Raw genomic sequence first — 72,089 nt, 5'->3', positions numbered from 1 at the left:
AGAATTCGTTGGATTCTGTTGTTCACATACACATAAAAGCGTTTTGTTCGATTATGAATATATCCAAGAACAACCTTACTGTCTGTGTAGAACTGGATACTGTTGAACTGCAAGCCTATTTCTTCTACAACCATATCTGCGATCTCAACTGCTAGAACTGCTGCACAGAGTTCCAATCTCGGAACAGTCAGATCTGGCCGTGGTGCCAACTTTGTCTTACCAAACACAAAGCCAGTATCTGCTTGGTCATTTCGAGATGTGGATCGCAGATAAGCTACAGCTGCAACAGCTTTTACAGATGCATCTGCAAATATACACAATTCCCTTGACTGAACCTCAGAAGTAGGAAAAGATGAGTAAGTTCGTGGTATCTTTAGATCTTGCAAATTTTGTAAGGAGTTCCTCCATCTGATCCATTCTGGCTTTATGTCATCTGGTAATGGAGAATCCCAGTCTTCAGCCTGCATTGAGAGCTCCCGAAGCAACAGCCTACCTTTGATGGTAACAGGAGCAATAAAACCACATGGATCATATAAGCCGTTTACAGTTGACAGTACACCTCGCCGTGTGAATGGCTTATTGTCGTCAATAGCTTGGAAAGTAAATGTATCTGATGCCAAGTTCCATGACACTCCTAGGCTATGCTGGACTGGAGTATCTTCAAAGAAGAGGTCAACATCTTTGATATCCACAGCCCGATCTTCAGGATGAAATGCCTCAATCACTGCAGGTCGATTAGAGATTATTTTATGTAGTCTGAGGTTTGCTACTGCAAGCATGTCTTGAGTTTGCTTCAGAGCACTAATTGCTGTGGTTTCATTGGGGAAGGATTTCAGAGCATCATCAACTTAGAAATCATGTTCAACGAACTCTTTAACTTCACTGTCGAAGTTCTTTTCTTCCTCTTTGGCCGCTCTATGCAAACCGTATATGGCAACAGCAGGAGAGGGACAATTGCCAAACACATGTACACACATTCTGTATTCCACTATTTCTTTACCAGGGTCATTGTCTTGGTACCAGAGAAAGCGCAGAAAATCTCTGTGATCCTTTCTGACTAAAGAACAGTGGAACATATGCTGAATGTCAGCGGTAATCGCCACTGGCTCCTTACGAAATCTTAGCAACACTCCCAGGAGGGTATTGTTGAGATCTGGCCCCTTAAGTAGGATATCATTCAATGAGACTCCATTATAAGGTGCACTGGAGTCGAAGACCACACGGATCTTGTTTGGCTTCTTCGGATGTTATACACCAAACAAAGGCAGATACCAGCACTCTTGGTCTTTCCTGAGTGGGGGAGCAATTTCTGCATGTCCGTTAGAGAACATGCTGTCCATAAACTCAAGAAAATGGGCTTTCATCTGAGGACGTTTGTCCAAAGTATGACGAAGTGAGGATAGGCGGTTGTTAGCATACTTTGTTATTTGGAAGCCGCCTTCTGGGAACTTGAAATGGCAAAGGAGCCACCCAGCCATTGGATTCATCCTGATAGAACTCTTTGTCCATTAAGCGTAGAAACCTGTCATCATCCACTGACAGTGCAAGCTTGTGATCTCTGGATGTACGGACAAAGATTGATTGGCCTAGCTCCTCGCTTGCACATGTTGCTAAAGCACCTACACCTTTTGATGTAAGATGCTCTTGAAACTGAAGCTTGGTGCCATACTGCTCTTTTATGTGGAACTGACTTTCACAGGGCCAGAAGAAGCTGGGGCGGCCACTTTCAAGTATGGAGGTCTTAAAAACATCTACATGAACAGGTCGATGAGCACCTCCAAGACACACATCTCCAATAACTACCCATCCCAGATCTAACTTTTGAGCAAATGGAGCGTTGTGTGGACCATTAATCTGTTGACGGACCTTGTGGACCCTAATGAGGTCCCTACCAAGGAGGAGGAGGATGTTAGCATCTGGATCTAGGGCTGGTATTTCATCAGCAATATCCCTGAGGTGACTGAAATGACGCGCTGCATCTGGGGTAGGAATTTCAGAACGAATGTTAGGAATCTGATTGCACTCTAGCAGTGTAGGAAGATGAAGGCTTACACTCTTATCCAATGATTCCACAATGTAGCCACTAGCTCTCCTTCCTGTTGTCTCTGTTAATCCAGCACATGTCTTGAGTGAATATGGAAAAGAAGATCCTTCAATTTGAAACTCTTCAAAAAATTCTGTTCTTGCCAATGAGCGGTTGCTCTGATCATCCAGAATTGCATACATTCTTCTGGATTCTGATTTGTTACCCACAGGATAGATATTAACCAGACAAATCTTGGAACATGCTCTAGCACTCTTTCCAACTCCACACACTTCAGTACATTTTGATGTTACCTCTTGATTGGTTAATTCACTTTCCTCCCCGCCATCTTCTAAGACAGGAGAGACGGTTTTCCTCCAGGGTGCTGGACCAGGATGTAAAGCGGACACATGACGATCACGGTCACATTCAGTGCAGTGGATTTCAGCTTTGCAGTTTTTTGCCATATGCTCTATTGAAGAGCAGCACCTGAAGCATACTGAATGTTCCTTAAGAAACTGTTTACGATCTTCAAGACTTTTTGCTCTAAAGCCTCTGCAACTTTTTAATGGATGTGGCTTGTCATGGATGATACAATATCGTTGAGGATCAACAGTCCGTATCCTGTCCGTAGCATTTCTTGTTTCAGACATGTTGACTTGGGTTTTTATGAACAGCTATAGAAGCTTGCCTGAATTTATCTGATCTATCTCGATTTTTTTGTTGTGGTGCTGAAGGAAAAATGGCAAAGCTGGGATCCGTTCTTGTTTTAGCTTCTGAACGAATAAAGTCAGCAAACACAGAAAATGGTGGGAAGGCCACAAAATGTTCTCTCTTATACTTCGATCCGTATGATATCCATTTTTCTTGGATATTATAAGGGAGTTTTCCTACAATCGGGCTCACTCAATGAGCGGTGTCAAGATAAGACAACCCAGGAAGATAGCCATCCAGCTTGGCTGCCTCCAGTTCTGCAAGCCAGTCTCCAAGATCACGCAGCCTATACAGATCTTTACCAGATATCTTAGGGAAGCTTTCCAATTTAGAGAAGAGAGCTCTTTCAATTGCCTCTGACAAACCATACATTTCCTCTAGCCTCTCCCAAGCCATTTGTAGACCTTCAAAAGGGTGCCTAATATTAACTGATTTTAGTCTTCGTACCTGTTCAGATGATTCTCTACCGAGATATTTGATGAGCAGATCCATCTCTTCCTCTGGCTTAAGGTCAAGGTCTGCAATAGTACTTTTGAAAGATGATCGCCAAGCCCAATAATTTACAGGTTAATCATCAAAAGAACTCAGTCCAGAAGTTACCAACTGACTGCGTGCAATGAATTTGGCCAGGCTGTAAGTGTCTGACATGTGCTCAGGACCAGTGTTGAGTACTCGAGACTCGGACTCGGTCTTGGACTCGGTCTCGAGACCGTATTTTAATGGTCTCGGTCTTGTCATGGACTCGTGTGCATTTTGACTCGGTATTGACTCGGACTCGAACATATTAGGAATCGTACTTATGCCCGAGTCCACTCGAGTCCCAATCAAAATATTTCATGATTATTACTGTATGTTAATGTTTCTTTAAATTGATGTATGATTGATACATCCAATGACTGGTGATTTTCTTTAGACGTTAGGCCAGCGACACACTGGATGCATGGCGCAAGCGTCTCAGCTGCGAGGCGTGTCTGTTTTTAATTTGGCTCCCATGTTAACAGGTTAGAGCTTGCAGACTGCCTGCGTGAGACGCGCATCCCAGGCGCAGCTCGAGCCGCGCGGAAAATGCGTGCATGCTAGAAATAGAACCGACGCCTATTTTCACGCGAACACGCGCGTGTTGGAAGCGTTTCCAGGCATAATAAACTAGGAAAATATGTTTATATGTCACTTGTGTCATTATGTACACAAATACATATTAATTCATGACATTTTGATATTTTAAAGTCTATAGGTTGGCATAAATTCTGATATAAATGTAATTTAAATAAATAAATAAATAATTATCGATTTTCAAATATTGCACCTGTCAAACATACTCTATTTTGCAAGAGCCTGGTTTTTCGGCGGCCTCTCTCTATGTCATCTATAGCAGAAGCAGCGCGCCAGCGCCGCGTCAGACACGCTTCTGGTGTGTAAAGACACAGAAAACGCGAAGCAGCCACCACGCTTCTAGCACGCAGCAGAGACGCCACGCAGCCAGTGTGTCACCGGCCTTAAGTTGCCCTCCTTCCATCCGCCTGTAGTGATCCCGCTTTCCAGAAAGCCACATTGCTACATTATTTCTCTCAACTGTTTTATTTTTACAAAGTAGGACAAAATGGTCACAGAAAAAAAACAAATATTGTTTAATTAAATTATATAATGAATACAGACACAGACTGACTGTCTCAACACTAAACATCTCCCCCCAAAAAAATGTCTGACAGAAGGCATTGAACTTCTATGGCATTTCAACCAGCTTTCTTCCCCTGGCACATACACACTTTTGCATGAAACTTTCCTGGAAAGTCAGTCGGCTCTTGTGTGTATGCCGTCCGTAACTAAAAAAAACTTCGACTAGTGTGTATTTTACCCTGCATTAAAACCCACCATCCAGTGAAATTAGCATTAGATTATCCGTTGCTGTTACAGAAAGGGATGAAATGGTAACTTTTGTCAGTCCCCGCTTCCTCTGCACCAGTAGAGAGTGTTTTTAGTCAGGGTGGATTGATCATGAGACCACATCGTGCTTGGTTGGGTAGCAGGATGGTCTCCGCACTTATTTTTTTGAAAGGTAATTATGCCCATCTGTAATCTTCACAACATCTAAAGTGCACATAATCCAAGACATTTTCAGGATATTAGCAGTCATTAGTTAAGCTTCAGGGTTAAAAGTTATGTAAAAGCTGTTACAGTTGAACATTTACAGGTATAGTGGTACAGTAATGTTACTTGTACTAGAAGTGTTATGTAGAATTACAATATAGAGTCGTACAGTAATATTATGTGTACTAGAAAGGTTATATGGATGTGTATAGTGGTACAACGATGTTATGTGAAAATGAGCACTTAATATTGACAAGTAACAATTCATAATTCTAATAAAATTACCTTTACACCACATACTATGTGGCCCTTTTACCCTTTATTGTTTCCATCATACATTTTACATACTCTTGAAAATTTCTTTAGGTCTTGTCTCAGACCCAATCTCTCTGGTCTCGGTCTTGACTCGGACTCGTCCCTTTCTGAACTCGGTCTTGACTCGGACTCGACCCTTTCTGAACTCGGTCTTGACTCGGACTCGACCATCTCTGGACTCGGACTCGAATGAGCTGGTCTCGACTACAACACTGCTCAGGACTACACTGTAAGCTACGGCTAGAAGCTTGGTCTCTTGCATAGTCTGCAGTGCGTTGGAGGCTGATCTCTTTGGAAAACTCTGATGCTGATACATGGTCAACTTCTGTGAAGGCTGCTGCTAGAATATCTGCTTCTGCTATGGCCGCATCTCTTTTTTTCTCTTCTTGCAGTGCCTCTAGTGTTGCTTGAAGTCGGGCTTGTTCCACTTTAATCTCAATTTCTTTCTTTGCATGAGCCGCTCTTGCCTTGGCTGCCTCTGCCCTCGCACGAACTTTCGTGACCGCTAAACTGGCTGCAGAGCTTCTTGATGAGGTGGAAGCTTGAGAACTTGAGCAAGCATCATCACTTTCTTTGTGCATGCGATGGCGCAGTGATGATTTAGATTCTCTTGAAGACATGATCTTTGTGTAGACTAACACACAGAGATATTCCTTTATCTCTCTAATAGATGCAGTTGTTAGACAGGCATCCCCTCCATCTTTCCAATTTGCTGCTTATCTTTTCACTGTCACTGGCCTCACTGTTTTAATGGATCCAGTTATCCAGCCGCTAAACACTTCCACAATAAACTCCACGACGGTGCAATTTATGAAGTTTAATCATGAAAAGTGTGAAACTACAAAAAGAAAAATACACAAACATGAATTTCACAAAAATAGATCATTAAATAAATGAGCATTCACAAACACACAAGGCAAAGAACTAGGGGTGTGCCGGTTTCAGAATTGGTGATGACGGTTATGACGTGAGTCAAAAGTGACGGTTCATAACATAACCGCCGGGGGGGGGGGGCGGGGGGGTTAGTGGATCTGCCGTAGAGTCAATTGGTTGTTCTTGGAGATAGCGGGTTAACTCCGTATCAGCGCCACTCTGATCGGTAAAGGGGCAGAGATTTCAGACCTCCGTTTATTAAGGAGATCTGTCACAAAACTCATCATCCGCACCAACGTTTTTTGAGCAAATTTCAAAGCCGCACCCGCCCACCATCCACTGATTGTTTTGCGATGCAATGCTTTGCTGATGCGAGCCGCAAAAAAAGCCATTGTCTGTTCTAGAAAGGATGCAGCAAAGATATTTAATGCTAATGTATGAAGCATAGGCCTACGCTGAGTTTCATTATGATGAGATGCGCTCTAGTTCACAGTGCAGTGCAAGTGGACGCGGCGCGCTGGTGCTTCCATGTCACGGTTATCATTGTCTGCTATATTTGCTTTTTATTTATTAAAATACATGCAATTGGTTGATGAAACATTTATTAAAATTAAGATAAGATTTGTACAAAACGAAATTCGTTTTTAAGAAAGGTTTTCTACAAAGCAAAATTTTATGAAGTGGTAAATATCATGTCTGACGATTTACAAAACTTCATTAAGTGATAAAAACCATGTCTCCCAATATATTGCGCATCTTATGATCCTATCTAAAAAATTAAAATAATTTTTGATAAAAAATGTTTGTAAAAAATATTTTAATGACACGGTTTTGGCGGTTATAGAGTTCTAATGACGATGTTCAACTATGACCGCCGGTCTCACGGTTATATACTAACTGTCACACCCCTACAAAGAACCAACAACAATACAGTTGAATCAACAGGATAGATTAATACTTTGCAAGCTTGAGTAGAAAAAGATAACAAACATGCTGAATTAAATGCTACATTGCATAGCACAAGAAAAACTCAATACTCACTTAACAAAATCAAACAGTCACTTACAGATATTGCATTTCAAAAGGCTTTGATAAACGAGATGAAGATGGATGTCTGCAACCACATGGAGTACCTTGCACAACTAAACCACTGAAGGAATATGGCCTACTTCCTCTTTAAAACAGGAAACCATTGGAAAACCCCAAAATAAGTATCAAAATAAAAGTCCTTGTTGAAACCGAAGTTTAAAGTCCAGCACATATACACAGCCATTACAATGAAACAAAATATTATATAAATATATAAATATTATATAAATGTATCGTATGTTTAACCACTAAAGAGACATCAGAGGCAGCGGCACACATCAGAAGGTCTAGCCGAGGTGAGGCTGCTCTCGGCGGATACATGAGGACTGATCTCCCGCTGATCGCGTGGAGCTCACTGTCTCCGAGACAACAAAACACATTTTTAAATTGGCACTGTCTTTATAAATAAACCACAGATTTGAGTTTTAAACAACTACATCCTCGCCCGAAATACTTTTAAAATTACATTTCATGACACATTAACAGAAATATTTTGAAAATGTTGATCCAAATAAATGGTGGTTAAACTCAACCAATGCTGCGTGAACTCAACCAATCAGCATGTTTAGCAACAAAGTCCTGCCCCCGAAAGTTCAGGAACTTTGAAAAAGTACCACCTCGCCAGCAGGGACTTTCTGAGGGCCATTTTTTTACCCAGAACTTTATTTAGTTCCTGGTTCCCTGCCGTGGAAACACACAGAGTACCCATAGACAGTAAAGGAATGGACACAGCGACCCCATTGGAACTCAATTGAGACAAGTGAAGCCCATTTTTAGCGTTTTTTAGCACTTCCGTTTCTGACGCGCAGACTCAAACTAAGCTTGATGATGTCAGCAACCTGTCTGACAGATGTAAATCTTCTAGTAGCTATGCGTGCAAACTGCCATCGTTAATCTTGCAGAGACGGCGAGCTTGAGCGGGGAGTTCTTTGGCGTGCATGAGCAGGAGTAAGTATTCTGATTAATTATTTTGTATAGTATTTTAAAATGTAACGCCAGTACACCATATTAAGTTAATTGCCTGCGAGCTTCTCCTCCTGTCTGTACGGTAATGCGACAGAGAGTCGAGTGTTTATGACGCAATCGTTAGCCTATTGTTTACAAAAACTGTTTCTACGGGGCCATAATGTAACATAGAAGGTAATGGAGCCCTTTATACATTGTCGAGTATCTTTAGAAATAAATAATGGACAAACGGAGTCTTTAAACGCCTCAGATGTAAAGTTATCAAAATGAATGGGAGTCAATGGGATGCTAACGCAAGTGAAGTTCTGCTACAAGATGGCGGCACGCGGCCGACTTCAACTTCCGGTCGACTTCCTTGCCTCCTGAGAGTACCAGGCCAAAGTCCCTAGTTCCTGGGTAAAGTTCCTGTGGTGGAAACAGGGCTTTAGATCGTTACATCGGAGTTAAATTAATCATCTTCATCTTCTTAATATGGTGGTTTTCCAAACAGTTTAACAAAATTTGTCATGGTTTCCTTCAAACTGACATTAACAACTGTATTAAAACTATTTATGAATGCATTTCAGAATCAGTGCATTTCATATATACCAGTTTCAGATAAATTTCTTTTAGTTTTTTTATTTTATTCAAAATACACCATGATCTATTTTAAACTGACATAAAAACTGTTTAAACCAATGTCACTTAATGTTTCATTAATTTGAGTTCCTTTCATAATTCTCATCTTTCAATATAGCTTAATAACTTTTTTCTAATGTTTAATAAAAAAATCTGATCATAAACAGTGTTGTTTTACAAAAGTAATGCATTACAGTAACATATTACTTTTTGCTGTAACGCAGTAGTGTAAGGCATTACTAATACATTTTCAGTAATATTTTACTCGGTACATGTTCACTAATGTTTGCATTACAATGCACTTTTAGCCAAAAATTTAATTTTTTAAAAAAAAACTAAAGACCGCAAGACATTAACGAATCGAAAAATGAAGCAAATAAGTCATATTTCCTGTTCGTGGTCAGTCAATAGCTGCTTGTGGTGTTTGTTTTGCATTTAATAATTTCTGCGTTTTATTTTTTTCCTAGTAGCCTATAGTTTATAGTTTCAGTTCAAAGCGCTCGCCCCGTTAGAAGCTCTGACAGAAAGGCTGCGTGTGATGCTGACAGAGACTGAGAGACGTGTTTGAGATGTGCTGTTTTCCTTAATGCATAAATTACATTGCACAGGTATATTCGCCATCTGTAAATGTTAAAAAAACAATTGAAATATTTCCATTTTGTTTTCAGAAGTGCATGAGCTTTTGCTTCAGCGATTCTCCGCTAGAGTCAAGCGCAGCCGCGCATGCGCACCAAACAGATGAGCTCAATGAAACAGGAGCGCAATAATTCTAATGCTACATTTTACTGAAATATTTATAGTTGGACATTAAATGTGACATGTAGAATTTTAAACCTATAAGTAAGTGTATTTGTATGATAGCACTAACTGTAAAGTGTAATGGGGTAATCAAAATAGCCTTTTTTCTCAGTCTGTGCTTTTTAATAATTTTCATTTTTAACTTTAACTTCTGCTTTAAATATATATATATATATATATATATATATATATATATACATTAGATTGCAATTTTATATTACAATGTAATGAGATTTTAACCCTAATATATGCCTATATGCTTACATTCACTTAATCCAAATCCAAAATACCAAGATATAGACTACCTTATACCGCAAATCAGACAAAAAATAGAGAGATATGAATTTTTCCTCAGATCGCCCAGCCCTATACAGAAGTATGGAGTTTTATTTCAAGTATAATTTTTCCCTTTTTTGAAATAGCATATAAACAAATAAATATTTTAAAAAAATAATAATAATAATTAAATAAATAAACAGGTACGGTAAACTGCAAACCGTAAACTGTTTACTCCAAAAGATCCCCCCCCAAACCCTCCCGCCACGCTGATGGTACTCAAAAAAACTTTACAAGGTTGGTTCTGCTGAAAGTAACTCAAAAGTAATACAGGGGTAATGTAACGCATTACAATTCTGAGACAGTAATATTGTAATGTAGGGAATTACTTTTAAATGACAGTAACAAGTAATATATAATGTATTACAGTTTGGAAGTAACTTGCACAACACTGATCATAAATTAGCCTTCCCATTATGAGATGATAGTTGACTCATTAAAGTGGCTTACAAGGGAATTAAATTTTTACCTTTTGTAATGCCATTTTTTTTTTTACTTGGTTAAAATTGTCATCTTAAGTTGAATTTGAAAATATTTATTTATAAGCTTTTGGAAATGTCTAATTAAAACAAAAGAATAAGAACAAACTAAGAAGAATAAGTTATCAATCAAATATAAACAGTATCAACAAAATTAATTTGTTCAGAGGTGGAACAGAAGAACACAAAAGTGGCATGTAGGTTTATTTCCAGACATTTAATGAGCAGTTACACTTATAAATTCATGTTGAAAGAATTTTTTTGAATATACAGCGACACATGGAATACAAATTAACAAAATGGAAAATATATTGTAAATGTAATATAAATAAATATAATATGTATGTTACTTTGTAGCAGCTCCTCAGGAAAAGTGCCCGGCTTAAAGGTAACTAAAGGGAACGGCTTAAATTCAGAATTTATATATATAAATTTTTTAGGTAGATGAAACCAATCTTTTCACCCTTGAGTTTGCACCGAAGAAACAGGTGGTTCAGTCTCCATGAAAAGTAGGTATTTTTCAAGGGGTTACAGCCATTATTGTTCAGCATATATTTTTTAATCCTCTTTTGCATTGTTGTTTCTTATGTGCATGTCATGATGGATCTTAAGACTGCCAGTCAGTGGTGCATTGAGATCTCTGGGGATCTTCTTGGATGAGTTCAGCTCCCTCTAATACTGTGCATGGAAGATGAAGAAGCTGCTGAGGCCTTGGATAGGTTTTTCTGTGCAGAATTCATGAAGGACGATCTTTTAGAGCCATTGATCATTTGTTTTTACATTTATGTAGGACATGCATACATTTTTAGAGAATGTGGTGGACAACATGCATTAAAAAAATTTGTTGAACACAAAATTGAAAAACAGTGGTTTCATTATTTATTTTTTATGTAATGATTTTAGATTTGAATAGTATAGTCAGTATTTAATTTATTGTATTTATGTTTTAAAATAGTTCAACAACAGACGCACACACAATGCACATGTTTTTATGTTTTATTATTTACCAAAGTCAGCAATCACCAACTGCTGTGTGTTGAGTTATTTTATTGTGTGTCAGTTTTGGTAAAAATATAAACATTGAATGTGACTATCAGACTTTATCTTTTTAATTGATGATTTAATAATTCATTATAAAATGGTTTATACATACATTTTTCATTCTGCAAAAAAGGGATATGAACAGGTGCTTGTTAATCAGTAGTTTAATAATTGATTATACAATATACGAACACACACACACACACACTCTGAGAGGGTTGACGAAGTTCAGCAAAGGATCATCCAGAAGAGTTGATGAATTTTGAGTGAGCTCTTGGTAGGTACCAAAATACATATACTTCCCATAGTGACATCTCCTTTAGCCATCTTGGCACCATGACTGTGTTTTATGATGCACTAATGGTTCGATGGGGAATCGTTCTGAACTGTGGAGTGCGGTGTTGGGTTCTTTTAATGAAATGGACTGTTCAAGGATAATCTTACACAGAACAGCAAAAATAGACTCTGTACGTAAACGATCGCTGCACTGCTGCAGACGCACTGCTCCTAGAATGCATTGACGGACCGCAGCAGCGTGCAGTGTGAACGCTGGAATCCGTTAACATGGGTGCGTAAAAAAATACGCAATGCATATGCACTGCAGACGGAGTATGTGTGAAATGGGCATCAGTGTGCATGTCCTCAAAGCGCATACACGGGCTACAGCGCATGTGTCAAGTGCAGATGCGCGGCTGAGAGTGCATCATGTCTGCAGCCAGACTCTATTGATGGGTCCAGGCTCAACCAGATAAGGGCTGACTGTAGACCTAGGAGCAGTGACAAACTGAATGCAGCAGTGAACACTGTCACTGGTAATGATCACATACAATCAGGCCCGGCTGCAGGATGAAATGACTGAGGGGGCATGTGAAATTGTTAAGGGGGCTTAACTTTATTATACCATCAATGATTAATACACACTGAGATCTCGCTTTGCAACGACATATTTTTAAATACAGCGCTCCCTAAAACACTCCATATGCAACTGTAGGTAACCAGAGACTAGCAAATGTTAAACAGTGTAATGATGATTTTTCAAGGCGACAGTTATATTAGAACGTTCCCCCTTAATGTTTCCATGGCAACGCATCTATTTGTCACGTGAAACATTGCAGCCACAATAATAACACTGTATAACAGATGTAGGCTATCCTTCATTTCGTTTTTCCTTTTTTATTCGAAATATTTACAAACTTACTTACCATGTCATCAACTATCCTATATTCCGATTCTCAAATATGTGTAAGTGAGTGTGTTTGGTCGTTTAAAAATCTTTATAACAATAGAGTAAACTTTATAGTTAGCCTACTTCCACTGTGTTTATCTGATATGAAAAACACACGTCGGCAAATTATATATGGATAGATTGTTTTTGCTGCTTTCACACACTTCAAATGTAGGCTTTTGTTTTACCAGTGCTTATGTGTAGCCTATTTAAATGTATGAAATCTAAAATAAACATTATGAGGTTGAAAACACTGCATAGTTGTGATTATAACAGCTCGTCAGTCTCTGGTTCATCGCCAAGTCAACCAACGCGAATCTGTAAAATCGTTTGAATCTGGCAGTAATGTCACGAGTCACAACACTGAACATTCTAAATCCCATGGGGATAAGGTTATATTATTATTTAACTCAAAAGGTTGAACATTTTATTTTTCAACTCTGAATACAAAAATGAAACAGAGGGGGCACAAGTCAGATCTGAGGGGGCATTGCCCCCTTTTGCCCCCTTGTGGCGCCGGGCCTGCATACAATGAGCATAGTGAGACCAATAACAGTCACTTTGTAAAATGTGAAAAATAGTAAAAATTACCTAGTATCACTCACTGCTGTGCTGGTGTAGTTGAAGGCTGGAGAGTCCATAGAGTCGGAGAAAATGTTAAACAAATGTTACAAAGCTGTCATTAAGTTGAAGTTATCACACAGTCGCCGCTCACTTGCTCCGTTTTGTTTCATTACAGTGTGCTCCTTAGCACTGGGAGCTCCCTCTGCTGTCCATAAGGTGCCTCTGTGCACCAGCCATTTCGAACCAGTGAAAGGAGTGCTATCGGTCTGACGACGAGAAAGCAGCAGACATTGCAGCAGGTAAGATGCTAACATTAGCTACTAGTTATATAAGCTGATATTGCTAACATGCTTTAATAAGGTATTATTATATTGGGACATGCTGTTTTGTTTTTTAAACTGCGGTTAACCCCTCTGACATTAGTAGATACACTCCTTTCACATTCCCACTAGATGGTCTTGATTCTGTTTTTTTTTTTTTTTTTACTATGTAGCCTATATATATGTTATAAAGATTGTGAGAGAAAAGAAATTAGGCTTGTTCGACTTGAACCGGCGCTGCACACTGCAAGACCGATTGGTTTATGAAGTCAAAGTACTGCGAGAGCGATTCAAAAGCATAATGAGCGTCTACTCTTTTTGATGTCATATGTCGTGTGTGTGTGTACACTCAGAACGGTGCTCTCTTCCACACTCAATACCAATGGCTGAAATGCCCTTGAGCAAGGCAATTGAAAAAAAATAAAAATAAAAAATGTTTCATGGGTTCCGGTGATGTCATCACTCTGAATGGCAGCTTAAACAACAGCTCCTCAAGGAAAACCAATTAACTGCCCCCTTGAATTATCAGATATAACTTTTTTTTTAATTCTGTTTAACTCGAAAAGTGGGGTAAAAACGGGAAGAAAAGATGCAAACAAAAAATGCACTGCTGGAGAAACTATGAACGAAGAAAACGCAAGGAACAGCTCTCCTCAGCAGGTACAAGATGGCGAAGCTGTGGCGATGGCAAATTGTCACATTATGGAGAGACATTTATGAACGTGTCTTGCAAACTACCATGCTAACTACCTGCCGGGCAGCGCACTACGAGCAAAAAAAGCCTGCGAGTTAAAGGTGGGTTTGTTCAAACAGCAGTTTTTTTTTTCACGAGACCAGTGGAAAACTCCCAAAAAGCAACCAAAGCCTCATTTAGAGCTAAACATTTCTTAATTAAGAGTAATATTGTCATGTCTAGGACCTCCTTTCGGAGAACCTGCAATACACAAGATAAAATATTTAAAAAATTGCAATTATGAGCTCTTTGTTTCAGAGTACACTTCACCAGAGATGGGAAGTAGCTATAGCCTTAAATTTTGCAATTAGCTGTATAAACTGTACACAATTCCCTTTAGAGAAATATTTCACCCAAAAATGAAAATTTGATGAAATTTTGATGTGAACTATCCCTTTAAGTGTGTTTTGTAAGATGCCTGTAGGTGGCGCATTATACTACATTGATGACGCATTTACATTCTGGCCAAAGCCATTCAAAAAGTGTGAAAGTGATTGTCGGGTTTTAAAAAGATTTGTTTATTTGTGATTCATTCACTGTAATTTCTAGTTGAGTGAACAGTTTAAAATTCATGATGCTGTTAAAAATGTGAAGTGTAAGTAAAAAATTGGAAACGGTCTTACTATATTCCCTGTGTAATCTGATAGCTTTCCCAGGTCAAGCTGGACAATGTGCTATGTTGAGTTTAGTCACTCCATTCTGTTTATGTGGAAAAGTTGAAAGATACATTGGTGGTTTTCTGTATAATTTACACTTGTAAGGGTTAAATACATCATTCCAGCATCAATTAAGTCTATTGATTCTTATTGTTTATTCCATTAAATATATGGTGCTGTTGCACTGTAATGAATCTGATTAAACTCTGTATAGAACTTCACTATTTCTAAAGTAGACTAAATGAAACATTAAAGACAAATTGAAGTGTTGAGTGAACACAAGTGTTTAATTGTATTTAGATGTTTATTGTTCCTTAATGTACAAAAAAGGAGAAATGTTCAAATGTACTACTTTTGCAGACTTAATGGACATAAATGTAAATGCTGTGAATTGAATTGTCCAGAAAGCATGACCTGAAAAGGAAGAAAATAATAACCATATATGATATAACTACAAAATACAGCAACGTGGAAAGGGATGTGTATATTTGTCAGCCAAATATTTGATCAAAGCAGTCTCTTGTCTCTCAAGACCAAACTTTAAAAACTCATATCATGAGGTGTTTTTTTTCTTTCACTCCAAACAGATATGGCAACCAGGGACGTCACTAGGATTGGAAGACAGGGGGAGCTTTAAGATTTGTTTTCATTTTGAAAAACTGTCTTTTTTTTATTTGCTCCTATGTGAATTGACTTCAAGAGAGACCAAAGACATTTGGAAAAATTTTCTGGTAGCCAAACATTTTGATCAAAGCAAATCTTCAGGTGTGGAGCACTAAGCGACTTCCTTATTAATGTAAGCAAGCATGAAATACTAACTTAATCATGAAGCACTCAAGAAATATGACTAAATTTGGACATGTAGGGATTACAAGATTGTAAAGTGTCTTCAAACTTAATATAATTGTAAGTGTAATTGAAAGTAGCCTACTGTTTTTTACGACATACCCTTTTAGTTTTGTAAAAGTTGAAATGAGGTTGTTTTACACTGTACATAATATGAAATGTCATAAATGTGTTTCACTCATAGATATTATTTATGCACTATCTTTCTAAAAGGTGAGATATTCTCCTTATATTAATTATATTATTTATGCAATCTCAAGCCAGAATCTCTTCTACATTTGTTTTCTTCTTTGAACCAATTAATTCTACAATCTTTATCCAGTTTAAAACTTTTGTTTGTCTTTAAAGTCCTCAGTGATCCGGCTCCATCATATATTAAAGATCTTATCCTTCCTCACTCATCTAGCAGATCTTTAAGATCTTCTGATAAAGCACTTCTGCATATGGCTCAGGATCTTGTCTCAAATGAAAGACTGAAAGCTTTTATTGTCACTGGTCCTCCTCACCTGGAATCAGCTCTCTTCACATCTGTCTGCTACCTAAATCTAAATATCTGTTCTCTGCTGTTTTACAGTATTTCTTTGATATTGTTTTAAATTATGTATGCTTGTGATTTTCCTTGTTCAGCACTCACATTTACTTAGCTGTGTATAAATGTGCTATATAAGTACTTTACTTACTAAAATAAAATGTTTTAGCAGTAAAAATATCATTCTCACTACACAAACTGAGCCACAGTAATTTTTTAATGACATAATTACATAGAATAAGTCACAACCTACTAAACAATGACAAAAATAATCTTTATACATACCCGGATAAATGCTAACGGTCACATATTTGTATACATTTATATTTATATTTACATATGTTTACTGTTTCTTTTCCATTATTTGTCAAAATCTGTCATCTCTAATATTTAGTTAAAATTAAACTGAAACATCTGTGCAACTACAGCAGTACAATTTCCTGAGAATTAATCTTTATAAGGAACCAGATCAGTGTGTGTGTGTGTGTGTGTGTGTGTGTGTGTGTTGATGTCTGACTGTTATTCTTCTAATTCTCATGCCTCTCTCTGAAAGAAAACAGGAAGCAGGTTTCAGTAGTTCTACAGAAGTGAAAGAAATCTCAGAGCTGCTGTTCAACACACCGGTTCAGAGGAAATATAAATATTGTTTGAGGTGAGTGTTAGATCTTTCTTTAGTAATTTTCATGTATGATTGACATCTTATGGTATATCATTGGTCACTCTGAGCTTCTGAGAGTTTAATGCTGTGTTGAAGTCATTTTGATGATTTTATTTAAAGCTCTTGATGTTGTGATCAAACATGATCAAGTGTGATAAAGATCAAGTGTGTCTTTGTCAGTGAATCATGGAGAGCTGCTCATTCTGATATTGTTGAATTTCACACCGTGTGAAATCACTGTTTCTGTTTCTCTCATTTTACTGTTTGTAAGTGAGTGTGATTTCAGTATTTCTGGTAATGCAGTCTTTACTCTGAGAGTTATTTTCAGGAAATAACTACTAAGAGTATTTCCAGCTTCGTTATTTTGTAAGAACTAATTTCTCTAGTTTCCCACAACGTCCAGAAAAATCGATCTCATGTTGCTTTCATCTAGATCAGGGATTGGCAACCTTTTCGGAATGACGTGATTAAAAATAAAAAAGCCTATTTGATATTCATGAAAATAGTTTCTGAGCATTTTTTCATAAATTGTTTTTAAATGTTCAAAAGTTTTTTGAATAACAAATATAGTGTGATAAGGTCAGTGCATTAAAACTGTTCAAGTTTAATCACAGTTCTATATCGCTTTAATGTGCGCGCACACACACACACACACACACACACACCACTGGCACACAGATCTGAGATTGATTTGCAAAAAGTAACATCCAGAAGCTCATAAGCTTGTCAGCGCTGCCACGTGACATTTACTAATCGATGATGAATTGCTACATCATATTTTTCAGCAAGGAGAGGGTTAAACATTGTTTTTAATCAACTAAACTTCATTGTTTGTAAAGAGAGACACAGACACAATTTACATCTTTCTCTCTCTCACTCTCTCTCTCTCTCTCTCTCTCTCTCAAAAAGTTGATTTCACTAATTACATTCAAAAAGTGAAACTTGTATATTATTTTATATTCATTCATTACACACAGACATTTTTCAAATGTTTATTTATTTTAGTTTGGATGATTATGACTCACAACTAAGGAAAATCCCAAATGTCAGAAAATTTGAATATTACTTAAGACCAATACAAAGAAATTATTTTTAGAAATCTTAGTCAACTGAAAAGTATGAAAATGAGAAGTATGAGCATGTACAGCACTCAATACTTAGTTGGGGCTCCTTTTGCCTGAATTACTGCAGCAATGCGGCGTGGCATGGAGTCGATCAGTCTGTGGCACTGCTCAGGTGTTATGTATGGAAGCATATGGGTAGCATTATTCAATTTGGGATGTAATATGCAAAATGACAATGCAATATGTAAAATGGCAATGCATTTCTGTATTTAAATTTACATTTTCCAATACATTTGTGCAACGTTTGGTGCAAAATGAAAATGAAAATTAAATTACATAATTTTAATTTGCCATTTACTACACCAGTTTTAAAATGTAAAATGAATACTAATTTTAACGCTTTATAAGTTGCAAAATTAAAATGAAAATGTATTACAGAAATGATTAGATATGTCTAACATGTTAAAGCAAAAACTGTGGCAAAATGATCATTTAAATGCTATTTTTCTTAAATGCATTAACACTCACAGTCAAGACACTTACGATTGCATTTTCATTCGGTGTCCCGCAATGAATGTAGCAAAACTCAATGTGCACATTGAAAATGCATTCCGAGCCGATCACATCTCCGCCCCCTCCCGCCCTGTCAATCACTGCGTGAACAAGGCGGGCTTACAGAAGGTCAGAGACTCAAGTCTCAAGAAGAGGATTCAATCAAGTGAGACAACATGGACAAGACAGTTGGTCCGTGTATGTTTTGATCATTTCGGTTTATGGCTTCAATATTTCATTCGGACTTGTGGGCGGAGCTGAAACGCTGCTTTCATCTGATTGGTCGAATCGGATCGGTTTTCATCTGACAGCCTTCAGCTCGGTCTTGTCATTCTTTCAGACAGAATAAGAGTCAGTGCGAGTGAAGCACTGAAATGTCTGAAACCACCGCTCACTGTTAATTAGCATAATATTTGAATCAGATGTAGCTGGGCACATAATTCGTGCTGCTGAGACCTGCAAATTATTTCTAGGTTGTAGTATTGTATGAATATTGTCCCACTGATAAATACAGTGCAAATAGTTCTGTCCCTTTGGATAACAGTGAAGTGGAAATTAAAATCAATAATAGACTGAACAGTTCCATGTCTGTAACATTTACCACTCTCATCTTTTAAGTCATAAGGCACTAGGTATGTGTGTGTGTGTGTGTGTGTGTGAGAGACATTAATAAATAATTGTAAAAATTAATATAGTTAAATTTCTAAATAAAAATAGTAAAATTAGCTCTATGCTGCTCAGTGCTCCTGTAGCCTACCCCAGAGCGCCCTCTCGCGGCTGTAGACGGTAATGTTTTCTCTTGGTCCTGAATAAATGTGACTTATAGTCCAGTGCGACTTATATATGTTTTTTTCCTCGTCATGACGTATTTTTGGACTGATGCAACTTATACCGAAAAATACAGTTAACATTATTATTATTATTATTTATTATGAGAGTAATTGACACAGACTAGAACTTTAATGTTTCACCCAATTCAGCTCATATCTTTAGACTCGTCCGACTCGTGTTGCTTGTATAACAGGCCAGACTTACCTTCCCAAAAAATCCTATTTAATTTTATTTCATAAATTTAACTATATTTATTTCCACTTCACTGTTATCCAAGGAGACAGAACTATTTGCACTGTATTTATCAGTGGGACAATATTCATACAATACTACAACCTAGAAATAATTTGCAGGTCTCAGCAGCACGAATTATGTGCCCAGCTACATCTGATTCAAATATTATGCTAATTAACAGTGAGCGGTGGTTTCAGACATTACAGTGCTTCACTCGCACTGACTCTTATTCTGTCTGAAAGAATGACAAGACCGAGCTGAAGGCTGTCAGATGAAAACCGATCCGATTCGACCAATCAGATGAAAGCAGCGTTTCAGCTCCGCCCACAAGTCCGAATGAAATATTGAAGCCATAAACCGAAATGATCAAAACATACACGGACCAACTGTCTTGTCCATGTTGTCTCACTTGATTGAATCCTCTTCTTGAGACTTGAGTCTCTGACCTTCTGTAAGCCCGCCTTGTTCACGCAGTGATTGACAGGGCGGGAGGGGGCGGAGATGTGATCGGCTCGGAATGCATTTTCAATGTGCACATTGAGTTTTGCTACATTCATTGCGGGACACCGAATGAAAATGCAATCGTAAGTGTCTTGACTGTGAGTGTTAATGCAATTAAGAAAAATAGCATTTAAATGATTATTTTGCCACAGTTTTTGCTTTAACATGTTAGACATAACTAATCATTTCTGTAATACATTTTCATTTTAATTTTGCAACTTATAAAGCGTTAAAATTAATATTCATTTTACATTTTAAAACTGGTGTAGTAAATGGCAAATTAAAATTATGTAATTTAATTTTCATTTTCATTTTGCACCAAACGTTGCACAAATGTATTGGAAAATGTAAATTTAAATACAGAAATGCATTGCCATTTTACATATTGCATTGTCATTTTGCATATTACATCCCAAATTGAATAATGCTACCCATATGCTTCCATAGTTATGAGAGACCAGGTTGCTTTGATAGTGGCCTTCAGCTCTTCTGCATTCTTAGGTTTGACATATCGCACCTTCCTCTTCACAAAACCCCATATATACCCCAATACCACAATACCTCATAGATTTTCATAGAAATCTGCATCTCCATAAAGTTGGTCAGCAGGAGGAAGCATTAAGTGCTCTAAAACTTCCTGGTATACGGCTGTTTTGACCTTGGACCTCAGAAAACATAGTGGACCAACACCAGCAGATGACATGGCACCCCAAACCATCACTGACTGTGGAAACTTTACACTGGACCTCAAGCAACGTGGATTGTGTGGCTTCAGAAGTGGATATTCAACTGGGATTGCCTTGCTCTCAGTTGTTGAAGCCCAAAGACTGGCAAGAGCAGAATCCAAATCTTCAGTTCTTACAGTGGATAGACATTCAAAAGGACATTTTCGCAAATAGACGTCAGTTTTGCCTCCTGATGTGTTACATGTGACGGCTTCAGTTACGGAAACTTAAAGAAAAGTACTATAGTTAAATATTTATAATATTTAATATGTAATATTCATAGATGAAAGTTTGGTACTTATGAAGTTATGTACATATCTTAGAACGAATTCAAGCAGGATAAATGTCAAGCCTGTGCCTGAGTCTGTGCTTATATTTTCTAAACTACATGGTATTATTAAACCACATTTTAGATTTGACACATTTAAAAGGTGTGCAGTATCATTTATATTATATGAATTATGTGTTATATTATTCAAAAGAAATTGTGGTTTACTTTGCATCGGAGCATTAAAAGTGGTAGCCTATTTTAGGGGGGTAGGCTACATGTATTAATATGCAATGCCAATATTTTCATATATTATGCCTATATTTTAATTTATATTTTAAAATTCCTTTAATAAAAAAACATGCATTTTTCTTATTCGTTACCTGTCCTTTATTTTGACATAACTTATTGGGAAAAAGACATTTGTCTGTAAACTGATTAAGAAATTGTTGCATGTTTAAACATGAAGCGCTGTATAATTGTGTTCACATTAAGTATGCCGAATTAGCCTAAAACAAGAAACGAATAAATTAAACCTGCATGATTTAGCTAAATCTTTGAAACTCTAAAGAATGGATGGATTAATAAAACGTCCTCACAATTAAACTCAAGTTCTCTCATTATAATCAACAAAATGCACACGATGTAAAAAAGAGCTTCATTAAATGACAACATAAGTGATTTTAAAGGGAGCCTTCTTTACTTGCTTTTAGTGCTGGGCGATAGCATATGGCCTAAAAATAATATTTATGATTATGATTAAAATTGATTTTAAAATCAATATTCAAATGACAAAGACCTTTTAATATAGTTATAAATTTATAATTGAGATAAGATGATAAAAAAACTGTAATGTGTTTACCTTAATGCTGGAAATACCTTTATTTTATTATTATTATTATTTTATTTTTTTTAATACTAGCCCATCATGCATCTAACCATCCACTAGGCGTTAAGAGCTGTTGATATTACATCTGGCAGCTCCGCAGTGAGTCAGTGTCATGGACGGAGGACAGAACAAGTGGAAATATATTTTCTAGTCTATATTTCCAACTCGTTATGCCGCTGGTTTAGGATTTTTTTGTTCTTATATAACTTATTTATAAATAGAGCTGTCACTGTCTGTGTCTACACTGGACGCGAGAGTTGTTGTGCGAAAAGTGTGTCTAAACTTGATGACATAACACTATAGTGTCAAATCATCTAAACACAGTGTCAGAACATTTTGTCATAAACAGAACGAGCATCAGTTCACTGATGGGGATCGTGTCCAGTGGATCTTTTGTCGGATCTTGCCACTTGTGTCTGGTGTAGACCTGGCATGCGTTTTTAATGTTTTTATTAAATATATGTGTTGACTGCATGATCATATCATCGTATTATTTACTGCCATGCGACCTACAAAGGTAAAGTTTCGTGAATTTCATCTTGCAGATGACAAGAAAACATTTGTTTATTAATCAATTATTAAAATGTCAACATTTTCACAATTATTAGGCTACTTCTGCATGTGCTTTGTGGTAAACTTAATGCATGTGCTTGAGCGTGGAATATATTAATACTTGATTATGTAAATTTAATATAAACCTCTGATTAGTTGAATATAAGAAATGAATGGCTAGACAAAAAAACTAGAAAAATCTTACGTGGGGGCAGACCAATTTTTAGTCTATAACCAAAACAACTGTCCTATATAAACCGGTTCAGCAACTTTGAAAGCCTCATAAGACACTGTCCTTATGAAAGAGCAAGAGATTCACACCTCGACCCCCACAAGCCATACATAACTACCCCCAAAAAACCCAACCCCTCCAGCTGAACAGAATTCGGTCTGTGTTTTGGCTCTGAGGAACGGTGTGTTACTGGGCTGAAACATGCCTGCACTCAGCAGCACTACTCTTCGTATTCAATATTTTATTGCAGCCCATATTATTATCTTCACAAGACCATAATGATAATAACAAATCATCAATTAATAATTAATCATTATTTTACGAAAATCATTGTTATTTGTGATCGTGGGTGTTTGCGGAAGTCTTTCAGATGAAAGTGCTCTACCAAACTTATAATTGTAATAGTTTCCTACTTCAGTGTGTTACAAACATAATTGTGATGTCTTTAGAAAGAAGACCCTTTGGGCTTCACTTTTTATCAACCAGATTTGATAATGCTCAAAAATATTAAAAGTTATAGACACTGATCGTGCCTTGAATTTTTTTTTTACCACTCTTAAATATTTGTTTATTTGATATAAATTACATGAAATGAGTCCTGGAGCAATCTAGAAAAGTAATGTAGAGTAGCCCTCACTACTTTTCACAAATATTGGTGATGAAAACACTTAAGAAAATGATGAGAATGGAGACATTAAAGCATTTAGAAGATTTGTTTCAATTAAGATAAGATCCATTTCAGTTTGCATATAGGACAAGGAAGGGTGTTGAAGATGAAGTAATAACTCTTGTGCACTTAGTATCTCAACATTTGGAGACCCCACAACAAGGGCATGTGTGGCTTTTATTGACTTTTCATCTGCATTTAACTCAACTATGGCTTATGTGTTAGCCAAAAAGCTTGTTGATCTATTTCATTATTGAACAGGACAGTGTTTTAAGCCAATGGCTTGTTGTCTTTTATGTTATGTTCTTCTATAGCAGTGGTTGCCAACCCATCCAGCATGGTCTATTGGAAGATCTTTATCAATGTCCCAGTAGCTCCCGAATATAACAGAAAATAAGTACAAAACATTAAATTTCTTCAGTCTTTGTACTGTATTTTTTGTACATAAAGGGGGGGGGGGGTGCTCGTTTTCACTCAATATCCTGTTAATCTTGAGTACCTATAGAGTAGTAATGCATCCTTCATAACTCCAAAAAGTCTTTAGTTTTATTATATTCATAAGAGAAAGATAGTGTGTACCGATTTTTCCCGGAAAAACACGACCGGGTGGAGGCGTGAAATGTGGGCGGAGCTAAAGAATCACGAGCGCGAGTAGGCTTTTGTGTTGAGAGTGTTTGGAAGCTGTGACATTACCGTGAGGAAAAAAAAACAACCAAAACAAACCATGGCTAACAGTCAGATTCAGTGTATATTTATGATCCAGAATCAGATCCAGAGGCTGAAATTTAACAAGAGTAGCATCAGCAGCGACATCTCTATGTGGTATGTACTGAAACTGTATATATTTGCTTAGCGGTTTTGGAAAATGACTAAGTTCCACTTTATGTCGTCTTTTTTTTTTTTTAAGCTGTACATGTGGAAAGTGCAGTTTGATGACAACATCGCATGTTGTTTACTTGACGTGCTTACGCGTCGATAGCTAAGTTAACAACTCAGAGATATTTGAAGCAGTTTTACTCACCGCATGCGGTTCCAACACACGGTCGTGACCCTTTTTCATTGGGACTGCATTATCCTTAAGAAATAAACGATGTGCAAATCCAGTGTCAAACTGGGCCTTGTTTGTAAAACAAGCATCTTCGAAATGCAGGGAAACAAACAAAAACACTTGCACAACTCCGTTGATGCTCTGTAAAAATAAACTCCATCCACTGGTCCCTTAATGCTGTTTTTTTTGGGTGATCTGTGCAGGGTTGTCTTGCCCTGGCAACCAAAAACACATTTATTTTGTGACATTTCGCGACGCTCTCGCTCTGATCAGTGAATGTCTGTGCTCCCAGCGCTCTGCTATACGGGAGCGCGCTCTCTTCCGGCTGAGGTGCCCTTAGGACCCATATAAGGAAATTCTGCTCCATCTAACGTCACACAGAGCCATACTCGAAAAAAACTTTCCGAAACTTGTGACAAACCGGAAGGAGTATTTTTGGAACAGAAATACTCCTTCAAATGTACAACTTAATTTTTGAAACTTTTCCATTTTTAGCATGGGATTACAACTCTTTAACAGTGTAAAAAACTCAGTATGCATGAAATAGCATTTCACCCCCCCCCCCCCTTTAATTTTTTGTTATTTTTGGGTTCTACTGGAAAAGCACTTGCAATCATGTTAAAATCACATGTGAAATATTTGAAACACACAAAACTCAGATGGTTTTGGAACATTGTTATGGTGTACTGTAGCAGACAGAGCAACTCACTGTTCATGATGCTCAAATTATAGGAAGAAAATTTGAATGCATCACTGACAGGAAATTACTGTCTTCAGAAAAAGTTTTGATGGCAATGCCAAAACAGTGTCAGTAAAGTAGTATTTATAATCGCAGAACTGCTTTGTTCACAGTGGTAACCAAGGAAATACTATATACCTGCTGTTCCATGAGCTCCACCTACAAGTTGAGAGTGAAATAGCATCTTCATTCAGTCTGTCTGCTACTGTTGTTTTTTGCTGGAATGTTTTACATAGCATGTTTTCACAAAGCTTAAGTCAGACCATTCTGTTTTTGATTTAAATCTTTGAAATTATACTATCTGAATAAATTATGATTATTATTATTATTAAGTAAAAGGGAAAAAAACTGCCTGTACTAAATATGTGATATCTTTCGTTGGATCCTGGTTAAACTTTAAGGCTATTGAGTTGTTTTTGACTTGTAATAAACGAAATAAATAATGGTCCCATTTTTCAACATTAACTAGTAATGAATTTTGCCTCAATAAACTTAAAATTTGCTGCTTATTAATAATTAGGTAGTTGTCAAGTTTAGGTATGAGGTAGGATTTAGGGATCTAAAATATGTCATGCAGAATAAGGCAACATGCTACTAATTTACATGCTAATAAGCAACTAGTTATTAGTGATTATTGGTCCCTAAAGTGTTACATTAACAACAAATACATTTGCTTAAAGTTTATTTAAAATCATAAACCAGAATTGGAATCACTACTCTGTTTATATATGTGTTTCATTGTTGTTTGTCTTTTTTTACCTTTCATTTGTAAATTATTTTACTTTTATTGGTATTTCAAATATGTTGTGTGTGGGTCTGGTTTAACTCTCATCTTGAGTCTGAGAAACTGATTTTATTAGTTTTCTTAAATTGTTCTGGTTCTAAGAAAAAATCTTTCCCCTCCAGAGTCCTAGAAAAAATTCAGAACTGAAAAGAGTTTCAGAACACAGTTCTTTGAAGAAACAAGAAACATCTACATCATTATTTATTTCATGTTTAGTAAATAATTCTGTACTAATTTATGTGATGTTGAAATATATAGATTTAAAAATTTATTGATTCTACACTTACAGTATCAGACAGCATTGAGACATTGTGTACAGCAGTTTTTTTGTTAGTTGTTGCTAACAAAACTTAAAACAATTATTGCAGATTTGCTTAAACAACTTTCTGATGATTCATATACAAATCTACATTCACAGATTCATAATCCAAATAAGATTCGAGCACTTGGTTCCATGTCAAGAGTGAAAGTGCTTCAGTTTTTTTTTTTTTGTCCTGCAGCTGTGAGTCGGTGAAGGACAATGGCATCTGTTAAAGAGCTGCTTGTGGACTCACTGAAGGAGCTGGTAGAATTTGAACTGAAGGAGTTTCATTGGCGCTTAATGAATGCACATCATAAGTGTATATCAAAATCTGAAATGGAAAAGGTAGATATATTTGACACAGTGGAAAAGATGGTGGCATGCTTTGGACCAGAAGGAGGTGTAAAGATCATGCTGGACATCCTGAGAAAGATGCAGCATAATGATTTGGCTGATAACAGAACAGAAAATAACAGAAAATAAGTACAAAACATTAAATTTCTTCAGTCTTTGTACTGTATTTTTTGTACATAAAGGGGGGGGGGTGCTCGTTTTCACTCAATATCCTGTTAATCTTGAGTACCTATAGAGTAGTAATGCATCCTTCATAACTCCAAAAAGTCTTTAGTTTTATTATATTCATAAGAGAAAGATAGTGTGTACCGATTTTTCCCGGAAAAACACGACCGGGTGGAGGCGTGACATGTGGGCGGAGCTAAAGAATCACGAGCGCGAGTAGGCTTTTGTGTTGAGAGTGTTTGGAAGCTGTGACATTACCGTGAGGAAAAAAAAACAACCAAAACAAACCATGGCTAACAGTCAGATTCAGTGTATATTTATGATCCAGAATCAGATCCAGAGGCTGAAATTTAACAAGAGTAGCATCAGCAGCGACATCTCTATGTGGTATGTACTGAAACTGTATATATTTGCTTAGCGGTTTTGGAAAATGACTAAGTTCCACTTTATGTCGTCTTTTTTTTTTTTTAAGCTGTACATGTGGAAAGTGCAGTTTGATGACAACATCGCATGTTGTTTACTTGACGTGCTTACGCGTCGATAGCTAAGTTAACAACTCAGAGATATTTGAAGCAGTTTTACTCACCGCATGCGGTTCCAACACACGGTCGTGACCCTTTTTCATTGGGACTGCATTATCCTTAAGAAATAAACGATGTGCAAATCCAGTGTCAAACTGGGCCTTGTTTGTAAAACAAGCATCTTCGAAATGCAGGGAAACAAACAAAAACACTTGCACAACTCCGTTGATGCTCTGTAAAAATAAACTCCATCCACTGGTCCCTTAATGCTGTTTTTTTTGGGTGATCTGTGCAGGGTTGTCTTGCCCTGGCAACCAAAAACACATTTATTTTGTGACATTTCGCGACGCTCTCGCTCTGATCAGTGAATGTCTGTGCTCCCAGCGCTCTGCTATACGGGAGCGCGCTCTCTTCCGGCTGAGGTGCCCTTAGGACCCATATAAGGAAATTCTGCTCCATCTAACGTCACACAGAGCCATACTCGAAAAAAACTTTCCGAAACTTGTGACAAACCGGAAGGAGTATTTTTGGAACAGAAATACTCCTTCAAATGTACAACTTAATTTTTGAAACTTTTCCATTTTTAGCATGGGATTACAACTCTTTAACAGTGTAAAAAACTCAGTATGCATGAAATAGCATTTCACCCCCCCCCCTTTAATTTTTTGTTATTTTTGGGTTCTACTGGAAAAGCACTTGCAATCATGTTAAAATCACATGTGAAATATTTGAAACACACAAAACTCAGATGGTTTTGGAACATTGTTATGGTGTACTGTAGCAGACAGAGCAACTCACTGTTCATGATGCTCAAATTATAGGAAGAAAATTTGAATGCATCACTGACAGGAAATTACTGTCTTCAGAAAAAGTTTTGATGGCAATGCCAAAACAGTGTCAGTAAAGTAGTATTTATAATCGCAGAACTGCTTTGTTCACAGTGGTAACCAAGGAAATACTATATACCTGCTGTTCCATGAGCTCCACCTACAAGTTGAGAGTGAAATAGCATCTTCATTCAGTCTGTCTGCTACTGTTGTTTTTTGCTGGAATGTTTTACATAGCATGTTTTCACAAAGCTTAAGTCAGACCATTCTGTTTTTGATTTAAATCTTTGAAATTATACTATCTGAATAAATTATGATTATTATTATTATTAAGTAAAAGGGAAAAAAACTGCCTGTACTAAATATGTGATATCTTTCGTTGGATCCTGATTAAACTTTAAGGCTATTGAGTTGTTTTTGACTTGTAATAAACGAAATAAATAATGGTCCCATTTTTCAACATTAACTAGTAATGAATTTTGCCTCAATAAACTTAAAATTTGCTGCTTATTAATAATTAGGTAGTTGTCAAGTTTAGGTATGAGGTAGGATTTAGGGATCTAAAATATGTCATGCAGAATAAGGCAACATGCTACTAATTTACATGCTAATAAGCAACTAGTTATTAGTGATTATTGGTCCCTAAAGTGTTACATTAACAACAAATACATTTGCTTAAAGTTTATTTAAAATCATAAACCAGAATTGGAATCACTACTCTGTTTATATATGTGTTTCATTGTTGTTTGTCTTTTTTTACCTTTCATTTGTAAATTATTTTACTTTTATTGGTATTTCAAATATGTTGTGTGTGGGTCTGGTTTAACTCTCATCTTGAGTCTGAGAAACTGATTTTATTAGTTTTCTTAAATTGTTCTGGTTCTAAGAAAAAATCTTTCCCCTCCAGAGTCCTAGAAAAAATTCAGAACTGAAAAGAGTTTCAGAACACAGTTCTTTGAAGAAACAAGAAACATCTACATCATTATTTATTTCATGTTTAGTAAATAATTCTGTACTAATTTATGTGATGTTGAAATATATAGATTTAAAAATTTATTGATTCTACACTTACAGTATCAGACAGCATTGAGACATTGTGTACAGCAGTTTTTTTGTTAGTTGTTGCTAACAAAACTTAAAACAATTATTGCAGATTTGCTTAAACAACTTTCTGATGATTCATATACAAATCTACATTCACAGATTCATAATCCAAATAAGATTCGAGCACTTGGTTCCATGTCAAGAGTGAAAGTGCTTCAGTTTTTTTTTTTTTTGTCCTGCAGCTGTGAGTCGGTGAAGGACAATGGCATCTGTTAAAGAGCTGCTTGTGGACTCACTGAAGGAGCTGGTAGAATTTGAACTGAAGGAGTTTCATTGGCGCTTAATGAATGCACATCATAAGTGTATATCAAAATCTGAAATGGAAAAGGTAGATATATTTGACACAGTGGAAAAGATGGTGGCATGCTTTGGACCAGAAGGAGGTGTAAAGATCATGCTGGACATCCTGAGAAAGATGCAGCATAATGATTTGGCTGATCAGCTGGAGAATAAACACAAGCAAGGTAACATGTCATTCCCCATGATGTAATGTGAGTAAATATTTACAAGTGTGATGGTTTGACTTAAACCACTTTTCTTCTTTGATTTGCTGATGTTAATAATGTGTGATAGATGTTTCCCAGTGATGAATTCTCTCTTACAGCTCAGACTAAGGGCAATATAAATACATATTTCCCTATTGGAGGTAATTCACAACAAATCCAGAGTAAATATCAATCACTGTCTGTGAATACAAACTAGAGAAAATATAACTGAAAGCATTACAGGGCCAGTCACACCAGTGACAGATCTTATACAAATACATATTGAGCAGAATAGTGGGTCCAGTAACACTTCTGAGTAGGGAGCATATTGTCACGACTGGTGATACAAGGAGACACCGTGAGAGATCCAAATGCGAGTACGTTTTTATTAGAGGGCAATCCAAAGAGTAAACAGTCCAGGCATGGGTCAAAACCAGAATAACAATCCAACATGAAAACAAAACACGAACACAAGGCAAGGGCACGACTGAACGAAGGACATGAATTCACAAGGACTCCGTGACACATACTAAGACAGACAGGGTTAAATACACACGGAGAGACAAACGCTAATGGGAATTAGACAGAGTGTAATGATTAGTAACTAGTGACAGCTGGGTGCAAATTAAGCAGAGGACGTGAGGAATGTGATTCATAAAGTGACAGACACTGTGGGGAAGGAGGACACCTAGTGGATTCCCAGGGAAACAACCCAGACACTGTGACAATACCCCCCCCCCCCCCACGGAGCGGCTCCCAGACGTTCCACGACAAGACATAAAACAGAGACCAGGAGGGAGGTGGACAGGTGGAGGCTCAGGGGGAAGGACGGAGGGCCAGAAAAGAAACATGGGAAACAGACACCAGAAGTGTAAACACAAAACAGGGAGACCAGGAGGAAGGTGGACCAGAGGAGGGTCAGGGGGAGGGAAGGAGGGCCAGGCTAACAGAGAGGAACCGACAGGAAACGCAACAGAAAACGAAAAACACAAAACATAAGTCCATGAAGGACATCACGTGGCGCCCACAAGGGCGGAACAGAGGGCCACCACAACCCTGTGGTCAGGACAAGAGTCCCCCAGGGCGGGGCAGAAGACCACCACCACCGTGTGGTCAGGGTGGAAGCCCCTCAGGGCGGAGCAGAAGACCACCACAACCGTGTGGTCAGGGCGGAAGCCCCCCTGGGCGGAGCAGAAGACCACCACGTCCGTGCGGCCGGACCAACAGGAGGACAAGTCTGGTTGGGCAAGTCTGAAACAAAGTATCTGAACAAGTTAAGAGTAGCCTCCGTGGCCAAAACAGGATCCATCGGGTGCCCATAGAGTTCGACTGGGACCTGACGAAGCTTTGGAAACCCTATGGTGTTTAGACTGGATTCCAGAAGATAAATGCTAACTTGACTCTGCTCATGAAGATCCTTGGTGGTCAGACTCTGCTCATGAAGATCATTGGTGACTTGCATTTGTTCATGGAGATTATTGGTGACTTGCATTTGTTCATGAAGATCAATGGTGACTTGCCTTTGTTCTTGAAGATCACTGGTGACTTGACTCTGTCCTTGAAGATCACCGGTGACTTGACTCGGTCCCTGAAGATCACTGGTGACTTGACTTGTCACTGGGAGGTCAACGGTGACTAGTCCTGACTCTGGAGGGTCAACGGTGACTAGCCCTGACTCTGGAAGTTCAGCAGTGACTAGCCCTGACTCTGGAGGGACGTCGGTGACTAGCCCTGACTCTGGAGGGTTGTCGGTGACTGGCCCTGACTCTGGAGGGTCCTCGGTGACTGGCCCTGACTCTGGAGGGTCATCGATGACTAGCCCCGACTCTGGAGGGTTCACTGGAACCTGACTCGACTCTGGAGGGTCAATAGGAAACTGACTCGACTCTGGAGGGTCAACTAGAACCTGACTCGACTCCGAAGGATCAACTGGAACCTGACTCAACTCTGGAGGGTCAGCTGTGACTGTCATCCTGTGTATCGTCGCTGGGCAAGCAGCCATCTTGGGCCATGACTCTGGACAGGCGGCCATCTTGTGCTGTGGTGCTGGGCTGGTGACCATCTTGTGCTGTGGCGCTGGACCGGTGGCCAACTTGGGCATTTGCGCTGGGTTAGCGGCCATCTTGTGCTGTGGCGCTGGATTGACGGCCATCTTGAGCCATGACTCTGGACGGGCGGCCATCTTGGACCGTGGCTTTGGACCAGTGGCCATCTTGGGCATTGGCGCTGGGTTAGCGGCCATCTTGTGCTCTGGTGCTGAGCTGGCGACCACCTGGTGTTGTGGCGCTGGGCTGGCGGCCATCTTGGGCTGTGGTGCTGGACCGGCGGCCATCCTGTGCAGTGGCTCTGGGCTGGCAGACTTCTTTGGTAGTGGTGGTGGGTTGCCGGCCATCCCACCGGAAGAGACAGGAGTGGATGGGGCATCCCACGGCAGCCGATGCTGCAAGTATTACACAAATTCCCAGAACTCAAATGTGTCTAAATGCACCATTTCCTCTTGAGGAACCGGGTCATCCAGCCTGCTGTTAAAATAATCCTTAAGGGCTGCGTCATTGTATCCCATGCCCTCAGCCAGGGACCAGAACACCTGTGCCATGGCACCCACCTCATTGCCCTCTTGGCGGAGGGCGGTCAACTTCAAATATTTCGCTCTCCGCTCCGCCATCCTGGCTGGGGAACGGGAAACATGAGAAGACATACCGCTGATCTTGCAATGACGGAGTCCTTCGGGTCACGACCGGTGATACAAGGAGACACCGTGAGAGATCCAAATGCGAGTACGTTTTTATTTAAGGGCAATCCAAAGAGTAAACAGTCCAGGCATGGGTCAAAACCAGAATAACAATCCAACATGAAAACAAAACACGAACACAAGGCAAGGGCACGACTGAATGACGGACATTAATTCACAAGGACTCCGTGACACATACTAAGACAGACCGGGTTAAATACACAAGGAGAGACAAACGCTAATGGGAATTAGACAGAGTGTAATGATTAGTAACTAGTGACAGCTGGGTGCAAGCAGAGGACGTGAGGAATGTGATTCATAAAGTGACAGACACTGTGGGGAAGGAGGACACCTAGTGGATTCCCAGGGAAACAACCCAGACACTGTGACACATATTCATTATTAACTAAAAGTTTTCCCTGAAAAAACTCATAATTTGCTGCTTATTAATAGTTAGTAAGGTAGTTTCATGAGTACTAATAAACAGCCAATATGCTAATAATATGCATGCTAATAAGCAACTAGTTGCTGGTCCTTTATTTTAACTGGTCCTTAAAATAAAGTGTTACTGCATGTCCCCAATGATACCCAGTTCACAAAGGTCTAAAAATTGTTTATTAAAATAGACCAGTAGGTGGCACTGTCAACAAATTGATTAAATGTCATCAATCCATGATTACGATCACACATGGAAAGGTTCATTTTAGCAGGTCAAAACATGTTGTAAATACAGCTTCACATCCTGTTTGATGTGTGTGCTAGACAATGTGTAAATCATTTATCAGTTTATATTAACATTAGTCAGTATGCCCTAAAGATGATCTCAGTCGGTAAAAAAATAAATAAAAAAACTTTCAGAAACTCTAAAACTGAAACCAAGCTGTTAGAGATGGTCTTTGCTGTGCTGAGCAGTATGAATTTAATCGGTCTGCATCAGTTATTAATAATAATGATAACCCTTGTGTTATGTTGTGGGTCAATTTGACCCATTTAGATTTTCTAGTTGTTGGAAATAATGGTTAAACTATGTTTTTTTTCTTGATATTTAGTGACTTTTTCTAATTTATCATCATGAACATGCGTGCAAAGTTTCAACATGCTGGTGTTTTTTGACATATACAAACAAAATTACGTTTGTGATGTTCGCGGGTCAATTTAATCCGCATATTTTAACACTCTAAGGAAACTGTACTGATCCAAAATAATAACATTTCTTGGTTATATTTTGTTATTTTATTATTTTACTACTTTTGAAGCTAAAAAATTAGGATTTCCACACTTATTTCAATACAGGAAAATATTTTGTAAGCCACAGATGGTAAAAATTACCTATCATTTATTTTTTCAAGCTACCTGAAATAATATTAAACCTTTTTCTCTTTTATTGATGTTTTGTGACTTTTTTTCTCCTTTATCATCATGGATATGCATGCAAAGTTTCAACATGCTGTTTTTTTTTTTACATATACAAGCAAAATGAATATTACATTTGTGATGTTAGTGGATCAGTTTGACCCTCATAGACAGCCATTCAAAAGAAACTGTACAGACACAAAATAAAATAAAAAAACTTCATGTATGTCAGGCATCAGCTCCAGTTCTAAAGTGTAAGTGTATCTAAAAGTGCTCTAACCCTAACCAAACACACTTCAAAAAGCTAAATCATTGTGTTCAAAATTAATGGCAAATTACAAATGAGAAACCTGAGCTACCCAAAGAGATTCTGAACATGGAGGGCAGAAACGTGCATCTGGAGTCAGATCCACTGAAAATAAAGGAGTGAACACAGATGGTAGGGAAAAAAAAATGGAAGAGATGTGAGGTGTGCCCATCCAAGCACGACAGAAAAAACCAGCACCATTGTTGTGTCCTGTTAATAATGTTAGTGAACACTGAGGGCGCTAGTGAGGGGTGAAGGACTGCTGTTTGTAGATGAAAAGAAGAAGAAGAATAAAGTTGAACAATAGTGTATTACATGTCTCTCGGCTCGTGATTAAATACTTTGATAAAACACCACATCTTTGGCGACGCGAATGGCTATTAATGTGCCTTTACCTACACCGTTCATTCCCTTCCCTACATGGCTGAAAATGTTCGAGAATTACTTGTTAGTAATTGATGCTGAGGGGGAAAAATGACCAGAGGCAAGAAAGCGTGCTGTTCTTCTCCATGCACTTGGCACCGCGGGACAAAGACTATTTTACACACTACCAGATACAGGTACTACATATGCTACTGTGGTGAATGGACTTACAAATCATTTCGTCCCTAAAGTAAATGTGATTGCGGAACGTCACAAATTTCATCATAGGGCACAGCGACCAGATGAGTCAATAAATCAATATCTAGCAGCTTTGCGAGAACTGGTTGCACGGTGTGAGTTTGGCGATATGGAAGAGCAAATGCTTCGAGACCAACTGATAGAGCGTGTTGCCAATACACGCGTATGAGACAGACTTTTGTTAGAAGCGGATCTGACCCTGGCTAAAGCTACTTCGCTGGCTCTGCAGATTGAAGCGGGGTTACGGAATGCGGGCGTTCTTGATGACAATACTACTAATACCGCGACACCAACGGCGGTTACTGCCGTGTCGGTGAGGGCCATACATAAACAGCAGAGGAAGGTCCACCAAAAAGAAAAAAAGACACCTCCTTCATCGATGGCGTCCGCGCCTACCATTAGTCGCCGCTCATGCTACCGTTGCGGATCTACCAGCCACCTAGCTAATAAACCTTCATGCCCGGCTGTTAAAGTGACGTGCAATTCATGCGGAAAAGTGTGACATTTTTCCAAAATGTGTCGATCCAGACGAAAAGAGGTGCGTGAAATAGTGATAAACGAACTGACTGTGCTTTATATGACTGATACTGTGCAAGATAAAATTCTCTGTACTGTGCAAGCGAATGCAAATGGTCATTGGCATGACGTTGAGCTAATAGTAGACACAGGTTCATCAGTCTCTATTATTCCAGAGAGCATTTATCAGACCTTTTTTCCTACATGTGAACTTTCTGTGCCTACAGTGAACCTGTTTACATATTCTAGAGAGAAAATACCCGTTAAAGGGTGTATGCATGCCACAGTTAATCATGATGGACATTCTACTACAGGCTCATTCCTAGTGGTAAAGTCAGGCACTGCTCTATTAGGGCTAGATGTGGTGGTGGCATTGCACATGCGTATCGAGGGCACAAAAGTTATTACAGCTGACAGCTCGGATGGTCCTATTGCACAAAAGACACCTACAGTACCAAGCGCAACACCACAACTAGCACCTGAGATCAACGTACAGGAGATTGGCTGTGCAAAGGGATTTGTGCACAAAATCCAGCTCAAACCAGTGGCTGTGCCCGTACAACAAAAACTCAGAAGGCTTCCCTTCGCGGTGAGGCAGGCCGTGAGTGATGAGCTCAAAGATCTACATGAAAAAGGCATCATAGAACGCATTGATGCATCTCCATGGGTCTCTCCGATAGTGGTGACGCGGAAAAGATGGAGGAAAACTGCATATGTGTGTTGACCTCAGGGAACCTAACAAATCCATTGTCAGCGACTGTCACCCATTACCACACATGGATGAGTTATTTTCTGAATTGAGAGGAGCCACAGTCTTTTCTACCACTGACCTGGCCTCCGCTTACCACCAAATGTTACTGCATCCAGACAGCCGTGATATTACTGCTTTTATCATGCATGATGGTCTTTTCCGTTTCTGTCGGGTCACCTTTGGCCATGCTTCAGCTCCATCAGCTTTTCAGAAGATGATGACAACCATACTAGCAGGAATACCAGTAGTACAGGCATACCTGGATGATGTGATTTGCTACGGAACCACTCAAAAGCAGCACGATGCGAACCTACAGAGGGTTCTGCATGCCTTGAACGAAGCAGGACTTAAGCTAAACATGCAGAAGTGCAAACTCAACCAGACTACTTTGCGCTTCCTAGGCCACACCATATCTAAAGATGGGCTTCAACCAGATCAAGATCAGATCGAAGCTGTGGCCAATGCACCTGCTCCACATGATACATCCTCCCTGCGATCCTTCTTGGGTCTGGCCTCATGGTACAGCAAATTTATTCCAGATTTTTCAACTGTTGTCGAACCGCTACGTCAAACACTCAGGGAGTCTACAGAACGACAGTTTAACTGGACTGCTGAGGCTGAGCATAGTTTTATGGACATTAAGAGACTGATAGTAGCCCGGCCCTAGCACTATACGATTCTGCACTACCTACATATGTAACTACAGATGCTTCTGATTATGGGCTAGGGGGTGTACTTAGCCAATTTCAGTCAGATAACACAGAGAGGGTTGTAGCGTTTGCATCCAGAACACTTTCGCTGGCTGAAAGAAAATATTCCACTGTTGAACGTGAAGCATTGGCATGCATTTGGCCAGTAGAAAGGTGGAGGACATACCTTTGGGGACATCACTTTGTGTTACGCACAGATAATCAAGCACTTACCACCCTGCTCACATTCAAGGGTACCGGTCGTGCTAGATTGCGAATTGCGAGGTGGTCTGCAAGATTACTTTGCTTTACATATGATGTTGCCTACCGCTCTGGAAAACTGAATGTGACTGCCGACTGCCTGTCCAGGCTTCCACTAGCTACCACAGGGGAAGATAAAATTGAACCAAACATAGTAGCAACCGTTTTCCTGGAATCTTTGCATGCCATATCTTTGTCAGAATTCACCACAGCATGTGACACTTGTCCTGAATTGATTCAATTGCGACAGCAAATACAAAATGGCTGGCCAAAATGAAAAAAGAATGTAACAAACGAGATGGGTTCATACTTCAATGTACGCGATGAACTGGCTGTAGATAAAGCATTCGTCATGAGAGGTACTGACCGTTTGATCGTGCCTTTATCACTGAGATCCAAAGTGGTAGACTTGGCACATGAGGGGCATCAGGGAGTGGTGCGCACTAAACAGAGACTGCGAGAACCGTATTGGTGGCCACAAATGGACAAATATGTACAGAATAAGATAGCTTCATGTGTGTCATGCCAATACAATGACAAAACAGTGAAAATTGCACCTGCACCACTTACACCCATCGATTTGCCAGATGGACCATGGGAAAAGGTGGCCATTGACATAACCGGTCCTTTTGAACGTGCTACATGGGACTGTCGTTATGCCATCACACTAACAGACTACTACAGCAAATGGCCAGAAGTGTCATTCGCCTTTACAGTAACAACAGAGGTGATTACCCGTTTTTTAGCTACAGTGTTCAGTCGGGAAGGAAACCCGACCCACTTAGTTTCTGACAATGGATGTCAATTTACCTACCATGCATTTGCAAACTTTCTGAGAGAGAGAGAGATTAAACATCTGCGCTCCAGCGTCTACTACCGAAGAGCTAATAGAGCGATTGAGAGATTCAATAGGGTATTGAAAGAGTGTATCCAGACGGCAGAAAGAGCACACAAGTCATGGAAACAAGCAGTGACACAATTTTCTTACAGATTTACAGAGCTACACCGCATGCTACTACAGGTGCTACTCCATTTGAGTTGATGAGAAATAGGAAGATGCGCACTAAATTGAACATCTTGCCTGTTGCACACAAAATTACATCACATACGCAAATCAAAGAAACTGTGAAACAAAAACAACAAAACAGTAAGGAGTATACAGACAGAAAGCGAGGAGAAAAAGTACCCAACTTTCGAGTGAATGATGCTGTACGAGTCAGGAGACCGGAACACGTTTACAAGGGGTCATCCAAATACACAGAGCCGCTGACAGTCGTAAAGAAGGTCGGACCAAGTACTTATCTTCTTAGCGATGGTCGAAAATGGAATGCTTCAAAAATGGCGCGTTTCTCAAAGGAAGCTCTAGTTTGCAACAGTGAGAACAATGAGAATATACTGGATGGTCTCACTGTGACTGAGAATGTGAATGTTGGGCAAGAACCAGGCCCTAGACGCACTCCCAGAATCCGAAACCCACCTCGGTGGTTAACAGACTTTGAGAGATAATACTGATGTGTGAATGGTGCAAATTGAAAAACAAATATATTTCATACTGTTCGGTTACGTGAAAAAAAATGCTATTCCTACTGCTCTGTGGTCAGTTATGATAGCTAAGAGAAGAATAGTCTAAATTCCTGTTGAAATTTAAGTTTAGGATTTCGGGTATGATCCTTAAAGTAAGGGTTATTTTACAGCGGTTGCAGGAACCAGTTTAAGTGACTAATTAAAAAAAGGGAAAATGTTGTGTCCTGTTAATAATGTTAGTAAACACTGAGGGCGCTAGTGAGGGGTGAAGGACTGCTGTTTGTAGAAGAGAAGAAGAAGAAGAAGAAAGTTGAACAATACTGTATTACATGTCTCTCGGCTCGTGATTAAATACTTTGATAAAACACCACAACCATATGTGTGAAGTGCAAGAAATTCAAATGCCAAAAGCACACACTTGCTGTGTGCTCATCATGTCAAAAGTAACTTCTTGACTTTATGAAATGAGTTTACAAAACAGCCAACTTAAGAAAAACTAATATTTTCATTATATAGCTACATTTAATTGTTCAGTTATGATGTTCTAAGAAAAAAAAAGAAAAAAATGTATATGCAAAACAAGTCAGCATACTGTCTATTTTCAAATTTTCTCAAAACAAAATATCTTTAAAAATGGTTAAAAATCATTTTCATTAAATCATACCTTCAGATATATTTTTGGGGGAATATTTGAAAAATGTTGATAATAAAAGTTTACGGACCCACTTTATATTAAGTGGCCTTAACTACCATGTACTTACATTTTAATTAATACTTTAGTACAATGTACTTATTGTGTACATACATGTTTTTACATTGTACTTATAGTATAAAAAACAACATGTAATTACATCTGTATTTAATTTCTGTAATTACATTTATAATTACACTGTTGACCCATACTTTACACCTTAACCCACCCTTAAACTTACCCATACCTGCAACCCTCTCCCTAACTTTACCCCTATCCCACCTCAATAGCAGCAAAAGTGTTTTACTTATTTTTTATGTAAGTACATAATAGTTAAGGCCACTCAATAAGTTTACAGTTTGTACCTGAATCTTTGTTGTTTTTCATAGTGTGATTTTTGAGGAATTGTATTGAATCCAATTAGGGTCAATTTGACCCGCTCCATAAAGGGTGTACACAGAAATCGAACAGTGCACAAGGGATAATGCTGATATGAAAAATATTTCTCTAATTTGTATCAATCTGACAATCTGAAGATTTTTTTTTCATTATAGAACTGCAAAACTTCTTGAAAACTCACAAAAACAATATGATGAAGATAGCAAAATATATTTTTGAGGGCAACAAAGAAAACGACACAGATCTCAAGAGTGTTTACACAGAGCTGTTTATCACTGAGGGAGATATGGAAGGTGTCAATACTGAACATGAGATTCTGAAGATTAATGCTTTCAGGAACAAAAAAACACAGGACAAACCAATAAAATGCAATGATATATTTACTGAACTGAGGAAAAACAATGAGGAGAAGATTGTGTTGACCAAGGGAGTTGCTGGCATCGGAAAAACTGTCTCTGTGCACAAATTCATCCTGGACTGGGCAGAAGGAAACACCAATCAGGATATAGAGTGTGTGTTCCTGCTTCCATTCAGAGAGATCAATGTGATTAAAGACAGAGAGGTCAGTCTCCATGAGTTTCTGCTGAAATTTTATCCTGAACTTAAGGACCTAGAGAAATCAAATTTATATAATGAATGTAAGCTAGCATTTATATTTGATGGACTTGATGAGAGTCGCCTGCCATTGAACTTTAAAAGTGACACGCTGGACACTGTTGAGGAAAGAGCATCTGTAGATGTGCTGTTTACAAGTCTGGTCAAAGGTAAGCCCCTTCAGTCAGCTCTTGTGTGGGTAACCTCACGACCAGCAGCAGCCAATCAGATCCCTCCTCGGTTTGTGGGTTTGTTCACAGAGGTGAGAGGATTCACTGATGAACAGAAGGAGGAGTACTTCAGAAAAAGAATCACAGATGAAACACAGGCCTCCAGAATCATCTCACACATTAAGACATCTCGTAGTCTCTATATCATGTGCCACATTCCTGTGTTCTGCTGGATCACAGCCACAGTACTTCAGGATATTCTTATCAAGAACGATACAGAGATCATAAGGACAACACTTACTGAAATGTACATTCACTTCCTGCGGATACAGATGAACATTAAGAGTAAGAAGTATGATGAACAAGAAGAAAGTGAATGTACAGAGCACTTAAAATTAAATAGAAAGATGATTTTGAAGTTAGCTAAGTTAGCATTTGAACATCTGAAGAAGGAAAACATTGTGTTCTATGAGAAAGATCTGAAAGAATGTGGTATTCATGTGAGTAAAGACACAGAGTTCACAGGAATGGTCGCTGAGATCTTTAGAAAGGAAGATGGACTTTATAAGACAAAGTACTTCAGCTTTGTGCATCTGAGTGTTCAAGAGTTCCTCGCAGCAGTACATGTGTTCATCTGCTACCTGAACAAGAACATGCAAGAGCTTCAGTTTTTTTTTGATGATTCACAAACTACAGCCAGACAAAAGCTTCAGTTCTTCTTTAGAAATGTCAAATTTCATGACTTAATAAAGAGAGCCACTGATAAAGCTATAAATAGTAAGGGAGGAAATCTGGACCTGTTCCTGCGGTTTCTGATGGGAATTTCACTGGAATCCAGTCAGAACATGCTCAAAGGCCTGATCACACACACTAAAGACACCAATGTGAGCATCAGACAAACAACTGAATTCATTAAAGAATTACAAAAACAGGACATCTCAGATGAAACGTCAGTCAACCTTTTCTACTGCTTACTTGAGCTGAAAGATAATTCATTATATGAGGAAATCCAGAGTTACCTCAGTTCAGATGCACATCCAGAAAGAGACCTCTCATCTTCAATGTGCACAGTGATGACCTACATACTGCTGATGTCAGAGAAGGTGCTGGATGAGTTCAGTCCAAAGAGGTTCACGTCACCTTCAAACTACAAGAGACTCATTCCAGCTGTGAGATGCTGCAGAAAAGCCCTGTGAGTAATTTCACTGAATGCTGTTTTATTAAATGTTTAGTTCTATGTCATTAAACAGTGAAATGTCAAAATCAGAAAGTTATCTGGTTAAACATTCTGTTTTGGCAGTTTTGACGGCTGTGCTCTTGATGAAACATGCTGTGAAACTGTGTCTTCTGCTCTAAAATCATCAAACTCCCATCTGATTGAGCTGGACCTGAGTAGCAATCAACTGCAGGATTCAGGAGTGAAGCTGCTTTCTGATGGACTGAAGAGTTCACACTGTCAACTGAACATACTGAGGTTTGACATTCACATTCACTGAATCACTATGTTCAAACGTGTGGATGAATAGATGTTATAATAACTATAGCTAGTAGATATCCCTGTCTATAATGTAATATGAATGTATCAGGAGACAAGGCAGGCAATACCTACTCAAAATCATGGTGAGAAAACAACAGGGGCTTCTAAGCATCCTGGAAAAACTAGCATTTTCTAATGCTGTTTTCCAGTTATGAGAATTAAGTAATACCTACATTTCCTTAAGTGACTTCTTTGAACAGTTCGTTCCAATTGACTGTTTCATGTTAATAATAATAATAATATAATACATGTTTTTTTTTTTGGATTATTACAATAGCTTCATTTTTACTTCATCAGTGAAATCCTCAGCTCAGAGAATCATATTACTCTTGGATCCTGCCTTATTTCAGTCAGACAGCTTCAGTGTGTTGATAAGTTGAAAACATCTGTGATCAACCGCTGGATCAGTTTGATTCATGAATGATTTGCTACAGTGTTCAGCAGAAATGTTCAGATGAGTTTTAAACTTAACCCTCATGTGTTCATGCTGAGGCGTTTTGCAGGCCTTGGAGATGTTGTGACAGCCCCTGACATTTGTGCTTAAATTATTTATAACTTTTTAAAGCTTTATAATAATTATACAGTTTTAAACAAATAGTGAGTTTCTTATTTTATTACTGTAACCATTTATTGTTGTTTAAAACCTGTTAACCTGCACCAGAACTCCCTCGTCCTCAAAGCCTCTCACCCTCGCACGTGTCAGTGATTATGAATAGATTAAATGAAACAGGCCAAATTTAATCTTGACAAACTATGTATCATTATAAAGATCTAAGGCTCAAGCATCGACGACAGATCGCTGTTTTTCAATGGAAAGCTTATAACGACTGTATTTGCTACATTTGTGTAAGCAGTACACATACAAACATGAGCAATGAAAACTCGTACAAAACTGTACATACCAGATCCGTCGTAATAACGAGTCATAAACATCCACAGCTGTAAATCCCGGTTTAGTTAGGAAGGCAAGGGTCCACTGAATGACATCTCATGGAGCACGTTTAGTCCAACGAAGCAATAATGTTGTAATATGGATCATAATTCCTTTGTTTACATTTTATTTCTTCAGCGACAGAATTGTTTGCGTCCGTTATGGAATAACTCACGGTCGGAAACTGTGTCTTTGTAGTAAAAACACGGCATGGTTTTGCAGCGTACAGTGTCACAAACAGAATGAAGCGATCCACCGGAAAAAAGAATGAATGAAAAATAGGCGGAAGATAGTTTATTTGAATTTGGCATGTGACGCGCTCTGACGCACCTGTCAGCTGATGGAGGCAGAACTTCGCATTTTTCCTTTCTTTCTTTTATTTTAAAAAAGTTTTTATATATGTGAGAGTGCGTTTTATGTTAAATGTGATTGTATCTGCATGATTACCATCTGTTTGAGTGCAAATCAGCCCAAATCAGCTCGCTATTACTGAATGATCATGGCTTTCAAAGTGATCACGCGTCTTTATGAATAGAGTGAGTGGATTATTTACTTTGGCACATTTGGGTTATTACCATCTGTATAAGTGGCCATCAGCACATCAGCACTTATTTTCATCGTAAGGGGCTGTTCACATTTCGCGCCTAAAAACGTGTGGCCAAAGACATTGGAAATAACGAAAATGAGCGCGCAAAAGACGCAATTATGTGAACGGCCCCTGATTCATTGTAAAAAAAATATTTTTTAGCAATCTCAGGAAGTTCTGTAATTGGCAAACAAAGTTAAATCTTTTTTTTTATTATTATTATTCTTATTTTTCTTACTCAAATTATTCTTATTGTATTTTTCTAGTGCTCAAATAAATCATTTATATGATTTCTAAGTTTCTGTCTAGTGTTTTATAATTGAAAAAAAACTATGCAGTGGTATGTTTACTGACTAAATAGTTTGTAGAAGCCTTCAATACTATTGGGAAATATATTTTCTTATATTGGGGGGGTGGGGTGGGGGTGTAGACATTGTCTCATAAAAATATTTGTAGGAGTCTCATTTTTCATTATATTTTATTCAGATTTGAAATAGAAACTCATGAGACATGTGGCTTTCAACCCATTACTTTTCTAGATTGCTCCAGGACTCATTTCATGTATTTTTATATCACATAAAAAATATTTAAGTGTGTTAAAAAAAATCAAGGCACTTCAGTGTCTATAACTTTTAATATTTTTGAGCATTATCAAATCTGGTTAATGAAAAGTGAAGCCCAAAGGGTCTTCTTTCTAAAGACACCACAATTATGTTTGTAACACACTGAAGTAGGAAACTATTACAATTATAAGTTTGGTAGAGCACTTTCAGCTGTGAGTCCCATAATGGGGGGTGCTGGCTAACAGGTTAAATAGCTTGTTAGTAAAGACTTACACAATGTTTCTTTATCTTTTGTTAACAACTTGTTAACTATACCAAGTTAACAACTTATATGTGATGTATTTTACGCCAGTATTAAATTAGTTGTTAATGATTCATGAAAACATTAAGAAGTTATTAATTAATTAACGGGGCATAAATGTATAAAGTGAATTGATGCACATTTAATACTTAATTAGTGTATTTGTAAACATTTTAAGAACAAAATAACTTTGCTAGAGATAAACAGTGTTGCGATCAACACCCACATGTTTAAAACCTTTTTTTAAACTGCTTAAGATCTTGATTGTATTATGCCAGCACTTGCAAAAAAGTTGAAAATGATGGTGATAAAGTGAGATGAGAATGCTGTACAACACAGTACACACGCATTTTATAAAATATGCATATAAGATCTAATTTCTTCTCCTTTTGTAAAGCATGAAATCAGAATGTCATAACAGTAAGACCCTGATGGTTTGCAGGAAACAGACACAGTATTATGTATTTTTTCAAATTTACTTCAGGAACACAGCAACAACAAAAAGTGAATAACTCATACATGGTGTTTTCAAACAAAATTGTGATTGTACCTCTTTGCCATGGAACATTCCTTGACTTCCTGTCTTTTTTTGCCAGACTTTTTTTTGGCCTGGCCCTTCAACTTTTTCTTCTTCCTTTTACTTTCCATATCTGTGTCTGAGGTAGAATCAGATCTAGAAGTTTCAGTTAAAGGATTCATCCTCATCAGAGGATTGTGATTGAATAGTGTCATCTTTCATTTTGATATACTTGTTAAACAAGACAATGAAAAGGATACTTTAGGTTCAGAATATTGTACATTATATTGGAACATGAGGAGCATTAAAACTATCAAATTAAAATTATGAAAATTTATTTCTGCTGTTTTTAATCTAGTATCCAGTAAGTGTATACATTGAGTTTTGAATTACCACATTAAAAGAAACACAGGCTAGTGGACGTGCACACAACAGCAAAACTGTTAAAAACAGTAGGGCCACAATGTTGCATTGTTAATTTTCTTATGTACCATCATGAATAATAAACCACACGCAGTGTGGTTTATTAAGGGTAATCCAAATCAGAATCAAACAAGCCGGGGTCAAAACCAGATATCACTCCAAACAAACAAACAAAGAAGGAACAGGAACTCGGAAGATGAGAAAACTGGGTAATGGAAGGAAAGTACTCCATGAAGACAAAAAGGAAAAGACTGGTAAATATGGGAGGATAATGACTAATAAGTGAAGGCACCTGGTGCAATTAACAGGAGTGCAATTACTGTGATGAAGGGACAAGGCTTAGTGGGAATTGTAGAGCCTACGGTGAGGTGCCTATGGGGAAGTGAGACCACTAGTGGAGACTCAGGGAAAATGAGACCAGACAGCGTGACACATCAGTGCCTGATAATTTAATTCAGTGGTTTACTTTGACATTCCTTAAGAATTTTTTGAGCTTTTAAGAGGCAACGGGAACTGTGTAACTCTTTCATAGAGGGGAGGGGACAGGCAACTGCCTTCTGGGCTGAGGTAATGATCCTCTGGAGAGCCATCTTTTCTGCAGCAGTGCATCTAGAAAACCACACACAAAATGCAGTATGTCAGAATGCTCTCAACAGAGCAACGATAAAAGGACAACAACAGGTTTTGTGTGAGCTGGTAATTCCTGAGTATTCTCAGGAAATGTAGTCTCTGCTGTGCCTTTTAGATGACAGTAGTGGTGTTGACACTCCAGGTCAGATTGTCCTCTGTGTGAATGCCCAGAAACCGGAAGTCAGAGACCCTCTCAACACAGTCATCGCTGATGAAAAGAGACTGATTTTCTTCCTTTTGAAGTCTATTATCAGCTCCTTGGACTTGGTGGTATTCAAGATCAGGTTGTTTTTTGTACACCACACAGACAACTGCTCCACTTCATCGCGGTAGGTGGACTCATCCTCCCCAGAAATGAGCCCCACCACAGTGGTATCATCAGCAAACTTAATAATAGTGTTACTGGCATGGACAGGTGTGCAAGCATGTGTATAGAGGGTGTAAAATAGGGGGCTCAGCACACTATAATGAACAAACAATGAACAATACATTTATTCCAGTATTTATTAAACTTTGTGAAGTTTAATTAAAACCCCTTGCAGACATCGCCGACGGCCACAGTTTATTATTGTTTCACTTCCACAGCACGTTAAACATCATTCTCTTACTTGATCTGGACAAACTGTGCATCAATTGAAAGTTTAAAGACTCTAGCTTCGATATTTCACCAATATTTTGATAAAACATTGTTGCAGTGACAGTTATTTAGTAGTTGCAGTGACAGTTATTTAGTGATTTATGTCAGGAGTGCATAATAATAAATCCGTATTATGCCACATTCTGAATAGAAATTCACCACTCACTCATATTCAGTCACGTCAGCATTGGTTTATTTGTGTTCAGACTCAATAAGGATTTATAGACCAAAGATGCATATCTGCGGAAATATATGTATATATTTATTGATGTTTACTTCATATTTCTTCAGACAGAATTGTCATTTCTATCCATTTTTCCACTGATTTACGTGATCTGATGATAAACAGCCTCTCCCAGCGATCTGTGTGTGTGTGCTGTGCTGGTGAGAACTTTAGCTACACTGTGTTTTTAAACTCAAATCCTACATCAACAATTTTAAAAATACATTTAAAAAATATGTTTTTAATATTTTTATTTTAGTTTTTATGTTTGAGCTTCTATATCTCTATTATCATAACAGTCTGAGTGATTCTGATTCCTGAACAGTAAACTTTGAAGTGTCAGCTTTGTGAACAAATGTTGATTATGTATCTAGTCAGAAAGAATCATGAGCAGAAACTTTTTTATTTTGGGTATGTCATTTCTGTCTCCATGCCAAAAATGGGGGTGGACTGGTAAGGGGTTAAATTCAACACTGCGCATACAGGAACTGCAGGAAAGGCAGTAGATCACTGATGTGTGATCATCATCTGCTGCTAGACAGCCTCACCAGCAGGTGTCACTATCGGCTGTAGACAAGGCCAACATAACAGCTTGAGAGAGGCACTAATTGTCAATTTCATTCACAAAACTAAAAAATTACAGAAATGGAAAGTATATATGATGATCATCCTGGCCAATATATATTCAGAAAATATGGTAAACAAGGCAAAAGCTGTGTTTGTTTAATTCTATGTCTTCACGATTGCTTTCCCTGTGCATAACCTACATGTGAGTACAAACCCGATTCCAAAAAAGTTGGAACACTGTTCAAATTGTGAATAAAAACAGAATGCAATGATGTGGAAGTTTATAAATTTCAATATTTTATTCAGAATACAACATAGAGGACATATTAAATGGTGAAAATAAGAAATATATAATTTTAAGGGAAAAATAAGTTAATTTAAAATTTCATGGCATCAACACATCTCAAAAATTTTGGACAAGACCATGTTTACCACTGTGTGGCATCCCCTCTTCTTTTTATAATATTCTGCAAATGTCTGGGGACTGAGGAGACAAGTTGCTCAAGTTTAGGAATAGGAATGTTGTCCCTTTCTTGTCTAATACAGGCTTCTAATTACTCAACTGTCTTATGTCTTCTTTGTCACATCTTCCTCTTTATGATCCGCCAAATGTTTTCTATGGGTGAAAGATCTGGACTGCAGGCTGGCCATTTCAGTACCCGGATGCTTCTTCTACACAGCTATGATGTTGTAATTAATGCATTATGTGGTCTGGTATTGGCATGTTGGAAAATGCAAGGTCTTCCCTGAAAGAGACGACGTCTGGATGGGAGCATATGTTTTTCTGGAACTTGGATATACGTTTCAGTATTGATGGTTCCTTTCCAGATGTGTAAGCTGCCACACACACACTCATGCAACCTCATTCTATCAGAGATGCAGGCTTATGAACTGAGCGCTGGTTGTCCTTCTCCTTTTTAGTCCGGATGACATGGCGTCCCAGTTTTCCTAAAAACCTCAAATTATGATTAATCTGACAACAGAACAGTTTTCCACTTTGCCACAGTCGATTTTAAATGAGCCTTGGCCCAGAGAAAATGCTTGTGCTTCTAGATCATGTTAAGATATAGCTTCTTTTTTGACCTATAGAGTTTTATCCGGCAATGGCGATTGGCACGGTGGATTTTGTTCACCCACAATGTTTTCTGGAAGTATTCCTTAGCCCATGTTGTGATTTCCATTACAGTAGCATTCCTGTTTGTGATGTAGTGCCATCTAAGGGCCCAAAGATCACGGGCATCCAGTATGGTTTTCCAGCCTTGACCCGTATGCACAGAGATTGTTCCAGATTCTCTGAATCTATGGATGATATTATGCACTGTAGATGATGATAACTTCAAACTCTTTGTAGTTTTTCTCTGAGAAACTCCTTTCTGATATTGCTCCACAATTTTTCACCGCAGCATTGGGGAAATTGGTGATCCTCTGTCCATCCTGACTTTGTCATTCTGCCATTCTGAGAGGCTCTTTTTATACCCAATCATGTTGCCAGTTGACCTAAAAGTTGCAAATTGGTCCTCCAGCTGTTCCTTATATGTACATTTCACTTTTCCGGCCTCTTATTGCTACCTGTTCCAACTTTTTTTGGATTGTGTAGCTCTCATGAAATCCAACATGAGCCAATATTTGGCATGACATTTCAAAATGTCGAGCCAATATTTGGCATGACACTTTAAAAAGTCTAAATTTCAAAATGTGAAAAATGTTGAAATAAGTTTAAGAGATTTGTAAATTATTACATTGTCCCAACTTTTTTGGAAAGGGGTTTGTAGCTTTCCCTACCTCAAACAAGATCATAACCTTTTTCCCACCCGATGATAATGCACAGATCAAATACTAGGTCTGAGGAAAACATACACTATTGTTTTTTTATATTTATATGCATGCTTATATGTGCTGCAGTACTGGGGTTTCCCTCATACATCACACCCCAGGATTCCCCCAACAAGCAAAACACTGCCTAATCAGTTTGCGCCGTTTCTACATGCATTTAGCTTTGATTTGAAAGAAAACAGCGGATCCTTGTGGCGCAGCTGATACAGAAGTGTATACGCAGCATACGGTGATATGGAGAGATGAAGGAGACTGATGGCAATGAAATTATTGAATGTAGTCTTTATTGTAGTTTCATCACTTACAAAAAGTACTCTCACACTTTATAATGTTACGGTTGAACCATTGATTGGATTGATTGGATTTTGCCGATACTGATAGCTAGGTTGGACCACACTGGCCGATACCGATTAATTAACCAATATTTTTTAAAATGGATAATGAACAAAAACTAAAATAGTGCTTTATTTAAAAAAAACAGTACTGAACCATCCTGGTAGTAGTAATAATAATAAAAGTAATAATAATATTAATAGTAATTGTCACACCACGGTCTGTCCAGCAGAGGGAAACCTTGAGCACAAGACCTTCCACAACTTCCTCCTGATTTCCTGTTAATGATTAGCTCAATGATATCACCTGTGCCTGGCTTGTTAGTGTTTGTGTGTGGGCATATATAAGGCCTGTATTTATTTGTATCTTTGCTCAGTCTTGAAGTTCTTTTGTTTAGACAGATCCTTTGGCCCTATGTTTTGGATTTCTTTGAGAGACTTTTTGCTCAGAACTTTGACCTGCTTATTTGTAGGCTTTACTTTGTTTTTTGGACCTTTTTGCCTTGTGGATCTAAACCTTCTTCAGCCATGCTTCAGAATTTAACTTTCATGTTTATTCAAGAAAGACACTAAGTAAAGACACTTTGTTTTTCTCCAATCCTGCCTTGTGTGGTTCTCTGCAATTTGGGTCTACACTGCTCTGTGGTGTAGTGGCTAGAGCATTGGGCTACCTGCAACACATTCTGGGTTCTAGTCCTGGTTGTGACAGTAATAGTATATTTTTAAATTACCACACTCTAATAGGGCCCTGTGAAATCTGTTTTATTTTTTCCTAATTCTGTTATTTCTGTTTTAATTCTTCTGTATTCTGTTTTTTCTCCTTTTTAATAGTTAAATTAAAGTTTATTAATCAAAAAGCAAGTCTAATTAATTAAAAAACTTAACCATGAAACCACATTAAAAAAATTACAACGATATATACAAATATTCATTAGATCATGTTGTTAAAATACATCAGTTAGGATTAGAGGCAGTTTTAGGCGACCAAATATACAGTTTGTACAGTATAAAAACTAAAAATGAATGCAATTAATATCAAATAAAAAGCACTTCATGATATTTTCTGATTTTCCATTATCTAATCTAAAGTGAGTAAAAGTAATATTTATGGTAAATAAGTTGTTAATCAAGCATTATCTAATTCTTTAAATAAGAGCTTTGTTTTTGTTAATTAAAGTGACAATGATGAACTCACTATATGTATATAGTCTATTAATGTATTAACTAAAGTTTATAAATTAGTAATGAACTACAATAGTCTTATAATTATTATAAGTGCTTTGTTATTCTATAATTATTATAAAATGTAACCATGTGAAGTAATTGAACTGTATTTAGTACAAACATGCACTCCGGATTATACATTATATAAACTCATATATTCACATTAATATAACTGTTTTGTTCTTTACACAGGCTATGTGGATGTAATCTCACTGCTCAATCCTGTGAGAGTTTGTCTTTAGCTCTACAATCCTCAAATTCCCATCTAAATGTGCTGGACCTGAGTAACAATGACCTGCAGGATTCAGGAGTGAAGCTGCTTTCTGAAGGATTGAAGAGTGCATACTCTAAGCTGAAGATATTGAGGTGTTTGAATTTGAAATACTTTAAACTTGCAAAACAATGCAAAATAATGAATTACTAAAAAAAATCACAATGTTAAAATTTATTCTGTATGTAATTACTGAGTTCTTCTTGTTTAGAATTTCCATCTGTAACCTCACTGCTCAGTCTTGTGAGAGTTTGTCATCAGTTCTACAATCCTCAAATTCCCATTTAACTGAGCTGGACCTGAGTAACAATGACCTGCAGGATTCAGGAGTGAAGTTTATTTCTGATGGACTGAAGAGTCTAAACTGTCAGCTGGAGAGACTTAGGTAAATGGTTTACCATAAAATAATATTGAGCCACATCAATATACAGAGCTCATTCCTTCATTAGGTGACGTGGAGGAATGCATGGTAAAAACTAATCCAAAACATTAAAGAAAAAAAAAGGAAAATAAACACAGGGAAATGGAATGGCCCTTACTGTTGGGAATGCTGTTATGTCACAGTCTCTCAGACAGGAAGGGATGAGGAGATGCTAAAGAATACTTTGGAGTTTATTTAAAAAACAACGAACATCAGGGATGACAATTAAGACCTTCAACATATAAATGTTACTACTTTTACGACATATACGACATGGAACAGCAACAAGGGAGAATAGAATTGGCTAAAACTAAATAGGGCAGATAACAGGGTGCAGACAGGTGAGGAGGATAACTGATAATGAGACACAAATGGAGACAAATTCACATGACAAGGACGGGCACAAAAAAGACCAAATAAGGATAATAGGAACAAAAATGTGACAAAAAGTGAGTCTAGAAAAATTTTAGGAAAAAAAAATGAATTTGAGGGAGAAAATGGGCCCTAAGTAAGGTTCACTTTTGTGTCCCTTTAGGTGGTTATCTGTGATTTAAGGTTTATCTAAAATCTCAGATAACAGCTCTGAAAGCGTTTTTAGGTCTCAAACGAACTAGGTGTTAAAATACCCTATTAGAAGTAGAAGTAAATATGCCACTCTCACAAATAGAATTAAGCACAAAAATGACATCAAATCAGTATCCAGGAATTTAAAATTAATATTATAAGTATTAAATATGGTCATTTGCAGTTAGAAGAGATGCTTGAACCAGCCTGACCAGTCAAATGACTGAGAATGCTGAAGTCTGAGGATGTCCTCATATAAGCACATTATTATGAATGAGGCTTGTGTGTATAGCATGTTTCTATGCTCCTACCTCCTCAGCACATTGCTCAGTCACAAACAAGCTAATTGGAAATCATCATAAAGTCTGTTCTGTCTCTGTTAATATTACACATTTGACATGACTGACAAGATCAGAATGACACCAAATACACATATTTTTATTGAATAATCAGTTTAATACACAGAAAGGATACAACACATAATGTGACATACAGAACAATCAAACTAATGTGATGTGGACCGTTGCTGTATGTTTTTATAGGTTGTCTGGCTGTATGGTGACAGAGGAGGGCTGTTGTTATGTGCCTTCAGCTCTGACTTCAAACCCCTCATGCTTGAGAGAGCTGGATCTAAGCTATAATCACCCTGGAGATTCAGGAGTCAACCTGCTCTCTGAAAAACTGGAGGATCCAAACTGCTCACTGGATAAATTCAAGTATGTCGAGCAGGAAGAGGTTTTAAGTTTTATTGTTTAAAAGGGGGGTGAAATGCTCATTTTCACTCAGTATCCTGTTAATCTTGAGTACCTCTAGTGTAGTACTGCATCCTTCATAACTCCAAAAAGTCTTTAGTTTTATTATATTCATAAGAGAAAGATAGTCTGTACCGATTTTTCCCGGAAAAACACGACCGGCTGGAGGCGTGACGTGTGGGCAGAGCTAAATAATCACGAGCGACAGTAGGCGTTGAGAGAATGTGGAAGCTGTGACATTACCGTGAGGAAAAAACCATCATCCAAAACAAACCATGGCTTACAGTCAGATTCAGCCGTTTATTTATGATCCAGAATCAGATCCCGAGGCTGAAACTGAACGAGAGCAGCAGCAGCAACGACTCGCTCTGAGTGGGGCTCGAACCTGGGTCTCCGGCATGGGAGGCGGACGCACTAACAAGGAGGCAGAGATATTTGAAGCAGTTTTACTCACTGCCTGCGGTTCCAACACACGATCGTGACCCTTTTTCGTTGGGATTGCATCATCCTTAAGAAATAAACGATATGCAAATCCGTCGTCAAACTGGGCCTTGTTTGTAAAACAAGCATCTTCGAAATGCAGGGAACAAACAAAAACACTTGCACAACTCTGTTGATGCTCTGTAAAAATAAACCCCATCCACTGGTCCCTTAATTCTGTTTTCTTTGGTAATCTGTGCAGGGTTGTCTTGCCCTGGCAACCAAAAACACACTTCTTTTGTGACTTTTAGCGACGCTCTCGCTCTGATCAGTGAATCGCTCTGATCAGTGAAATTTCTGTGCTCAGCCTCGCTATACGGGAGCGCGCGCTCTTCCGGCAGACGTGCCCTAGGACCTATATAAGGAAATTCCACTCCATCTAACGTCACACAGAGCCATACTCTAAAAAAACTTTCCGAAACTTGTGACAAACTGGAAGGAGTATTCTGGGAACAAAAATACTCCTTCAAACGTACAACTTAATTTTTGAAACTTTGTCCATGTTTATCATGGGAATCCAACTCTTTAACAGTGTAAAAAACTCAGTATGCATGAAATAGCATTTCACCCCCCCTTTAAACTTTTCAACGTCTCTGGGTATATATATATATATATGTGAGTCTACAAGTTTTTAGAGGATGCAACAATATTTCGTATTTAAATAAAACACTAGTCTGAGGAGTAAAATCTTAACTAAGCTGCTCGAAAAAACTAAACAAATTAACAACAAAACAGTACTTTAACTTACCCCCTAACTGGCCACAAAACCAGAGCAAACAATGGAAACAAAATAAAAATAGCAGCCTCCTCCCTACAGATCCCATTAGAAGTAGAAACTAACATATTCAAAATGATAAATTATGTTGCAAACTTTAACAACTTGTAAATAAAGGAACATAAAAGCCCTAACTTTAAAGTGAACATCAGATGCCCATTTTACAAGTTGGTATGATTCATTAATTCTACATTCTACATGCATAATACATACATGAAATCATACTTTGGTTAAAATTCCTCAATGGGCGTGTAAAACAACAGCCTTTTTACATTGTCAAAAACATCTCTGTTCCCAGCAAGCTGTGTTTCTTTAAATGATAATGAGCTACTGCTCGCCCCACCCCACTCTTCCTATTTTTTTAGTGTGTGTTCAGTGGTGTTACCATAAAAAAAAAATATATTCACAGCATCTTCAGTGGCTCTGATATCAGAAGAAAACGAAGACTCTTATGTTCACATTTCTACAAAAACTACAAAAGTAGAGTTTCTGTGTTGCTCGATCTGTGTTGAGTGACTGAATGTGTGCGTGTGAGCTGCATTGAAGACATTATTATTAGAATGAGGACATTATTATTTATGGGCTTGAAAAAATGGTGCAATTAATCAGAATATTGAACCTGGTTAAGAGTGCAATGTTAACGTGAAACCTGCACCATTTCTGATACACTTACAGTAGGCAGTGTTCAATAAACAGATGTTTTACTGAATTCTCCTGAGGTGAAATTCAGTGCAGTCCCGTATCAGGATACGTATCATATTGTGACTTTACTGATGATACACAGCCCTACTAGCAACCATCCCATATACTCTAGAAACTGCACAGCCCTAGCAACCAAGTTGAGTACCTTAGCAACTGTATAACAACACCTTAGAAACCACCCTGAATATGTTATCAATTGCAAAGCAACTTAATCACATACCTTGTCTATAACGTAGCAACTCCCTAGCAACCACCCTGAGTACATTTTATAGTAACTGAATAGCAACAGCCATTTGTTCACTGACTGAATGTGGCTCTGTGTGTTTTCTAGTGTGGATCATGGAGGAGAATCCAGGATTACAACAGGACTACAGAAATGTATGTCTAAACACTCTCTCTCTCTCTCTCTCTCTAAAAAAACATAAAAAGTCTGTTTGATTCACTTCAGATTAAAAATATATCACTACAAAAGTTATAAACCTGACACAGTGGTTACTTGTGGATCATTTCAGGTATTTCTGGGGTCCGCCAAACACACCACCAGTTTATAGTCATTGTGGGGATTGAATTTTATAATTTTTTGTAAAGTTTTTAAAAAGTAGTAAACTGACTTCAACACATTTTTTAAAGCAGTTTGTAAAAAGACAATATAATCTACTCTGAATACAAACCCAATTCCACAAAAATTGGGTCACTGTACAAATTGTGAGTGAAAAAGGAATGAAATAATTTACAATCTCATGAATTTAGATTTTATTCACAACAGAATATAGATAACATATCAAATGCTGAATGTGAGTAATTTTGATATATCATGCCAAATATTGGCATAAAACATTTTAAAAAGAAGTCATTAATCCTAAAACATTCCAAAAGAATGGAGTCGTAAACAGTTTACCAATTAAATACCCACAGTTAGAAAGAGACCATAATAAAGTCTACTTTAACAGAAGGGACAAGCCCCACAGCAAATCAGTGCATACAAATTCATAAACCAAGTGACAAATCAAAAAGAAACTACAACAAAAGAAACAAACACACGCTCCCCTTCTGTTAAGCTTCAGTACCACATCTAGTCAAATATTGACCTGTAGATATAAATGCACAGAACAATCAGAGGAGCAGCAATCCAGCACTGTGATGGCCACACAGTCAGCTGCAAGCACTGGGGTGGATGGAGTCCTTGATGACTTTAACAGCTCTGCTTTTGCAGCGTTTGAAGTAGATGTCCTGCAGAGAGGGGGGAGCAGACCCTGAGATGTGCTCAGCTAAGCGCACCACTCTTTGCAGGGCTTTGCAGTCTTGACTGGAGCTGTTCCCATACCACACTGAGTCAATACACTTTCTATGGACCCTAAATAGAAGGTTTTCAGGATTGCTGCTGAGAAACTGAATTTCTTCAGCTGTCGCAGATGGTACAGTCTTTTCCTGGCTATATTAACCTGTGTTTGAATCTGGGTAATCCAAGTCAGGTCCTCGGAGATGTTTACACCAAGGTACTTGAAGCTGCTCACCCTCTCCACAGGGACTTGCTGATCATAAGAGGAGTATAGGGCTGCTGCTGTCTCTTCCTGAAGTTAACAATCAGCTTTTTATAGTTTTGCTCACATTCAAAGTGAGCAACATGATTTTAGTTTCTCTACCTCATCCAAGTATGCAGTCTCATTGTTGTGAATGATGCCCAGAACGACGATATCATCAGTAAATTTGATAATAGATGTGGAGCTGTGGGAAGACACACAGTCATGCATGTAGAGAGAGTAGAGCAGGGGACTCAAGACACAGCCATGTGGGGCTCCTACATTCAGGGGGATGGAGTTAGAGGTGAATTGGCCCACTTTCACAACTTGAGGTCTGCCTGTGAGGAAGTTTTGAATCCAGTTGCAGAGTGAAGAATTCAGGAAGGTCTATGAGTTAAGAAACTAGCTTTATGGGGACTATATTATTGAAAGCTGAGCTATAGTTGATTTGCAGCCTTACATAGTTCCCTTTATTGCTGTCAATGTGCATGAAAGAAGATTGCAGGATGTGAGAGATGGGATCATCTTTTGGGGGCGATAAGAAAACTGAAGAAGGTCCAAAGTATCCGGGATAAAAGAGCAAATGTAGTTTTTAACCAGTCTCTCAAAGACGCTCATGACTATGGATGTGAGAGCAACTAGATGACAAGAGGGTTTATTGTTCTTAAGCACAGGGATGATGAGAGATTTTTTTAAAGGAGGTGGGAACCACCGATGTAGTAAGAGACTCATTAAAGATGGATGTCAACAAACCAGCAAAATTATCAGCACAGGACCTCAGAACATCAGGTCCAGCTGCTTTCCTGATGTTCACTCGCTTTAGAGCCCTCCGAACTTCATCCTCAGACACGATGATCACATGATAATCGCTGATCTGACTGCTGCTTCCAGATGTGCTGACTGGCAGACTTGTGCCGCTTAGATTGTTTTCGAAGTGGCCGTAGAAATATTTTATCTCTTCAGCCAGCGACTGAGAAGAGAAGGTCCTTATAATTACTGTTTCAGTTGCTTGCTCATCTAGCGTGTTTACAAAGCTTAATGCTACATCTGTGAAATCACTGATGTCAGATGAACTTGCCCAAAACATGTCCCAGTCTACATCATCAAGAGCCGCCTGTAGCATGGCTTCATAGTGGCTGACCAGCGCGACACCACCCTCTGCACCGGGGGTTGTTGAATGAGCCTTTGTTTATATTCCGGTTTGAGGAAAATGGCGGCATTATCCAATTTGCCAAAAGCTGGTAGTGAGCAAGCTTTTTAGGCATTCTTAAATTGAGTGTAGCAATGAACCAGTGAATTCAGTCCTATGGTTGGATAGGAAACATGTTGATAAAAGTTTAACATAACCTGCCTGAGGTTGGCTTTGTTAAAGTTCCCAGCGATGATAAAAGCAGCATCAGGATGTTTGTTGATGTTGCCGCTGAGCACATCATGAAGCTTAGACAAAGCCAAGCCGGTGTCTGCTTGTGGTGGGATGTAACAGAAGTAATGATGATCGATGAAAACTCCTGGGGCAGATAAGATAGGTGGAAAATAATGGATAAATATTTCAAATTAGGCAAGCAGGAGCATGGCGGAGTGGAGATATTCCTGGGGTCACACTTTTTCTTATTAATCATGAAACATACGCCTCAATCTTTGGATTTACCGTCCTTGTTTGTTCTATTTATCTGTAAAACAGAGACGTTTCAAACGACATTACAACAGTGTATGGGACCAAGGTCGTGAGCCATGTTTCAGACAAACAAAGGATGTTAAAGTCCCTAATGGCCGCTCACGGGGACCTACGGGAACCTGGGGGTAGGATAGACGAGGCGAGAGAAAAGGAGATGGAAGGAGGAGCGACAGAGACGAGAGAGGGGAGAGAGAGAAAAAAAAAAGAAGCAAAATTCCGGTTCCCAGACGCACTGCTGCTCGGCCCTCCACCAGCAGGGTGATCTCCTCCGCGGTGCCTGGCGGTGGCACTGGACGGCCCTCGGCGGACAGCGCGACACTCCTCCGCCACCCGATGGACGGCGACTGCTCCTCCGGTTTTGGGCAGCGGCAGGAGTCCCCCGTTCCCTGCCCCTCCGGATTCCATCGCGGAGGCTACAGGCTCCGGCCCCCTGGTGAACGGCGCCGACTCCTCCGCTCCCTCACGGTCCATATTGTGGACGGCCGGCAGCGAGCTCGCCCGTCCCCGGCAACTCGCTCCAGCCCACCGCCTCGAGCGTCCATGGCGGCACATACCTCGCCAGCTCGAGGGCACCGCGGATTCACCACAGTGGCGAGGGATCTTCAGCAGCGCGTCCCTCCTTCTCCCGGGCTTCGCCACCACTGTAACGATACGATCTCCATACTCATCGGGAAGAAGGAGGCGGGAACCGGCGCACAATCAAAACATTTTAATAATTCAAAAATAAATACAAAACAGCGCAAAATAAAGAGCAAACATGAAATAATGTCCCAGGCCTGGTCCTCTCTCGTCCTTCACGGTCGTCGCTCTAGTCTTATATCCTTCCATCTCCTACGTGGGACTCGATATCGGCGGTGGGGCGCAGGTGCAGCTCATCTTCAATCACTACACCTGGCCTCACTCCTCGTTCCCACGCCTCTCGGCCCCGCTCCACTCGCCACAGAAAGTTTTTTTTTTTTTTTTTACAATGATTGTTTGATCTACAGTTGCTATAGTAACAAACTCAACTTTGACATGCATCTGATGGACAACCGGTCTTACAAAAAGCTAATTTTGCTTCGCCTAGTTATAATGTATACAATACATAAACAAATGCTGATCAATCACTGTTGATTTTTCCAGAGACAGTAGACCAAACTTTTTGTTGATAATATGATGAAATGTGATGCTTAATTACCTGTACATTCTGCTTTGGCAAAACTTTTTTTTTTTTGGTATTAAAATGTTTTTTAAAGTCTCTCTCTCTCTCTCACACACACACACACACATTACTTGTTATGTCTCTTTTCTTGTGTTCAGATGCATGTTTTCTCACACTGGATCCAAACACAGCAAACACTCATCTCATTCTGTCTGAGGAGAACAGAAAGGTGACAGGTGTGGATGAGTCTCAGTCGTATCCTGATCATCCAGACAGATTTGGTGATGTGTGTCAGGTGTTGTGTAGAGAGAGTGTGTGTGGACGCTGTTACTGGGAGATTGAGTGGAGTGGAGATTATGGTGTGTTTATATCAGTGTCATATAAGAGCATCAACAGGAAGGGACGGGGTGAGGAGTGTGTGTTTGGATTTAATGATAAGTCCTGGAGTTTGTTCTGCTCTCCTGACAGTTTCTCATTTAGACACAATAACAAACATACTGTTCTCCCTGTGAACTCCATCATCAGTAGAATAGGTGTGTATGTGGATCACGGTGCAGGAACTCTTTCCTTCTACAGCGTCTCTGACACATTGAACCTCATCCACACAGTCCAGACCACATTCACTCAGCCGCTCTATCCTGGTTTTGATGTTCATTATTGTGGATCATCAGTGAAACTGTGTTAATGAATCAGATTAGACTGACGACTAATAATAATAGGGGAGGTGTTGGCACAGTGGATAAGACACACCACCTTTGGTGTAAGAGACCCGGGTTCGAATCCACTGTGAGACACCAGTGTGTCCCTGAGCAAGACACTTAACCCCTAGTTGCTCCAGAAGTGTGCAATTTCTGACATATATAGCAATTGTAAGTCTCTTTGGATAAAAGCGTCAGCTAAATGAATAATTGTAAATGTAATACTGTATGAGGTTCCATTTGTGCCAAAATTATGTCGCCATGTTGTCTGTCTATGCTATGTGTCGTCTCAACTTACTCCTGTCATCTGTCCTTGTCTTTTGGCTGTGTCGTCTTGCGTGTCAATGCTGCTTGTGTCATGACTATGCGTCGTTTCCCTCTGTCGTTACTATGCGTCGTCTTCCATGTCTATGCTATGTGTCGTTTCCCTCGGTCATTACTATGTGTACGGTGTACATTTTAGGACATCCTCAGACCTCAGTCCAAATGAAAAGGCGTCATGCCTCAGACTGAAAGGCTTCAGTCATAGAACAAAACGGCATCGAGCCTCGGACTGAAAAGCTTCAGGTCTCAGGAAAAAATGACGTCAGGTGTCAGGTCTCATAGAATTAGGCATCAGACGAAATTAACTCAGGTGGAGTATCGCGTTGCCCCGCCCCATGTGACGTCACACGTAAGCTGTTCAGAGGAAGTGGTGTATAATGGTTTATTGATTACAAAAGGAGGTAAGCAGTGTCTGATATATTATATTTTAACAGTTTTTTTCAAATGTTACACTTATTAAGTTATTCAGGGACGACAACATGCATTTCGAGAGTCATGTATGCATGTTTAAAAAGTTAGTTAACCATATTGCAATCAGCAAGCTTATATTTTGGCAAAGTAGTAAAATTACCGTCCGAGGATGTCCTAAAATGTACACCGTACTCATAGTAATGACAGAGGGAAACGACGCGTAGCAACGACATGGAAGACGACACATAGTAATGACAGAGGGAAACAATGCATAGTCATGACACAAGCAGCATTGACACGCAAGACGACACAGTCAAACGGCAAGGACAGATGACAGGAGTAAGTTGAGACGACACATAGCATAGACAGACAACATGTCAACATAATTTTGGCACAAATGGAACCTCATAATACTGCAGCTGAACTTCTGTCACTGAAATAACTTAAATGTGAGAATAAATGTCAGAATAAATGTGCTTAAAATCCTCATACAGTATAGACAGTAGGTGCGTTTACATGGACACTTTTTGCTTCTATCGGATTGAATTCATTCTGATTGACTAATCAAAACGAAGTGTTTACATGAATGCTGAATATAGTGATCGGGTTGATGTGTGCGTTTACTGTCACAAGCTTCTGATCGGATTTACTCTTTTGACATGCACACACTGCGTGAATATTCAGTTTCCCGCTGCTGTCGCATTCTGTTTTAAAAAGCACACGTCATATTTATCTACTTCGGATCCTAATTAGGCGATGACCAGCACATGAACTGTTGTGCTGCTTAACGTTACTTAAAAAAAAAAAAGGTTAAAAAGTGTCCCTTCCCGCACCCAAAACTAGTTGTCTATTGATGAGAGTTTTAAACAAGGACTGGTGGAACGTGGTCCTGTTCCACTTCACATACGCTGAGTGAAAGGGGAGATTTATGATGACAGGACACTTATTTATGACACTTTAGTCACCAGGAAGAATAGCTCGTTCTGTACGTTATACATCATTACGCTATATCTACGTCACTGCGCATGCCCAGTACTTTCCGATAATCCGATCAAGCATTTCCTCTTGCTCAGATTACAAAATCCTTACAATCCGATCAAAATTTTAGTCGGATCTGGCCAATTCAATCCGATTGACGTGTTTACATGTGACTTTTTTTATTCTGATTGTGCTTCTAGTCCTATTACGATCGGATTAGTAGTGTCCATGTAAACGCAGCTAGTGAGATCAGTATGTGTGTGTATTTATAAGAGAGTGTTTCTGTGTATCTACATTTGTGTTTTTATTGTAGTGTTAACATCATTCATTTCTATTACTATCAACATTTCCTTTCAATTTAAAAGTTCTTTACGAGTCATGTTTGTGAAAAGTACATGTAATTTATTTTTCTCTATTGTTTTTGTGCCTAAATAATACACAATGAGAAATGAACTTGAGATCAGAATTGAATTGATGCTTGTATCATGAATATAATTCCTCAAAAGACTTCAGGAGAGTTTCTGATGTAGAATAAAACATTAATCATTGCATTCAATAAAATATATTGTTACTACAGAAAAGCTGTTTTAAATTATTATGGGGTCTCTTTAAAGCTGTGATTTTATTTACTTATTTTAAATTTACTGGTTTTTATTTATCTAAATATGTAAAAATGTGATAGAATATGTATAATCTTTCTTGAATTGACAATAAAAACAGCCATTTTTTTATAAGTGCAAGTCTACGCATATAATTTACATATTACGTCAGCAATACAAACCAACCTGATTTATAATATTATAGCCTAACTATTATGATATATAATTTATTACATTCATTGAAATAAACAATTCTACTCCCCATAAATAAAACACCTGATGCTGTCGGGAGCTGACCAATTTTGTGAGATTCAGTTTGAAAGGAGTAACAGCACAAAGAAGTTGCGATTGTAACGCCTGTGTTATACTTTCCGCATGAGCAATCCAGACGCAGACATGGCCAGCAAGGATGCAGACTTCTTCAATTTATACTTGTGCAGGCTGATGGCCAGCTCTAATTGCCCAGAATTATTGCACATCTGACTGTCTTTATATTCTTTTATTGACGGATTGCACAGGTTCGAGTAGCAATGAGCTTCTTCACTCTGCCTGGCTGCACATGTGCAATTTTGCTTTTGAAGCCAACTGACCACGCGCACCTGTCCAGCGCGGTCGTCTGCTAGAGCCTCTGCTCACACTCTCCAATCACGCATACCTAGCGGATATAGCGGACTCGCGGACGCAGAGAGTTTGACAGAGGGTTTAAGATGCAGGCTTGCATGACCTGACGCGCAACATTTCAGAAAATGTGCGTTCACAGATGTAGCCTATTTTGACCCAAATATGGAAAAGCACTTTTGAATTTAATAATATGTATAAATCCATTTATCTGAACTTCTTCAAGTGAGTTGCAGGGTAAAAATAAATAAATAAATAAATAAATAAAATAAAAAACGAAAATCCAGCACTTCTCCATACTGATACTGCGACTATTGACAGTTTGTACATGTTCATTCGCTGGCATTTTTTGAATTTCTTTTTTTTCTCCCTTAAAAAACAAATGTGTCCATTCTGATGCGCAATTTTACCTTACAGGCAATTTACCTAATGGCTGTTGATGACTATTTGAATTGAATTCTGCCAAAGTGCGCGCTTGTATGTGTTCGTTAAATGCTTATGCCAGTGCTCATGTCTGAAAATAATATATGAAGAAGAAAAAAAATCACGTAAAAACATTAGGATATAGCTTATATTTCATTAGTTGCATATTCTTTTTTAAATTGATGTAAACAATACAATTTTACAATTTTTTTTCTTTTTTTTTTCAGCATGTTGTGCAGACCGCATTAGAATTCTTGACGGGCCGCAGGTTGAGAACCACTGCTTTATATCAAACATTTTTAAATCGTCCACAGCTGAGCTTTGCGGGAAGCTGATCTGTGCCAGATCATGTGAAGTGAATGTAATGAACAAAGTCGTTTTCATATGCAATGAAAAAACAAACAAACAAAAAAACATGGATAACCTAGATTAGTCCCAGGCTCTGTTCTGAAGTAAAATAATTATAATTAGTACTGTTAACCAAGAGTAACACATTTTAACGGATTCATCGCCTATTTTCATTTGCTGAATGTTTTCTTTATTTTTTATTTTTTAAACACGCTAAAAAAGAAAGTTTGTCAGAGGAAAAATAAATTTATGAGTCGTGTATAGGTTTCATTTTAACGGATCAATCACCTATTTTCGTTTGCTGCATTTTATTTATTTTTTTAAGTTTGAGAGAGGAAAAAAATAGGCTATAGGCTCTGCCGCGGCGGTATGCGTGGCGGTAAGCGCCAGAAAGGCTGGCCACCTACTGTACATGTACAGTAAATACATCTCTGTAAAATTACTGCAGTAGTAGAGAGAATACTACAGACACAGTGGAATCATTGAACAAAGGTTGTAATATATTGATGCAAAACACTACAGAACAATCACACCATAGGTTTATTTGAATCAAAGGAAAAATAATTAGCTATGAAATAGAAGAGAAAAGACAGTACTGAAAAAGATTTCCTCCCACTACTGCTTGACCTCCATTGTGACCTGGATCACCTGCTGGCTCCATGTTACGTATCACTATGCTCTTGCAATTGTATCCCAATCAACCCTTCACTATATACTCCCCAGATAGCAACAGACTCCGGGGCGAATCCGCTTTCAAGTCGCCTGGTCTGATCTACGCTCGGATTCAATTCGACAACGCGCACAGAATATGCCCCGCCTCCGCTCAGCACACTGTCAGTTTGCGGACTCGTCACAGACACTGGGCAGATTCACTAACCGGACGCGCCTTTTTCAATTATCGTTGTCACTGACTGAATCCTTCTCCTCACCGTGGAAAAGCTGGAGCCGACAGGTCGGTGAAGACTGAACACGGTAAGAATAGTTAAAATATACTTTATTTGAACAGTTGTATCCAGTAACTTTACCGTTAATTGATTTTTTTTAATGTTTGTAATTTTAAAAAATGACTGTGGCCAAGTTAGCTCTTCAGAGTCATTAGCGCTAACTCAGATTTGATTAAAAAGTTTCTTAATCTTTTTGGGAGGGGGCGATTTAATAAGCTTTTTAAATAAGGTTTCAGTCCAGTGTGACCTAAACGCACATTTTCACTCCTTTCAAGTAAAATAGCAGGCAAGCTAATGTTAGGCCTAAAGTTATCTGTTTTTTTCACTGAACTTCTAACGTTAGTTGTTTTAGTCTATTTTTTTGTTTACATATGATATGACTATTCTCCACTTCATGTAATGTTGTTTCAGATCTTTATTTCATATCATATTAATTCATAATTAATAAGTTACCATGTGTGTAAAAATGAGTAAGTGTGTGTGTGTGTGTGTGTTCTGTTGCAGCTTACAACTCATTCAAGTGCCACCAGTGTGTTTTTGGAGTATTTCTTCTTTCTATTTCATCTTTCATTTGAGGAAAGTAAGATTAAAAACTGTTTTAAACTTGATTTTGTCAAATACTGATAATGGTCCTCAACTACAGCTTTTAACGTGTAATAAATGTGCCATTTCAAAAGATTCATACCATTATTTCTTACCATATTAATTAATAATTAATAAGTTACTGTTTGTGTTTGTGTTCTGTTGCAGCTTACAGCTCATTCAAGTGCCACCAGTGTGTTTTTGGAGTATTGCATCTTTCGATTTCATCTTAAACGAACATCTGAGTAAAGTAAGATTAAAAACTGTTTTAAACTTCTTTAGCCAGCTATTTTGTCAAATACTGATAATTAGGGCTGGACGATTAATCAAAGTACTTGAAACCCGAAATTCAGAACCTCTAACCGACGCAATTGATGTAAAACACAGAGACAGCGCACGAGCAGTGAGCCTTGCGTCTTCACTAAACTCTGTCAGTTGTATGTGTTTTATGGTTTATGTGTATTAGCCTATGGTTTGCCAGTTTAGACATTCAAACGATTATATGATCCGATGTGTATTATATCGAGCTCGGTGCTCATGCTCAATAATTGAGGTAAAATGTTTAATTAATTGAGGTTTTGATTTTAGGTCATAATTGTCCAGCCCTACTTATAATGGTCCACACTACAACTTTTAACATGTAATACACGTGCCATTTGATTTCAAAAGATTCATACAAGGTTAAAAGTTTAGGCTGTTTCTTAGGTTGTGTTTGTTATTGGAAATGAGATTTGCATTATATATAACACTGTGGAAAGCAGTGATGGAGTGTACATAGTATACAAAGAATTTTCAGAGATGTTTTTGTTTAAAAACCTACTTTTTAGGTTTACAACCTACTTTGTTGGTTTCACTTTCATGCATCGGATTTAATCAGAATATCTTAATTTGTGTTCCGAAGATGAATGAAGCCCTTACATGTGTAGAACAACATGAGGGTGAGTAATTAATGACAGAATTTTAATTTTGGGGTGAACTAACCTTTTAATATATAAGAAACTGACAGGATTTTTGTTACATTTTAGATTTCTTCCCTTGCGACTGTTGGGGGCCATGACACAAAACGTGTCACGTGGAAGTGGAACATCCTTTCCCGCATGTTCCAGGATGACGTTGGGAGAAGGGTGTGAATGGGGAAAAAAGCATTCAGCCAGATGGAGTCCAAGAAGTTCCTCCTGTGTAAGTAAATGTGGGAATGTCAGCGGGAGCAAACAGTTCTGACGCACACATAACAAGCAGGTACGAAACACGTAGGGCGAGGGGAGATTTTCCACTAGTTAATCAATGCAGATGGTTTCATTATCTTGGCCGGATACAAAAGTCTGAGAGGATAAAAGTAATAAAAGCATAAATGTGTATCCAAATATACTTGGGCGGCCCACCCAAGTAAAGTCTATGGTTGCATCTCAATCAGCTCACTATTTCAGTAGTCAGGGCACTGATCAGGGAGTCAGCCACATTCATTTACATGATATACTGATTCATCGACTTAGGAAGCTTTTGGAATTGACTTTGTTTTTTGACGTTGAAGGAGTATATGCCGAATTGCCATATCCTTCATACTGATATTAATTATATTATTACATGATTTCTTGTTTGACTATTAATCAAGTTATAGCAAGAGTGAATTGTGTAACCTTATGTGTGCTGTATTTCTTTTCCTTTTGTCCACATATTAATGTCCACATATTATGTGTGTGTATCCAACCGTAATAAGACACTTGCCAGTGCTAGAAAGCCTTGAATTTTAGATAAGTTCTCTGTGTATGTGTGTTAGTATCTGTCTGTACAGGGAGAAGCTCAGAGACAGTCCCAGGACAAACGATCAACTGCCAGTGTCCAGCGTATCAGATATACGTCTTTGGAGAGTTAATCTAGGTTTTGGAACCAATCAGAATTTAGTTGACTTATGTATTGATGCAGTGAGTATCCTCTGTCAGGGTATAACTGTGGTTGATTTTGAGTTGTACGGGGGGGCGGCCTGCGAACTCCGTCGAGAGTATTGAAGCTGACTTCTGCTGATGAAATTGCTAACTATTTTCTTCAAGTAAAATTATTATTATTAATTGAACTCATCTCTGACTCCTGGTATTCATTGCCAAATATCTGGTCCTTGGGTTTTAACTGTAAATTCCCCTACAACGTGAACATTTAAAGCTGCATGCTGATTGGCTGTTGTCGCATATTTTTGCTGTATGATATTGGCTCTTATATTAATCCATATCGAGTAAAAATGCCTAGGGCTTCTCATCATTATCAACATATTTTATCGCAATTCAATATAATATTGTTTATCTACACAGCCCTATGCTAGAGCGCCAAAAGTTACATATTGTACCTAATAAATGTCAGGTTGTACACTTTTGTTTTAAAGGCAGTGGTTATGTGTATCCTTTAAAAAAAAAAAAAAAAAAAAACTGGTAGCTTCAATGTGAATGATTTTTTTTTTAAATGAAAATCTGCTTGTGTATTACAGGTGCTGTGAGAAAGAGCCATGTATCACGTGCCGCCACTGATGAAGAAATCACAAAACACACAATACGGTGGTTCAGCCTGGCAGCTCATAGGGGAAGCTCAAGGAACGTCCCACTGTGAGCACCCAGCAGTAGAGTTCTTCAGAGCTTCATTGTTACCTTCGGTGTTTTGAACAGTTACAATAAAATAAAGGTACAAGGTTACTATTTTAGATAAATGTTTTTTAATTGTTTTGGTTTTTATTCAAAGAATCAACTTGTTTTTATTTTTCTATTAAAAGAAAATTAAATGAAATCCAGTTTCTAAAAAAAATAAAGAAAATAAGCAGTACAACTGTTAACAAAAAATGTTGCTCAAATATTTACTCTTCTTAATGTTGTAAAGTCTTATTTTTCATTAAATAAAAAAAGGTACAATTTATGCTTGCATTTCATTTTCTGTAATAATTCTATTCAATACTTATTAATGTACATAAATAATTAAACTAAAAATAATAAAAGTAATTACAGATTGTAAATACATTTACAGACTATTTTTATAGTTTTATTGTAACTGGCTAAAGTTCTGAATGATTTCATGTTTTATTAATAAAGGGAGACATAAAATATTAAAGCTTTTATAGAGCAATCCAGTCTATCTGATGTTGGTCCATTTAGATTTAAAAAATTTCTGTGTAGCGAGTTGTGGCCAGAATACTAGTTCGAGAGTGATCTGAAAGGTATCCAGACCAAATGACCCACTTAATAAGCGGGTCCATATCGGATCCGCGGCGGATCAGGTGCTTCATAAACGGCTCCTGATCAGATCCGCGGCGCGGATGAACTTCCTTATCAGCGGACACGGGGCAGGTCTGCCCCGGATCTGATCTGAATCCACAATCCTTATCTGTTCCGGATCCGCAGCGCTGTGCAAGTAGACTCCGTTCCGGACCCGTTTTGCGGATCCGTTCTGGAGCTTGTGATACCTCTGGGGCGGATCCGTTGCGGAGTCAGTTTGCTATCTGGGTCATTCCACAATGTGCACTCAATCATCAGTAACGAGTTGGCAGAATTGGACAAGTAATTACAAGGGCCTGTATCTACACAGTGCAGTTCTGTCAATACTGTAAATAGTCTGAAAAGGTGGTACAGTATTTGGGGCCATAGACACAGTGTCTGATGAAGCATTATGATCAAATATTAGGCTACATCCATTGATATTGTAGTCTGATTGGTTCATGATTTACAGTAAACATTCCATACAACTATGCATTAAGAGTAATGCAACAGCTACTTATCATTTTGAGCAGTTGTATCAATTGATAGTTAGATCATTGTAAGGAAATGATTAGACACTCATTTGAAATGTTCTGTGTGAATTGCCTTTTGAAATAGTAGCACTTGATGTTAAGTTGAGTCATATTGAACAGGTGATTTCTGTTGAATGAACAAATGATCTAAGTTTTATGTATATTATATCCAAGCAATTGAGAAAAGGGTTAGAGTTTTGAAAACTGTGCATTTTGATCATTGGTTGTGAGTTTTGTGTCTAGAGTTGTGAAAAATGACATCAAGGTTCTGAAAATAGTAACAAAGTGCTTGTAAAAAACTGTAATAAAGACTCCCTTTTTATTTTCAGTTCATTTGGATTACTGAAGTCAACTATTTTCTAATTTGTAGAATATTATTGATAATAATATTCATTTCTCATAATCACACAGCCTGTTAGGATCTATAAATACTAAAGTGTGAGAATTAAAGATGAATTTGCGCTAGCCTACGGATGCGTGTGTGACCGCTGCACATACATGTGCTTCTCTGTTTCTCGCTTCTTACTTTTAACTGCACTCGCAAGTGAATATTAAATCATGTTGTGTGATAAGTATATTCTAAATAAATTACAAACATAAAAATGATATACATTTACTTTGTCCTTAGATTCTTACTTATAACTCTTCCCTCTCAGTCATTATGCAGCTCATTATACGGGCCATTGATGATTTTCACATCATTTAGAAAGAAAAATTCTAGGCTACAAGCTCCAGTTCTCAAAAGTCCCGGGAACCACCCTTACGAAAAATAACCATGGTTTTATTATAGTAAAACTGTAGTAACCCATGGTTTTTTGGCGTGTTGACTACCATTTGTATAACCACAGATTTACTACAAATACCATGGTTAAACTATGGTTAATTTAGCAAAACCATGGTTAATTTGTGATAGCCATGGTTTAACTATAGTAACCATGGTTTTTTGGTTTTATTTGTAGTAAAACCATGGTTAATTTTCATAAGGGCAATGTTCTCTATGTGTTTTATGGCCTTATTCAAGTGATTTAACATTTTTAGTTTTTCACCACACATTAAAAAATTTTTTCTTAAAAACACAATCATGTACCCTGTTTGTGCTGATTAGATTTAGATGTTTATGAGCAACTGAACAAAGGGACAAATATCAGGGCATGACAAAACTTCTCCAGGCCCCAAAAATACCCTTAGACCTCAGAGGGTTAACCAGGAAAATTAAAAATGGCACGTCATGCCGAAAAGTTTGCCGACCCGATTTAAATGATTATAAAAGCATTAAAAATGGTACAACTGCTGTAAAATAAAAAGTCAGTATTTAAATTGTAATACTACTATGTCACGACCTGGGCTGATCTGTCTGTTCTTCCCTTATTTTGGTTGTGTGTTGTGTTTACACTTATCATGTCCTTCTGTGTCATTGTGGTGTCCTTTTCCACCCTCTTGCTCCATTTATTATCTTATTTTTGGCCCACAACATCACCTGCTCTGCATTATGTTAATTACTCCTTCCCTATTTAGCTTCCTTGTGTGTGCTGTCTTGTGTCAGTTCATCTTATTGTGCTCTGTGCAAGCTGAGCTCTGACCACATCTTCTTTCATGTTTTTTGGCTGAGCAGAGACCTTGAAAGTTTTGCTTTCATCTTTTAGTTTTTCTTTTTTCCTCTCCCTTCTGCTTCCAGGCAGCGTTAACCTTCTCCTGCTCAACCCAAGCTTGGCTCTTCTTCGTTCAGTGACTGAGTTCGCTATAAGTTCAAGACTTTAGCAGCGACCTTTGACTGGAATGAGGGTTTTGTAGAGCTGTATTCCATGCTGGACTGGATGAGGAGATCCAAGACAGGATCACAACCCATGAGCTTCCGCACACCTGTGATGATCTTCTCGACTTGGCCCTCCATGTGGAAAGCCACCTTCGTTGCCAACGATCGACTGCTCGCACCTCTTGGAGAGTGGGAGAAATTACCAGTGACTCCATCTCTGCCTTGCCTCTGCCTTCCCCTGCTGACCCTGAACCAATGCAGGTGGGACGCCTGCGTCTCACTCCTCAGCAAAAACAAGAGAGACTCTCCAGGGACTTATGGTTCTACTGTGGGAGGGCCGGACATTTTGTCAGCAAATGCCCGCTGTGGAGGCGGAGGCGTGGTTTAGCGAAGTCTGCAGCCGGAGAGAGAATTGGGAGACGAACAGTGAGTGAGCGGGCTGAACGGAAATAATCAACACCTGTCTCTTGTTTCAGTAATTGGCATGGAGAGAGTATTTAACGCCAGGAGAAACAGGAGTAGAATGAGAGAGACCCGCTGCTGACGAGCGTGAACCACAGAACTGAGAACCGGACTGAGCTTTCTGTTTATGGTGTGAGAGGCACCGTTTTTGTTTTATATATTCTTATTAAAAGTCGTCAGCAGTAAAGCCGACCCCTCGTCCTCTTCCTTTCAACCTTTGAACCCATTTACACTGGTGCCATCGAGCAGGTGAGGGAGTGTGCCTAATTATTCGGACCTCACCAGCCCCTTGACTGATCTTACTAAAAAGGAGGCGCCTGATACAGTCCAGTGGACGGAGCCATGTCAGCAGGCCTTTACCCAAGTCAAGGCCGCCCTATGTGGCGGGCCGTTGTTACACGCTCCTAATTTTTCTCTCCCTTTTCTGTTGCAGACAGACGCGTCGGACAGGGGGCTGGGTGCAGTCCTGTCTCAGGAGATGGAGGGAGAGGAACGGCCGGTGGTGTACATTAGTCGTAAGCTCTCTAAGAGAAAGAGTTGAAAAAGAGTGCCGGGCTATCAGGTGGGCCATCCTCACCCTCCGCTACTATCTCCTGGGACGGGAGTTCACCCTCTGTTCGGACCACGCGCAGATCACTCGGTGGTATCCGGCTCTACAGCCTTTTAAGTTCAAGTTGGTCCACAGGCCGGTCCCACTTTATATTAAGTGACCTAAACAACTATGTACTTACATCAAATTAAGCATTTGATACAATGTACTTATGATGTACTTACCTGTATTTAATGTACTTACATTTTAAGTACCTGCTTGATTTATTTGTAGTTACTGTAGTGTAGTTACATTTGTAAGTACACTTTTATAAGGACACACCATAATTGCATATTGTAACTACAATTGTAACTACGCTACAGTTTCTGTTAATTTTTGGGGGGGGCGGTGTTTTTACACATATAAAGCATTATAGTTCATGCCTACTTGTGTGTGGATACTTATTCAAACCATTTAACAGTCAAGGTGTTTGCCAAGTGCAATGTGTAAAAGCTTCATAATAACACGCACTTGCCCTGCTCACTCTAAAGTCCCAACTTCAAAGGCTCCGTCCTTCCAAGGGAATAGGGCATAGGAATGACCACTTCCATTTGGAATTTGCCCATGACCCATTCAGTACAAATAGACATACCGTTACACTCCTGTTTTTAACAGCATGTATTAATCTTAGTAGATGTTAGTTAAAATGTTCTCTTTCATGTTAATTCACA

At 38.5% G+C, this 72,089-nt stretch overlaps 1 protein-coding gene and 1 long non-coding RNA gene across 2 annotated transcripts; both read left to right on the top strand.

Moving 5' to 3' along the window:
- Positions 1 to 16,734: 16,734 nt before the first annotated feature.
- LOC127969063 (NACHT, LRR and PYD domains-containing protein 3) lies at positions 16,735 to 61,176 on the top strand. Its single transcript, XM_052570680.1, has 10 exons — positions 16,735 to 16,865; positions 29,412 to 29,693; positions 29,834 to 29,875; positions 39,713 to 41,513; positions 41,622 to 41,795; positions 50,818 to 50,991; positions 51,108 to 51,281; positions 52,424 to 52,597; positions 54,922 to 54,968; positions 59,085 to 61,176. The coding sequence occupies exons 2-10, from the start codon at positions 29,432 to 29,434 to the stop codon at positions 59,609 to 59,611; spliced, it is 3,375 nt and encodes a 1,124-aa protein (XP_052426640.1). The 5' UTR covers positions 16,735 to 16,865; positions 29,412 to 29,431; the 3' UTR covers positions 59,612 to 61,176.
- Positions 61,177 to 64,476: 3,300 nt separating this feature from the next.
- LOC127970123 (uncharacterized) lies at positions 64,477 to 67,668 on the top strand. The gene is made up of 3 exons (XR_008156530.1): positions 64,477 to 65,789; positions 65,877 to 66,030; positions 67,328 to 67,668. It is a non-coding gene; the product is annotated as an uncharacterized LOC127970123 (long non-coding RNA).
- The last annotated feature ends 4,421 nt before the right edge of the window (positions 67,669 to 72,089 follow it).

Source organism: Carassius gibelio, chromosome A4, assembly GCF_023724105.1.
Source record: "Carassius gibelio isolate Cgi1373 ecotype wild population from Czech Republic chromosome A4, carGib1.2-hapl.c, whole genome shotgun sequence".
Taxonomy (NCBI): domain Eukaryota; kingdom Metazoa; phylum Chordata; class Actinopteri; order Cypriniformes; family Cyprinidae; genus Carassius; species Carassius gibelio.
This window is presented reverse-complemented; position numbering and strand designations above follow the sequence as displayed.

What these genes read in the sequence shown, in the direction of transcription:
- LOC127969063 (XM_052570680.1), top strand. Translation starts at nt 29,432, where the DNA reads ATGGCATCTGTTAAAGAGCTGCTTGTGGACTCACTGAAGGAGCTGGTA. An exon ending in AGATGCTGCAGAAAAGCCCT is followed by an intron (nt 41,514 to 41,621) that starts GTGAGTAATTTC and finishes CTGTTTTGGCAG; the next exon opens with TTTTGACGGCTGTGCTCTTG. An exon ending in TACAACAGGACTACAGAAAT is followed by an intron (nt 54,969 to 59,084) that starts GTATGTCTAAAC and finishes TCTTGTGTTCAG; the next exon opens with ATGCATGTTTTCTCACACTG.